Source organism: Stegostoma tigrinum, chromosome 14 (genome assembly GCF_030684315.1).
Source record: "Stegostoma tigrinum isolate sSteTig4 chromosome 14, sSteTig4.hap1, whole genome shotgun sequence".
Lineage (NCBI taxonomy): Eukaryota > Metazoa > Chordata > Chondrichthyes > Orectolobiformes > Stegostomatidae > Stegostoma > Stegostoma tigrinum.
Window position 1 is genome coordinate 13,148,001 of NC_081367.1, and position 72,089 is coordinate 13,220,089.

General features: G+C 41.7%; 1 protein-coding gene across 2 annotated transcripts; it reads left to right on the forward strand.

Moving 5' to 3' along the window:
* Positions 1-4,655: 4,655 nt before the first annotated feature.
* plekhb2 (pleckstrin homology domain containing, family B (evectins) member 2) lies at positions 4,656-42,501 on the forward strand. Of its 2 annotated transcripts, none has more exons than XM_048542095.2 (8): positions 4,656-4,860; positions 13,986-14,042; positions 14,893-15,045; positions 15,672-15,774; positions 16,165-16,204; positions 18,933-19,019; positions 31,655-31,772; positions 37,774-42,501. In XM_048542095.2, the coding sequence occupies exons 2-8, from the start codon at positions 14,006-14,008 to the stop codon at positions 37,902-37,904; spliced, it is 669 nt and encodes a 222-aa protein (XP_048398052.1). In that variant the 5' UTR covers positions 4,656-4,860; positions 13,986-14,005; the 3' UTR covers positions 37,905-42,501. The 2 variants fall into 2 exon arrangements, with proteins under 2 accessions (XP_048398052.1, XP_048398051.1); XM_048542094.2 differs by having other exon boundaries at positions 4,661-4,885.
* Positions 42,502-72,089: the final 29,588 nt, after the last annotated feature.

The window sequence follows — 72,089 nt, forward strand, 5'->3', positions numbered from 1 at the left end:
TGGAAATAGAGTAGATCAAGTGTAAGTTACCTACAGAAGGCATCACGGAAACACAAGATGCTGCATGGCAGGAGGAAGTACAATACAAACACAACAGCAGTCTCGAAAGATTGTGACTGACTTTATTAAAACAAGATATAACAGTATGGAATTACATAATAGGAGCATTTAAAATTATAAAAGGCCAGGACAGTAAAATCAGATTTATTGTCTCAGGTTTCTCCATTGCTGGAGAAGAACCACGCCTGATCTGCCATTTCCTGGTGTCCGGATAACACGCTTCCAGCAGGGGTCGCTCAATTAAGGTTACAAGTGAAAGGGGTGCTGCTCAAGCAGGCAGTTTTATCCTGGATGGAGTCTTGAACCTGCACCCATCCTGTCAAGTGGAGATTATCCCATTTCATTCCTGATTGCTAACTTATTGATGGTGGACAAGTTAAATGGAATCAAGAAATGAGATAGTAGGAATTGCAGAGGTTGGAGAATGTGAGATAATAGGGTGTAGAGCTGGATGAACACAGCAGGCCAAGCAGCATTAGAGGAGCAGGAAGGCTAACGTTTTGGATCGAGACCCTTTAAGAAAACGTTAGCCTTCCTGCTCCTCTGATGCTGCTTGGCCTGGTGTGTTCATCCGGCTCTATACCTTGTTATATCAAGAAATGAGCTGTTTGCTTCTTAATTGCCAGCTTCTGACCTGCACTTGTAGCTACAATATTTACATGGCTGGTCCAGTTTAGTTTTTGGTCAATAATAATGCCTGGGGTGCTGATAGTGGGGTATTAAGCGATGGTATTACCATCGAATGTCAAACTGTTTCCCAACACAAAACAGATGGACAAGTATAAATCTCCCAATCGTTTCCACCAAAGCATGTTGACAGTTTTCTGTTGCCTACTATGTGTTTCCAGCCTGAAACAGAGTGCAGATTGCAACTGTAACTTGCACCACATCATTGTCACTTTGAGATCTGAACAAAGTTTCAAGTGAAAACACTACTTGCAGCAAAGTTCTGGCTTTCTTTTCACCAAGAGATATATACATGCATATCTGCAGTGTGGCCACTTCGCTAAAACTGAATGTGCACTTTGAACTCCTAACATTTCACCGTTGTTCTAAGCTAACAGGACAAGATCATTCATAACTGAAGGGAGTAAATCCTCACACAGGAAACACCAGAAATTTTCAGCTCTGGATTCTAGCCAAGATATCTAAGCAGTTCAATATATGGAAGGAGAAGGGCATTCGATTCCTGGGATGTTAGCGCAGGTTCTAGGGAAGGGAGAACCTGCACAGGCTGGATGAGTTGCAACTCAACAATGCTGGCACCAATGTCCTTATAAGCAGGTTTTCTATTTGTTTAGGTGGTTGCGAAGCAGGAAAAGCATGAACATAAAGGTCAGAAGAGACAGATGGCACCAGAATTAGGAACTGTAAGGTATTAGGTGATTTTAAAGTAAGAATGATGCAAAAAGTCTATTTTAGATTTGCAATGCATGTATGTTAGAACACACAGCATGATAAATAAGATTCATAAAATGCAATCACAGACAGCCAATTGGGATTATAATTCCATTGTGATAGTGCGGATTGAATTAAAAAGAAAAGGGGGCTGAATTGGGTGCTAAATATTTCTGAACACAATGTTTTCTGCAAACATATGGAAGGAAAACAAAAGGTCACTTGGCAAGTTTTGATTAGGAAGAATAATACAGTGCTGGATATTTCCTTGAGTTGTAAAGGACAAAATCTGAGGTTACAGCTAATCATTGCATATCATTGCATTACTGCTGTATTCTGTGGGCCATCAACTCTGAGAAAGGGAGGGACACATTTGTAAGGAAATCATAGATAGGTACAAAACAAGAGTTGTAATGGCAAGCTTCAATTATCAAAATAAATATGATGGAAATAAGGTAATGGGCAGAAAAGAAGAGGGGAGAAGAGTTTCTGAAGTGCATTCAGAATAAAAGTTGGAAAAGAACCAAATGAAATTTGTCACCTCGCAATCACATCTCTCTAATAGCTACCATATAGTCATTCATTTTGATTTATGCCATTAATTGATCTAGTTATGAACGTTGTGTGCATTCAAAGAACTTTAATTTTGTCTTAATATAAAAGGTAGGAGTATAAGTAGGCCACTCAGCCCTTTGAGCCTGCTCAGCTATTCAGTATGATCATGACTGATTATCCAGTTCAGTTCCCTGTTCCCCATACTCCTTTCATGCAAGGAACCACATCTAAGTTCTTCTTGAAAATATTCAATGTTTTGGTCTCTACTGCTTTCTGTGACAGACAATTCAACATGCTCACCACTCTCAGGATAAAGAGATTTCTTCAAATTTCAGTCCTGAATAGTCTCCCCTGTATCTTTAGACTCTGTCCCCAGTTCTGGACTTGGGTCCTTGGAAGTATCCTTCCTTCATTTAATGTCTTGTCCTGTTGGAATATTATATGTTTCTATGACATCCCTCCTCCATCTTCAAAACACCAGTGAATCTAGTCCTAACTGATTCAGCCTCTCATCTTAGATAACAAGGTGTAGAGCTGGATGAACACAGCAGGCCAAGCAGCATCAGAGGAGCTGGAAAGCTGACATTTTGGCTCTGGACCCTTCTGGATCCTATCTCTCAGCCTCTCTTCTTATCATTTTTCCTTACTCTGACATCATTTAGTGGTCCATTCTTATGTTTGCACACTCTCTTTCTGCCACATTCCAGTTAAAATTAACATCCGACCTGATTTAATCCATCTCAGTAAAATTCAGTTGAAGGTCACCATAACAGTACAGCTCTCTATTTTCCCAGTAATGTTACCAGTCCTCCATGAAACCCCTATCTCCCATCTAAACTTTAAGCCATGCATTTAACTCTGATCCCACATCAGGAGTGTGTTAGAATAATCTCCACTTGCCCGGATGAATGCAGCTTCAACAACACTCTAGAAGTTTGACACCATCTAGATCAAAGCAGCCCACTTGATTGGCCCCCCCTGTTCGCCCTTCAGCATTCACATCCTTCACTGCCGACACACAGTGGCAGCAGTCTGACCATACTACAAGAAGCACTGCAGTAATTCACTAATGCTCCTTTGACAACATCTTTTAAACCTGTGACCACTGCTACTTAGGATAGGGCTGTAGGTACAAGGGAGTAACACCTGCAGGCTCCCGTCCAGGTCACATACCATTCTGACTGGAACACTGACACCGGGTCAAAATAAAAACTGAAAGAATTGCGAATGTTGAAAATCAGGATCAAAAGCAGAAGTTCCTGGAAAAACTCAGCAGGTTTGACAGCATCTGTGAAGAAAAAAAATCAGAGTTAACATTTCGGGTCCGGTGACCCTTCTGACCTGCTGAGCTTTTCCAGCAACTTCTGTTTTTGTTCCTTCACAGATGCTGCCAGAACTGCTGAGCTTTTCTAGCAATTGGGTCAAAATATCCTGGAGCTTCTTTCCTAACTGTGTACCGACCAAAAGGATTGCAGTTAAGAAAGCAGCTGAGCCTCACCTTCCCCGGACAATGTGGGATACGCAATAAATAATTGCTTATTTGGTGATGCCCACATCCCGTGAATGAATGAAAACAAAACAAAAACCCATATGCCATTTCGCACTGATAGTTAATCGATTCTGGGCCTTTTTAAGTTTAGCTCATTGCTGATCATCTGGCATGGAAGCTGTCACCAGAGGTGTCTTGGGCTACAGATTGGAAGGTGTTGTCTTTTCTAGTCTACTGCAATTTTGAGAGGTTTCTCTCTGGGCTTCTGACTGGGGCTTTTTGCCAGGTTTCCACTATTTGTTGTGAATTTTAAAAACTTAAAATATTCACAAACTTAGTTCATTTTAGTGATAACCATCAGTAGGTCCAGCAGGATGTTTGCTGTTAGTTCATGGAGTTGGAAGGGCACTTGTCAATTGGGCATAGGACTGAATGTCGGTGGTATGGAGGATTTCCCGTATTCATAGTGATGCTTTACTTGGAACCACAAAGATCTGTAGGCTGAATTGTATTGAATATGGGCTGCACAAAAAGGCATTCAGCTCGAGTGGTCTACCTAATGTTTATTTTTTTTTCTCGACCGAATCGACAATCGTGATCCCCTATACCCCCTCCTCCCAACACCCCCTGAAGTGCGAATGTTAGAAATCAGAACAAAAACAGAAATTGCTAGAGAAACTCAGCAGGTGTGGCAGCATCTGCGGAGAGAACGCAATGACCCTTGTATAGAACACAGCCTAACTCTGTTTTCTCTCCACAGATGCTGCCACACCTGCTGAGTTTCGCCAGAAACTTACGTTATTGTTTCTGATTTCCAACAGCCTCAGTTCTTTGGGCCCCTGCTACCCATTCCGCCACCCTCAAACTCGTAGCTGGCTAACTTTATAAACAGAGTAAATAGAGAAGGGCCAACTTCAGCTGATTTGATGAAGATCTCAGGGAGGTTTCCCTTCGGGAGAAACGTCAAATAAGATGTAAACACCTGCTGGAGGACACATCCAAAGAAGACAGCCCTTTATCATTCGTGCCAATAGCGCTGGAACGCGTTGGGGCTGGGTGGATTCACAAGGAAGTCAAAGCAGGAAGAAGTGACCCCACCCAAAACGTCAACTTCCCGGCTCCTATGATGCTGCGTTATCTCTGACTCTAACCTCTGCAATTCTTCCTATTTCAAAGCCGGGAGTCTTTCCTTCGGCAGTCTGCGATGCTGGATGGGAAATGTAGTCTCCGTCCTCGGCAGAAAACGGGGAACGGGTTTGAATGGACTATAACTCCCAGAGGCGACCGTGGCAAGGAGGGCGGAGAATAGGTGGATCGCCTGAGGACGCACTTGTCTTGTGACAAATTGAGGTGACGGGGTGAGTGGAGCTGCTAGGGCTGAGGGTGAGTAGCGGTTGCAGGTGGTAATGGGGTTCTACGAGAGTCTTTGTTCCAGTTTGGAACGTTGAACTGTTGCACGGTAGTCTTTGGATTCTAATTTGGAACGTTAAACTCTTACATGGCGTTCCAAGGAGTGTCTCTGGATTTCTGTTTCAGATGGTCGCGGCTGTCGAGGGCCGGGTTCATAGCGTGGTCACTTGGCAAAGGATTTGACTGTTTCTGTCTGCTGGGTGCGATGTTTCCAGTGTATTTCTTAAACCTAACCCCAGCCCAATAAATACACTAATGTTGCGCATCAGCAGCAGTAGGAAGCAGAAAGAGGGAGACAGGATTTGGGTTCATGTATATCTTCGTCCAGCCCACACGTAAACCAGGAGAACTGTTTATTTTTGCTGCTTAAACTACTGACTGATCCCTTTCGGATTTATCCTACTTTCTGACTGACCCTTCTTTCCCACCCCTCCCCTTTTGAAATATAAAACTGTCATGGACTTAACAGGTCTTTTATTATGATATGAGAAGGAGTAGGCGTCTGTTTGTTTTAGTGTGTGATCGTCGTCATCTGTGACAGTATCATATGACTACTTAATCATTCCTCCACCCTCTCTAGTAAACAAAAGCACATCATGTAACTTGTGGAATTAATAGTATGTTTGAAATTGACACACATTGTGAACCAATAATCGTTCATGATAGAGTGCTACTTAAACCATTTCACAGTTTCCCCAGAACAAAATTGTGAATTTATTATTTATTAGTGTTTTACAATGTTTATGCTATGTGTTATTGTTTATCATTGAAATAACTTGCACCTTTGCAGAGTGCTTAATTGAATTAAGTCCGTGGAGGATGAAATGCTTTAAGTCTGGGCCACGTGGTACCACTGAGTCACTTTCCAATCCACTGTAGTTCAGACAGTCAAAGCTCGTCATCTGTCCTTTTAGGCTTAATGTCACTGAATCAGTTGTTATTTTGTTCGTTCATCCAGCTGCTAGTGCTTAGCTCCTCAGCTAATTCAGAATTCCCATAAAAAGTTTGAGATTTCTTGACATGATTTATTTAAGGGTGTTGCGCATCAGCATTAAATTGGGGCAGGTTTACTTGAACAAAATCTAGAAGTTGCTGGAAAAGCTCAGCCAAGTCTGGTAGCATCTATGAAGAAAAATCAGTTAATGTTTTGGGTCCGGTGACCCTTCTGATTTTATTACTGACTTACAGCATCTGCTCCTCTTTTGGTTTAGATTTACTTGCTGTTGGGTTAACGTTAATTCCAAATGCTTTGTGGTGAAGATGTATATTTTAAAACCTAAATATGTCTCAAGGCTAGAAATTAGTGCTTGCAAATTGAATATGAAGTCTTGGGTTTGTACTAGATTTGGGTATACACTACCAAAGTCCAAACTGGAGAGATTTTGAGAACACGGTGCTTGTGTGATATTGAGGAAGTCCTGCACTATAACCCTGCTTGCTTATACAAACTTTAAAGTAACAGCCAACTCGGTTGAATGTAAATCATTCCTGTGCAATTTTCAAAGAAAAGCAAGGGCTAATACTTTTTTTGGACCTACCCAAAAAGTGCTTCAAATCGTGTCAGTGATTTTGGGCAACAGTAGGGAATATTCAAAATGCTGGTAACAGCTCACTTTCCCAATTGATGAATAATGGGATGTGTGCAGTGTTGAAGAAATGGCCAGGGTCCCCATTTGACTGGTATAATGGTGAATAGGCAACTCCAACCCCCGAGTTTTGGATGATGCAGCTATTTGATCCATTTCTAGAATGTGGGAGGATAACCAAAATGCATTTGTGGCCATAACCTTCAAATTGTGGAAATTATCATAGCAGCCTGCCCTCTAAGAATTACATTGAGAGGCATTTCTATTCATTACTATTTCATTGGTAGGCCATTGAATGAATGTCCAAATCGGAGATCGTGTTAAAATTTCTCCCTGTCAGCACAAAGTGGTAGCATCACTTGGCCAAATATGCTATAGCGTGCTCTGTGCTGATTTAATGTATTTGTGGAGCCTGGTGTACAATTTGGCTGATAATTTTCATCAGTTACAGCAATGATCATGTAACTGACTCTAAAGTACATTTGGTTATCCTGAAGCTGTACGAGTTACTTTCTTCTAAGAAAAATCTATGGATTTGAGGAGAAGCTGAAGGTCCTGAAGCCCTGCAGTAGAACAGATTTTGGTAAGGGGAATCTTATCAGATTTTAAAACTTGAAGTATTTTCATAGGGTAAAGTTTTGTTGGAAAAGCAAGCACTTATTGACCATCCCAATTGCCCTTGTAGTGGTGACCGGCCTTGAACTGCTGTAGTCCTTCAATTGTACTGTTAGGAAGGCAGTTCCAGGATTTGATGGGATAGTATATGACATGGTAGGAAACATTGGAGATGCTGTTCCCATCTGCTGCCCTCGTCCTTCGAGGAGATCTGTGTGTATGGTTTGGAAGGTGCTGTTGATGGAGGCTTTAACTTGTGGATGGTACACGTTGCCACAGCTGTGGTGCAGTGGTAGAGGGTGTTGACATTTTATGTGCATTTGGCTTGAATGGTGCTGAGCTTCTTGAGTGTTGTTAGCACTTTGCATGTCTGGGGAGATGGAAAATATTACAATCACACTCCAGACCTGTGGTTTCTGAATGGTGGGCAGGATTTGGGGAGGTGCTAGGTCTCTGCAGAATTCCAGTTGTCGGTGAAATCCACGTCTTTGACTTGTGTAGCTACAGCACTTATGTAGCTGCTGGAGATCAATAATTGTTTAATTTTTAGCAAATCAGTTGCATAGCACTGTAAGAAGCCACAGTAAATCCAGCTTTAGAGTGCGGGGGGGAAATACAAAATAATACATTCATAAGGATTGAAAAACTAGCTGGAAATCAAACGGACTTTAAAACTTCTAAAAGGTTTTGAGTCCAACTTGCCACAGTGAAAAGAGAACTTTGGCATAGTATATGTAGATGTGACTAAAATAAATAATGCTGTACCTTTTGGAAGTGTTCAGAGGCAGAAACTCTTGTACTTTTTGAGCATAAATATTTAAAGCAGCAGATGATTCAAAACTCTGGAGATACAATCCAATGGGCATAGTTGAGACATGTGTTGGCAAATAACCTGCACAAACAACATCCTTTTGAGCTGTGAAGTTTTATGGAGTACACTTATTTGGTAGCAGATGCTTGGCCAATTTGTACACTTACCTCTGGATAAGTTAAACGTTTGAAGTTGAATTTTCATTATTTTTGTTCATAGACTCATGCTTCTGGCATTTAACTGGTCTCATGTCTCCACTTTTTTGTAGGTACTGAAATAATTGGTCCAAATTGTCTTGTTTATAACATGTGACACCCATGTCCTTACAGTTCTGAGCCTGTTATGTTCTTCTGCTCTCCATTTTCTCACTAACGAGGAGCAGCAATTTAGATCATTTGTAATTGCTTGTCATTATACCCTTTTTGTAGTCAGACCTGTTGCATCATCCTTTATACCCCCCCCCCATTGACTTGTTTGCAGATATTTTTTGCATTCTCCTTTTTTAATGCTGTTGTTCACTACTCCAGTTCATGTTTTTATTTTGTGTTGTAGATATTTCACTCTTTTGGAGATATAATCAACTTATGTACAATATTGATTAGATTTGGAACACCTTCCACCAAGCTGCTATTTAATTGTTAAGAAACTTGCCTAGTTCTGCTGTGGATCATGTACTTTGGGATCCAACTCAGTTTTCCTTGAATCTTAATGGCTGTTTCACATTTCCTCCCTTTTGAAGGAAAATGTTTAACTTGAAAAATTCTTTAAAATAACTGTGGATGGTTATAGAAAAGTTCACCCTTGTTAGCTGGATCCTTGAGGTTTACTATTTCCATGTGTTTCTACTACTTTTGCTGTTTTGAGAATGATAGTGCTATATTGTGACCGCTTTTACTATCAAGTTGTGTCAGATACAAAAGAAATGTTTTCCAGTTTCATTCAGTTGTTGGTCCTGGAGAAGGATCAAGGTTACTGATGAAATTGGTATCTGAGATCCAAGTTTGGATCTGGGCTGTTTGAACGAAGAACTGTGGATGTTTTGATATCTGAAATTACTAAGAATTGTAAGCTTTGATCATTTGTGGCTTTCTGGTGATTCATCCTATGGATACACTTATCTTTGTCAGATTGTTTTTCAGGATGGTCAGAGACCACTCAAGCTCATTGTGCTTGACAGTATGTATCCAGTATGTGGGTATTATAGCACTACACTTGTCTCATATTTCACAAATTGAGATCAAGCCTGACTGCAATAGAGGAACAATTGACATCACTAAAATCTCTTATTGTGGGGCAGCAGCTGACAGAAATTGCATGTGAACAATCACCTGGTTGATTGATGTTTATCTATCAGATAAACGAGAAAGCCATTTAGATCCTTGACCCAGCATTGCCGTTCATTCAGACCCAATTCTAAGCACCATACATCTGTCAAAACTCCCTTATCCTCTGACTATCATTGAGAAAATGTTTGCAAAAATCGATCTCCCATTTTAAATTTTACAGTTGACCTTGCTGCATTTATCACTCGGGTGTTGCACACTTGTTGATGCTTCGTAGAACCTCTACAGTGTGGAAGCAGGCCATTTGGCCCATCGAGTCCATACTAACCCTCAAAAAAGCATCCCACCCAGACCCACCCCATCTCTATAACCCTTCATTTACCTTGGCTAACCCACCTAGCCTGCACGTCCCTGGATGGTGCAGGGCAATTTAGCGTGGCCAATCCACCTAACTTGCATATCTTTAGATTGTGGGAGGAGACCCACGCAGACATGGGGAGAATGTGCAGACTCAATACAGATTCAAACCCGGCCTCCTGGCACTGAGGCAGCGGTGCTAACCACTCTGCAACCTTGCTTATTTTGCATATGTTAACTTTGAGTCATGGCCCTGAATCAACATCAGTCTCCTTGCTAACCTCTTCGTCTTCCAATACTGATGCAGCACATTTATTCAGTGTGCCTCCCATTTCATTATGTGAGTGAATGATTTCGACACCGTCAGTTTCTAGGAGTCTCTGATGCTCCTGACCACCTTAGTTTGTCAAATGTAAAACATTTTGATTTTAATATTCCATGCAAGTTGGTTGTCATACCCCTTGTTATTGTAGCTAACCTGTCACGTCACCCTTTATACCTTCCCCATCCACCTATTTATTTGGCAGATTTTGTTTGCATTCTCCTTTTTTTTATGTTGATGCTCACCAGTTCATTTGTTTTTTTGTTGTAGATCCTTTGTACTTTTTTTAGAGATATGATCAACTTCTGTATCATATTGATTTAATTTTTGAGCAGCTCCCACCGATTTGTATTAAGAGCTTGCCAAGTTTTGTTGTGGATCACGTATTTTGTTGATTCAACTCGGCTTTCCTTGAATCTTAATGGCTGTTTCAGAAAAAGTCATATGTATTTTGACTGTTGGTATTTACAGTTCAGTCTACTAGACATTCTCCTGTTGACACTTGGGCATTGAGTTGCAGAAATCTGTTCTGAACGCATTTAGACAATTCACTTGCTGCGATAGCTTGAAGTTTGTTCCAAGCAATATGAAAATGGAAATTACCCATGAAACCCACTTTGCATTAGATACTTGATGTCTAATTACCATATTAATACAACTTAACAAACAGGTTTAGGATGCAAGTAGACAACTTCCAGTGAAATGTTGGGTCGTTTTGAACCCAGAAACTTTCACTATCTTTTTGCACATATTGTCGTTTATCAAAATGATTTCATCCTTAATTATGAAGGTGCTATCTCCTCCTTTCCCATTTATTTCTGTTCGCCTTACCTAGCATGTCTTGTTCTCAGTTCTGACCATCTTGCAGTTAAGTCTCAGCACGGCTACCTTTGTCATATCCTTCAGCATGAATTTGTACTTGTGATCCATCCGGTTTGTTCCATATACACTTTGTGCTTGTGTGAAGGATCTTTAGCTCTTAATTTTTTTAACTTATGTTTCTAATTCCTCTCTCGTTTTAGCACTTTCACTTTCAATTTTGCTTGCACTGCCGCAAGCACGATGAAGCTGTCACTTTTTACTCCTTTCCCTTTTCATGTGTTTCTGATCCATCATTAAACTGCTTTTTCCATCTGATCATTAACCTGCCCTGATAGTGGTGCGCCATAAAATAGAACATGCCTTAGGAACTTGAAGCCTAACGTTTCAGATTATTTCCTCCGGAACTTCCAATTCCCCAGTCCCCAACACCTCATCTTTACTACGGATGTCCAGTGCTGTACACCTGTAATCCCCATACAGATGGCCTAAAGGCCTTCTGCTTCCTCCTGCCCCGCAGGCCTGACTAGTCCCCCTCCACTTATCTGTTTAGCTGAACTCGTCCTCACCCTCAAGAACTTCACCTTTAATTCCTCCCACTTCCGACAGACAAAGGGGGTGGCCATGGGTACCCGCACGGGCCCAAGCTATGCCTGCCTCTTTCTAGGTTATGTGGAACAATCCCTCTTCCAAAGCCACACTGGCCCTATCCACCATCTCTTCCTCCATTACATTGACTGTTTCGGCACCACCTTGTGTTCCCACGAGGAGCTCAAACAGTTTACCCGCTTCACCAATACCTTCCACCCCAGCCTCAAGTTCACTTGGACCATCTCCATCACATCCCTCACCTTCCTGGACCCCTCGGTCTCCATCTCAGGTAACCACCTAGAAACCGATATCCATTTCAAGCCTACCGATTCCCACCGCTACCTAGAATATTCCTACTCTCGCTCCTTTTTCCTGTAAAAAGGCCATCCCATATTTCCAATTCCTTTGCCTCCACTGCACCTGCTCCCAAAATGAGGCATTCCACATGTCCCCTTTTTTTGTTCAAGAACCGCAACTTCCCCTCCACAGTGATCAAAAATGCCCTCAACTGTGTCTCCTGCACTTCCCGCAACTCATCCCTCACACCCCGTATCCACAATAATAACCAAAACAGAATCCCCATCTTCTTCATGTACCACCCCACCAACCTCCAAATCCAACGCATCATCCTCCGACATTTCTGCGGTCTGCAATCTGACCCTCCCCACCACCAACGACATCTTTCCCTCACCACCCTTTGTGCTTTCCGGAGGGACCACTCTCTCCAGGACTCCCTTGTCCGCTCCGCTCCACTCCACACTCCCCTCCAGCAACCCCCCCCCCCCCCCGCCCCCCACCGGCACTTTCCCCTGCAACCGCAGGAAGTGCTACACTTCCCCATACCACCTCCCTCACCCTCAACCCAGGTCCTAGAAAGACTTTGCATACCAAACACATGTTCATCTGCACATCTGTTAATGTGGTATACTGTATCAGCTGTTCCCGTTGTGGCCTCCTCTACATCAGGGAAACCAAGCAGAGGCTTGGGGCCTGCTTTGTGGAACACACGCGCTTGGTTCGCAACAAACAACTACACCTCTCAGTCGCAAACCATTTCAATCACCCCGGCCCAGATTCCTCTGACGATATGTCCATCTTGGCCTTCCTGCGTTGCCACGATGACGCCACCGGAAAGATGCAGGAGCAACATCGCATATTTTGCTTGATAACCTTGGGCTGCAGGGTTCCCAATGTGGACTTCAAGCTTCAAAATCTCCCCTCCCTTGACCACATGCCAAAACCAGCCTGTCTACTCCCCACCTCCTTAACCATTCCTCCCACCTCAATCCCCACCCCCATCTCCTACCCACTAACCTCATCCTGCCTCCTTGACCTGTCTGTCCTCCCTGGACCTAGCTATCCCTCCCTAGCTCCCCACCTACATTCACCTTCACTGGCTCTAACCCTGCCTCTTTGACCTGTCTATCTCCTCTCAGCCTGTCTTCTCCTTTTATCCATCTTCTATCCGCCTCCCTATTTATTTCAGAATCCACTTCCCCTCCCCCACTTCTGAAGAATGGCTTCGGCCTGACACACCAAACTTCCCTGCTCCTCTGCTGCTTGTCCTGCTGTGTTCGTCCAGCTTCACACCGTGTTATCCCTGATGTGCAAGCTGTTGTGTGGTGGGATAGAAGATTTGTTGCTGAGAACAAAACACGTTGGGCCAACTTTGCATCTTGCACTTACCAGGGCAGCTTTGAGTCTGCTGATTGGAAAGTGGACTTGTGCTAACTAATCTTCTCGTACAGTATAAAATGTTTCCCTTTATTTTGGTATTCTGTGGATTGTCCTGTTGGAATGCAAAATGAAATGCTTCAACAAAATATATTTTCTTAGCAATACTCGGGCTCTGTTTCTTGACCAGGTGCTTGGTTAAGCCACTTCTGAAATGCAAAGTTCATTTCTGGTCCTCATGCTGTAGGAAAGGTGTTGTGAAACTTGAAAGGGTTCAGAAAAGACTTAGAAGGATGTAGGCAGAGTTGATGGGTTTGAGCTATAGAAAGAGGCTGAACCAGCTGGGGCTATTTTCCCTGGAGCCTGAGGGGTGACCTTATGGAGGTTGGTAAAATCACGAGGGTTATGGGTAGGGTAAATAGGCCAAGTCTTTCCCCAGCGTAGTGAAGTGCAAACCTAGAGGGCATAGGTTTAAGGTAGAGGGGAAAGATTTAAAAGGGACCTGAAGAGTACCTTTCCCATGCAGAGAGTGGTGTGTGTCTGCCAGAGGAAGTGGTGGGGGCAGGCTTAGTTACAACATTTAAAAGGCACCTGGATGTGTATATGAATAAGAAGGGTTTACAGGGATATGGGCCAAATGCTGGCAAGTGAAATAGATTAACTGAGGCTAAACGAGGCTAAAAGCAACAAGCATGGAGGAGACTTGCTTGTGATTAGAGGACCATCTTGTCACCATTTCCTTCCATTCTATTTGCAGGAGAGTGGGGAGTAGTTTTTCTCTTGTTACTCCTGTGTGTGGAGTTCAAGTGATTTTTTTTTTATCAGGGGGACAGATTCGTCCCATGTTCCATCTATGTTTGAGTGTTGCAGTTTGTTTGATTTTGAAGTTGCTAGTTTTTAGATGGAAAAAAGCATGCTTCCCTCAGTCTCTCATTTATGTGCATATGAAATGTTATTCTGTAGCAGTGTGGAACTTTGTTGTCTCAACTTGAATCTTTATTGTTTCTTTCCACAGACCCTCTTTCTGTTGCAGATATGGCCTATATTAAAAGTGGATGGCTACTTCGGCAAAGTGAGTTACACTTTCTGATCTCCTATGATGTAAAGTGACAGTGATGTTTAACTAAAGATTATGAACTGTGGTAGGAATGATCAGAAAGAGAACGTACAGTTGGTGAAGAGAAATTTACACCAAATTTGAGTGACGCTGACAAATTGAAATTAGGTAATCTTCAAAATGTTGATTTGGACTTGTTTCAACACCTAACCATCTCGACTAGAAATCTCCCTGGGTTTCTTTCACTCTCACTTCCTCCCCGTTAAACATGTACGCTGGTACTGATGGACAACCTCTGATGTCGAAGCCACCTCATACCTGGTCTGATGACCTCCCTTGTAGTATAATTAAATGATCGTTGGAAGATGACTTTGCTTTTGCACCATTTGCAACTGCACCTCTGGAAAGACGTTATTTGAGCGTGTGGGGTGGTAGCTCACCAGGGGTAGCTTTGTCATTTTTTTCTCTCTGCAGGCACAGTTATTAAAAAGAACATTGTTATTTGTCACCGTGAACTGACTGTATGTCCCCATATGAAAATGAATGCAATGACATTAACCAGTTTGGACTGATAGTTGTCCTTTTAGATTTCCATTCTTCCTAAATAACTATAGGAATGGCTGTATTATCTGTTTGTAGCACGGCAGCACTCTCCCAAAGCCTGGGAATATGGTTGGCAGAGATGTCCATGAAAATTCAGCTTCTGACTCTGTGTTTTTCTTGCTCCGAGGGTGGGTCCATCATTGTAACGTTAGGTTCATTCGTGGTTTCTTTGGCCAGAGCTTCCATAGCTGGTTGGTCTGTTGTGAGTCTTGCACTGAAATGAGTTGTTGAAGCTTTTCTCTTGAATTTTAACTTATTTCAGGTACTATTTTAAAGCGATGGAAGAACAACTGGTTCGACCTGTGGTCCAATGGTCAGCTCGTCTATTATGACAATCAGATGCGAGAAGACATGGAAGATAAGATTGCCTTAAAAATGGATTGTATTAACATCCGATCTGGATCTGAGTGTAGAGGTACTGTGCTTTGTACTGAGAGTTATCTACTTTGTTACAAAAATGTTTTGTAGTCAAGCTGGTAATAAAGCTGCATTTTTAATTAATATTCCGTTTCCATTTAGTTTATTATGTTGCTGCCCATCTGCTTTATACTATGTATTTTTATGGATAGCTTAGTCATGATATCACCCATTTCAAATGCAATCTATGCAATGAGTTTGACAACACTTGCTGTTTTGGCTGATTAGTGGGTTAGTTGCTGCAATATCAATGCTGCTGCACTCAAAACCAATCTCTGACATCCAGTCACTTTGGGACTAATCCGGTCCAGCTCTGAGCAATTTAGCTTGGCATGTTAATGCAACAGACTTTAACAAATTTCGTGTTCAGCCTGAATGTCAAGATAACACGTCACTGCTTGAAAGCCATTTGGGACTGTAGTTCTCCAGACAAATAGCCACGCCTTTTATTCAGGTTTGCAATGTAAACCAAATTTTGAGTTGTCATCTGAACAGTTAAAGATAGGTAGATAACAGGCAGGCTAAGTCTTGAACTGCTTGTAGCTTTAAGTGAAGTAGTTTGTGCCATTTTAATTCGGCTTGGGTTTATGTGCTGGTTTCACTTATTGTTTATTCCCAAATTAGACTTCCATCCTCCGGATGGAAAGCCTCGAGATTGTTTACTGCAGATTCAGTGCAGGGATGAGAGGACGATCAATCTCTGTGCAGAAAGTGCTGATGACTGCCTGTAAGTTTGAGTTTTAATTTTCTCTCCTTTTTTGAAAATGTTTGTGAATACCTTGATTTTGATCCGGGTGTTGGAATCTCAAACACAAATTTTTATTTTTCTCAGTCTTGTCATGTGCTGTCTTTTCCTTGTCCCTCTCTGAAAAGAAATAGTCGATCAGGGAACTGCTTTGCTCCATCTACTTTGTCCAGCCCGCTCATGATGTTAAATCTCACCAAAGAAGATATGCATGTTGACGTGTAACTTTTTAAAAAAAAAAATTCAGCATGTTACACAAATAGGGCCTTATTGGATCCTGGGATGTTTCTAGTTATTTGAATGGAGTAGCATCTGAATGATTGGGTTTTGAACATCCTTGAACTGCATTAATGTTTGTTATGATTTGTGCAGGGCATGGAAACTCGCACTTCGAGAGGCATGGACAAACTCGGTAAGTCAAGTCTCTTGTGGCATTCTACTTTGCAGAATGGAAACAAACTGAGTCACAAGGATGTGCGTACTAATAGAGCTAAACAACTGGTGTCAGACAGCTTTTGTTATTACCATGGCTATTTAACATGAGGCTGTGCTCTTCTGATTACCCAGGCTTTCTGTCTGGACTGTTCCCTTCTGAAAAGTCAGTAATAACCTCAGCTGAGATGGAGCAAAGTTGCATGATACATAATTGGAGTAGCGAGTTTTGAGAAGATTTGTAGCTCAGGTTGAGGTTCTGGATGTGAGTTTGCTCGCTGAACTGGAAGGTTCGTTTTCAGACGTTCGTCACCATTCTAGGTAACATCATCAGTGAGCCTCCGACGAAGCGCTGGTGTTATGTCCCGCTTTCTATTTATCTGGTTAGGTTTCCTTGGGTTAATTGGAACAATGTAGTGTGCACGAGTGAACTCTAGGCTATTGTTTGTTCATGTAAGATCTGTTGGCTGTAGATCATATGAACAATTGTATAAGGAGTTTGTATACATAATATTGTAGCCTCTCCACCATTTTGTGTTCTTCCAGAAAAATTTGATCTTGCACTTTTTTATTTGCAACATATCTGTACAGATTTCATACTTGAAGTTGACATTACAGTAAGTGATATGAATTGAATGGTTTTGAATGTGGACTGTGACATCTGGGGGAGGACCTGGTTTTTAAGAGAATTCAAAACAGGGTATCAAAGTTGGTGATATGCTGGGCTAGGCAGAGTAATGTAGCGATATGGGTGCCAAGGGGCATGCACGATTATACTAACTCAGTTTAAAAATCCCTTTTGAGTAGATCCTACATCTCTTGATTCTTAGTCTGTCTGATATTGATTCCTGATTATCATACATAAAGATGACAAGTTGCTAGGACTGAATGAGGTGTGTTCAAGAATATTGGGGGAAGAAACTGTGAAAACCACAGAGATGCTGGTCATAATCTTTCTGCCTTCCCAAGACATTGGGTGTGGGGTGCTGGACGATTGGAGAATTGCAAACGTTACATCTTTGTTCAAAAAAGTATTTTTTGTAAAAATGAGCCCAGTGATTACAGACCAGTCATTTGGTGGGTAAACATCTAGCGTCAAGTACTGGAGATAAAATTAATAGTGGTATGGAAAAATGAAGGCTAATTTGGAAGAGTTTGCAGGATTTGTTAAAGGAAAGTTGTGTCCAACTAACTGGAGTGTTTTTGAAGCACTGTGTGTGTTAGTGAAGTCAAGGCTGATGTGGAGTGTATGGACTTCAAAAAACATCTTGGTGCAGCACCACACAACAGATCGGTGAGGCAGGTTTGTAGACCATGAAATACCAAGGACAGTTGCGATGTGGATAAGCTATCAGCTGAGTGATAGGAAACTGAGTATATTGCCAGACAAGTATCTTTTGGGCTGCTTAGGGAAGTTTGTAGTGGAATTCCTAAGGGTCGGTATTAATGCACTTGGTTTTCCTAATGCATGTAAATGATATGGTTCTTGGTAGGCGGGGGACAATGGCAAACTTTGCAAGTGCTGGAAAGCTTGAAAGTAAACCTGAAGAAGACAGTGTAGAACTTTAAAAAGACATTGACAAATCAGGGGTGTGTAACTTGAATTTATTTTGCCACCAATGTGAAGTATGAAGTGCAAAGAACATGCTGAGACAGTATAACATATGTCTCAAGGATGTGCTGGAGCATAAACACCTGGGAATATCTGTCCATGAAAGATGTCAGGATCTTGCTTTAAAAGAGGGTGTTCTTGGCTTTATTAGGGCAAATTGCAAGGGAATTTACGCTGACTTTGTGTTGGACAGTGGTTAGATCTCAGTTTCTTTGTTTCTTCATTCACTAACTGGATGTGAGGATCGCCATGAATCCATTGTCGATTGTTGGAAAAACCCACCTGGTTCACTAAAGTCCTTTAGGGATGGAAACTGCCATCCTCACCTGGTCTGGCTTACAAGTGACTCCAGACTCTCGGCAATGTTTATCTCAACTTTTATCTGCCCTCTGGACAATTTAGGGATGGACAATACATGCTGCCTAGCCAGCATTAGACTCTTAATTCCAGGTATTTTGTTGAATTCACATTCCACCATCTGCTATGAAACTGGGTCTCCAGAACGTTATCTGGGTCTCTGAATTAAGTCCAGTGATAATACACTCGGCCATTGCCTCCCCTGTGGGGTATTGTGTATGGTGCTGCATACAACACTTGAAGGGTGTGAACGTATTGCACAGTGTGAAGAAGAGGTTTCCAGGAATGATTCCAGGGTAAAGGCCTTCATTTATGAGGATCGATTGGAAAAGTTGGCACTCTCTTCTTTGGAGGGATGAGGGCTGAGGATGGATTTGATACTTTCAAAATCATGGGGAGCCTGTCCAGAGTGGATAAGAGAAACCGTTCCTGTAAAAGAATCAAGAAGACGACTGCACCAGTTTGAAGTACTTTGCCAAAAAAGCAAATGCGAGATGAAGGGAAAAAAGAACTTAATTAGATGCAAGTGGTTTGGATTTGGAAGACACTGCCTGGAAGTGCATTGGTGTGGTGTGTTCATTTACATGTTACGTAATGAATGAATATAAAATGACCAAAATTAAATTACATTTTTGAATTGAATTATAATTGTGTTTTTACGTGAGTCTGTAGCTTAAGTTGCAGTTTGTCTCTTGGAGACCCTGAAGAATAAACTTTATTCTAATATAATTCGTTACAGAGCCTTGCTCCTGAAGTTGTCTTGGATGATGGCAATTATGCCTCTACTCCCCCACCTTACACGAGTTACCCTACAGCACCAGCACAGGTAAATCTCGTCATCGGACCACTGGAGAGTCCCTTTTCCCTTGTTTGCTAGTCTCGCTCTTTCACTTTTTTGCTCTATACAGGCTGAACTTGTTTGCAGAAGTAACAATCACAGCGTTGCAGATTTGGTCTTGAATCACTACGCAGTATTCGGAGTTACAGAATAGGGAGCGGTATGATTGTATCCAGGCAGAGAGAAGTAGAGCAGGAGTTAATGTGGGAAGGAGGAAGGTCAAGTGGATAAAGCAGAAGGGGAAGTGAACAAGAGGCATGAAATCTTTTCTAAGTGTGCCTTTTTTTTTCCAATTGATGTGAAGTGGAGGGGTGATGGGGAGCGACAACTGTTTACTGCTGCATATCTGTTGTGTTTATTGGTGGCTGGAGCTGCTCCTTGGGGACATGAGTAGACAGTTAGACTCTTGCACTTAGAAACAGTAGGTGCATAGAAAATAGGTGCAGGAGTTGACTACACGACCTTTCAAGCCTGCACCACCACTCAGTATGATCATGCAATATTAGTATCCCATTCCCACTTTGTCTCCATACCCCTTGATCCCTTAAGCCTCAAGGGCCATGTCTAGCTCCCTGTTGAATATATTTAATGAACTGGCCCCAACAGCTTCCTGCAGGAGAGAATTCCACAGGTTCAGCACTCCTAGTGAAGATGTTCTGCCTCATCTCAGTCCTGAATAGCTTACCTCTTACTCTTAGACTTGTTCTGCCATCAAAAACATCACTGATAATCTGTGGCCTGTCTCTTCATATCTGCTTTGCTCCATGTCCCTTAAGCTTGAGAAAAATCTATTGATCTCGCATTTAAAATTCTCGCTTAATTCAGCATAAATTTTTTTTTTAAAAGGTTGAGTATTCCAGACTTCTTCCATACTTTGTGTAGAAGCATTCCATAATTTTGCTTCCTCCAAGGATCTGCATCTTAAATTTTGGTTTATGATGGTAGTTCTGGATTTCCCAGTAGGTGGGAGCATTTTCTTTCTTTTCTCAATATCTGTGTCCCTTTGATAGTTTAAACATTAGTCAAATCACTTCTGAATCATTTTAAAATTCTGGGGAATCCATCCCAGTTGATACTCCTCATTGAATCTTCATCTATCAGTGGTGAATGTCCGTAACGTTTCCTTCAAGTCCAATATATTCTTACTAAGGTGGGATGCCGAGAACCAGAACTCTCCAGTGGGCCTTTAGGGTAATTGAATTGCAGAACTGTTACAGAGTGGAAGGGGGTCATTCAGTCTACAGACTTAGGCTCTCTGATCAAGCAGTTCACCTTGAGCTATTGCCCTGCTTCCTCACTGTAACCTAACACGTCATTGTTTTTTCACGTAACAATCTAGCTCCCTGATGAATGCCTCCAGCATGCTGTCAAACAATGCATCTCAGGCCATAATCTCTCACGACTTGAAAAATATCTTTTTCTCATTTTGCTGTTTGTTCTTTTGCCAATTACATTTAATTTTAAACATCAAAAGAACTACGGATGCTGTAAATCAAACAAAAACAGAAATTGCTGGAAAAGCTCAGCTGGTCTGGCAGCATCTCTGAAGGGAAATCAGTTCATGTTTCGGGTCCGGTGACCCTTCCTCCGAACGTTTAATTTAGCTGCTCCCTCCTCCTCCTTTCGCTTGAAAGGGGGAAGTTTCTCCTTATCTTCCCTGAGATTTTGAATACTTCAGCTGACATAATGCATGCCATTCTGGGCTCCATACATAAAGATGTGGAGCTGTTGGAAAGAACACTGAAAAGATTCATGAGAACAGTTCCAGAGATGAGGAACTTTAGTTACAAAAGCAGATTATAAAACACTGGAACTTGTGCTGAAGAGAAAGCTGTCTCTACATGCAATCCTCCAGCTGAGGCTGAACCAGTGCTTTATATAAGTTTGTATAAGGGAAATCGAGGGTTGCGGGGAAAGGACCGGAATGTTGGAGCAGCCATGATTCTTTAGAATGGTAGAGTCGGCTTGAAGGGCTGAGCAGCCTATTCGTGTTATTTCTTATGGTCTTGTTAACATTACTTCACTTTTTTTTTTATTCCTGTCCTTTATTTGGAACCTAGACTTTATGAACAAAAATTCACCGTGGGTATTTCTATATCCAAGGACTGCAGAGGCTCAAGGCAGCTCACCACTACCTTCACCAGGGCAATTAGGGATGGACAAGAAATGCTGGCCAGCCAGGGACTTATCCCTTGACTGAATTAAAAGTCGTATTTTGTTCCAACATATGACTGCCCAGGAATCCCTTCTGATGTTACTGCCTGTCATTGTCGCATGTCGGAAGAATTTACAAGTTGATGCTTGATTTGTGTGGCCACGTTATGAATGTACCTCTCTTTTTTTGATAAGTCCTGGATTGGAACCTAGAGCTCCTGACAGTGACACCACAAGCCCTTCGCATCTAGTATTCATGAACTGTAAAGGTTCAGTTCTGTCTGTGTTAAGTGAATGCATGTGCTTTTGAACACAGAGCTGAGTAGGCATCAAACGAGTGAAACTGGTTTTTGTTTCAAATTAACCCATCAATGATTTCTGATCCTTTCTTGATCCCCAATGAATGTTGTTGAACATTCTGCTTCTCGCCGTTAGATGGCAACCATCAGCTAATGGGCATATGAAAGGAGATTAGCTTGTTTTAAAGGGAGGAGTAGATGGGTTGAACTTTCCTGACCTTCATTTGCCAAGGTTGTCTCCTGATATTCCTCTTTTCTGTCTTTCTAGGTAAGCAAGTTAATTTTGAAAGCAGTACTCAAAACAGTTCATTATCATCCTCTGACTTAATACTTCATTGTATTAGTCAGTTTTATTCTTCTTTCCTCGAGTTTTGATTTTGATTTCAGTGCAATTCTTCAAGCGTCAAGTTGCATTGAGCAGCATGACATCTTGTGCAAGACAAGATGGTGAATGTCAGTGAACTATTTGATCACGTGGGGATTCGAGTTGAGGTTAGAGGGTGCAGTTGTATAGTGATTATACCACTTGGCTAGTCATCAGATCTCTGGATACATAATCCAGATACTGGAGTTCCAAACCAGTCACTGGCAGTTCCTGAATTTGAAAATTAATTCATTTAAATTAGAAGTAGGGAGTTAGTTTTGCAAATAACAGATTTGAAGCTGTGGGATTGTTTTTAAAAACCCAGCTGTTTCACTGATGTCTCAGGATACGGAACACTATCTTGCATTGCCTCCATGATTTAAGATCCACGGCAATTTCTTTAACTCTTTTTGGAGTACTGTCCAGTTCTGGTCACTCTACAGTAGAAAAGGTATTGTTAAAGTAGGAAGAGTGCATGAAAGATTTATTAGGATACTACTGGGACTGGAAGGTTTGAGTTAAGGGGAGGCTGGATAGGCTGGGATCCTTGTTGCTCCTGGAGCACAGGAGACTGAGGAATGAGCTGATAGAGGTCTGTATAATCGCAAGAGGTATGTGTAAGGTAGATAGCCATCAGCTTTCCCCATTGGTCGGGGAGCCTAAACCTAGAGGCCAAAGGTTTAAGGTGAGAGGGGAGAGATACAAAAGGGTATGGGGTGGGGGTGGGCAGGCAATGTTTTCACAGACAAAGTGGTTAGTGTCTGGAATAGACCGCCAGAGGTAGAAGTGGAAGTGAATAAAATTGCATCATTTAAGAAACATTTAGACAGGTATGTGGATGGGATAGGTATTGGTGGGGGAGAGATAGAGACCAAACACAGGCAAATGGAGCTCGTTTAATTAGCCCTCTGAAATGGCCGAAATTGACAATAGATTGGTTATAATAAAATCTGTCCAGGCCACTCCATATCAAACCGGTCATGGATATGGACGCAACAGGGCACGGCTCTGTCGACCCTGCAAAGTCTTCCCTGGCAACATCTGGAGCCTATTTGCAAAAACAGAGTTCACTGGTTAAGCAGCAACTAACATAGCCATACTCTCGGAATCATACCTTCCAGTCAATCTCTCAGACACTGGCATAATGAGTATGAACTGCTCCACCAGTAGAGGTGGCATACAATGTGTCTCGTTGGGACTTGACCTTGTGAAGTCTGATGCCATGAGGCCAGACATGGGGAATGAAAACTGTTCGTTACAATCTTAGGGGCCTTCCTCGGTTGATGTGTCAGTTCTTTTGCATGTTGAGCATCACTTGAAGGAGCTGTTAAGGGGACACAGTGTACTTTCGGTGGGGGACTTCAGTTTCTATCAGCAAGACTGACTTGGTAGAGCATCGCGGTTGGTCAAATCACAAGGGACAGATTCAAGGTGCTGAGCTCCCTCATTGAGAATGTAGACATTTGTGGAGTGTTCACCTTCTGTTGTTTGCCCACCAGCATTTATGACTGGATGTGGCATGACTGCAGAAGTTAGATTGAATCTTTGTCCTGTTAAATGCGTATTGTTTCTGCTGTTCAGCATGCTGTATCTTCACCAGCAGGGTCTTGTTCTTGTATTTTTTTGAAATATGCCTGGGTCAGTTCCTGTCATGACCTCCTGCACACCCTTTTGAACCAGGAGTTGATCTTTTGGCTTGATGTTGATGGCAGTGGGGAAATAGGCCAAGTCAGGAGATTACACATTGTAGTTGAGTACAATTCTGCTGCTTTATTGGCCCTCAAAGCCTCATAGTATAGGAGATCCCCCTCTGTTGTGTGGGGGGCTAGGGGTTTGGAGGGAAGGGACTCCTTTCGACTAGGACTATATGGCGACCAATCCTACCAATTACTGTTGTTGAAGAACTCATCCAGGGCATACACATTGGTGAGAATGAGTTTAAATATATCATGTTGGTTCCTTCACTACTTTGCCAGCCGGACTGTGAAAGGCCTGTCCTTTAGACTGTCTTGGCCAGTGGTGGTGGTGCTGACCCACTCTTGGTGGTCAACATTGAAGTCCTCCTGCATCCACAGTACGCTCTGCACCCTTGGCGTCCTCACTGCTTCCTCCGAGAGGTACTTATTGTGCTGATGGAGAGGAGGCACCAATTGGAAGGAAGTATCCTTGCCCTTGTTTGACCTGATGTCATGAAACATTGCGGGATCTGAAGTCACTGAGGACTCGCATACCAGTTTCATCCCTACACTGTGCCACTGAACTGCTGACTCTGAGCTTGTTGATGGAACGAGATGTACCTGGGAAAAGTGAGTGTGTTGTTTTCTGGAAGGTTTGATTCCATGAGTATGACTTTGTCTAGTAGTGGTTTGACTAGGCCGGATGACAGTTTTTCCAATTTTGACAGAAGCTGTCAAGCAGCCTATCTCGTTTCTCACCTTTGTTCAGGTCTCCTAGCAGTTGGATGCAAACTAAGTGGTTTGCTAGGCCAGTTCAAGGGTCATTAATAGACAAGCATTGCTATGGATTTGGACTCACCTGGGCAAGATCAGGTGTTGATGGCAGGTTTCTGTCCGAAAAGACGTTGATGAACTAGGTTTGTTTACACAGCAATTGATGGTAGTCACTCGGTCACCGTTTAGATTGTTTTTAATTCCAGATTACATTGGAACATAATTTTACTATTTGCCACATGAAACTGTAACAGTAGCTTGGGTAGTGGATTGCTAGCCCGATGGTATCACATGAGGTCATTACCTCTTAACCTGACTCTAAGTTGCTTAATTTTGACTAATGTTCTCTTCTCTTGCTTTGAAATGGTCAAGTGGCCATTCTATTGAGATGTTTAACATGAACAAAAGGATTTGATAAAGTTGATACAAAAAGAAACACTCTGCAGATGAAGAATCAGAACAACTAAGTACAGTCTTGATTTTAGAGCTGAGCCTTTTAAGAATAAAAATTTAAAAAGCATCTTTCACGCAAGACCTGGAGAATATCCAGGCTAGGGCTGACTTGTGGCAAGTAACGTGCACCCTCTACAAATGCCAGGCAATGACGATTTCCAATAAAAGTCAATATAACTACCACTCATGGACAGTGAATGGAGCTACCATTGCTGAATCCCTCACTGTCACCACCATGGTGGCTACCAATGGCCAGAAACTGCTGTAGTCCCTCTATTTATTTGGCGAGTCTAGTGGGTCAGAAGCTTGGAGTACTACAGCAAGTAACTCGGTTCCTGACTTAACAAAGCCTGTCCACCATCTACAAGGCACAACTCGGGAGTGTGATGAAATACCCTCCACCTGCCTGGATGAGTGTAGCTCCAACAATACTCTAGAAGCTTGATGCCAAGCAATCTACTTGATTGGCACCCCACCTTCGACACTCTAGAGGCTGTTACTATCAATAAGATGTTTTCCGGAAATACTTCAAAGATCTTGATACTGCACCTACCAAACCCACTAGCACTTCCATCCAGAAGGATGAGGGCAGCAGATACATGAGAACACCGCCACCTCAAGTTCCTCTCCAAGGTACCCCACCATCCTTTTTGGAAATAATTGACTGATCTTTCATTGTCACTGGGTCAAAATCTTAACATTCCCTCGTCAATGGGATTGTGGGTCTACCTGTAAAGCGTGAGCTGGAGAAGTTCAAGAAAGCAGTTCACCACCACCTCCGGGCAACTAGGGACAGGCAATAAATGCGATTTTTAAGAAAAAACAGAACCGAGGGCTGTGGCTGCTGACCCTTTGAATCTGTCGAAGTTATAAAATTGTTTGGCAAAGAAGGAAGACGTTTGGCTCAGTGTACTAATTTTGGAGCTTTGAAAGGGCCTTGCAATTTGGTTCCATTGCCTACTTGTTTCCTCCGTAAATCTCCACATTTGGTTCTCTCCAAATATGCGTCTACATTGCCTTTTTACAAGTTTCTGTTTGATTTCAGCATACTTTCAGGTTGTGTTTTAGATTGTGATAACCCTCTTTTGTGAAGTAATTTTTGTTTTCCTCCCTTGTTCTTCTGTCATTAGATTTTTTTTCAAGCGGTGATCTCTTTATATTATTGACTCACTTTGCAAATGAAACTGTCTGTCTCCCTTGCTGTAAGAAAAATCCAAGTAGGATTGAATATTTCTGTCATTCATAAACCTTCACTGCACCAAAAAGAGCAATATTTGCTGCTGCACTGAAGTCCCTCATCAATGGCACAATCTTGCTAAAACCCCTCTTTACCTCCTTCAATGCCTTGATGTCCTTAAGTGCGTGCCTTCAGCTGAGGCGTCTTCAGTAATTTGTAAAGGTTGAATGTGATTTCTTCCTTTTTTTTGTATTGTGTTCCAGTTTACAAATCCAGTTATCCATCTAGTTTTCCTATTACATTATCAACTTGCCCTGCCGCCTTCAAAGATTGTGAATTTGCAACTTTTTAAAAGAATAGTGCCAACTGGATTCTACTGTGTGTAGATTTTCCAGAGTGTATCTCTCCACCTACCCCCTATTAGCTTCTGTCTGCCTATTCTCGCTAGTCTGGTCCTACTGGTGTCTGTTGCAATCTTGTTCCATATTTACTATGCTGGCAAGTTTGCATAAAACTTGGAAATTGTAGTTCCTATAAACGAATCCTGGACCGTGTTTTTATTTTTGTGATATGACACAGGGCAGCCTGCTGCAGACTATACAGACAGAGAAAGTCACTCCTCTCCTATTCTATGTCTTAAATCTCAGTCCAGGGTACATGTTTAAAGACTGTTTATGGGCCTCTAATTTCTGACAAAGCCTGTTTAAAAATAATTAACTTTTTTGACAGTCCCTTGGAATACCTGCAGTTGCTGCTATTGTCATCATTGAGCTCTTCAAAGAAGTGAGAGAGATAGTCAATCAGTATGTGATCTGCCAGTAACACAATCCTGGCTGTCGTTAGCCCTTGTTTGTCCTGATTAAACATTTATATTGTTTTCTTCGGCAATGATTTCTATTGGTTTAGTTGGACTAATGTTTACAGGACAGTAGTTTCAGGGCCAGCTGAAATTCCTTATAGAGAGGTGCAATGGCAACATGGCACAAAGGTGAATAAATGCAGCTCGGTGGCTAGCACCACTGCCTTTATAGTGCCAGGGACCTGGGTTCAGTTCGACTCTCGGGCGACTGTGTGGGATTCCTCCGGGTGCTCCACTTTCCTCTGTCTAGAGTTGTGCAGCTTAGGTGGATTGGCTGTGCTAGATTGCCCATAGTGTTCAGGAACATACAGGTTGGGTGGATTAGTCATGGGAAATGCAGGATTACAGGGCTAGGGTGGAAGGAGGGATCCTCTTTGGACTGTCAGTATGGATTTGATGGACTGAATGGCACTAAGATCACGGTGACTTTCTCTCTTTTGAACTCCATATTCCCATCAACCTTATTCCCTTGTTTAGCAAGAACCTGCCCACTCAAATAAAAGCAAAGTTCTGTGGGTGCTGCAAGTGTGAAATAAAAGCACACAATAGAGAAAAAAAATCTCTGGTCTGGCAGCTTCTATCTCGGTGCTACAGCCTCTGCTTTGAAAATATTTTAATGACCTCGTTTCCAACACCACCTGATGCAGAGTATTCTATGGTTATGTTCTGAGATTGGTCTGGAGGGAGGAGGGTAACTTCTTTAGGTTAGGCATCCCTGGAAGAGGCTTCGCACACCCTCCTCCCTCCGGACCAATCTCAGGGAATCTCTCTCCCATTGCAACTCTCTTGTAATCTCTTCAGCCTTGAAACTGCTTGACCATGTCCTGAAGCAAACCAGGTACCACAGCCACATCATCGTCCTACCTGTTCGTCTTCCCTGGACTGACCTATCCCCTCCCTACCTCCCCACCTATACTCTCCTCTCCACCTATCATCTTTTCTCCCCATCTTCAGTCCGCCTCCCCCTCTCTCCCTATTTATTCCAGAACCCTCACCCCATCCCCCTCTCTGATGAAGGGTCTAGGCCCGAAACGTCAGCTTTTGTGCTCCTGAGATGCTGCTGGGCCCGTTGTGTTTATCCAGCCTCACATTTCATTATCTTGGATTCTTCAGCGTCTGCAGTTCCCATTATCACTAAGACAGTTCTTTGCTTTGTCCTGAGAGGGTTTTAAACCAGTGCCTGTGCTTCTGGACTGATCCAGAGAAGGAAACATCCACTTTCAAGACTGTTCAGAATCCTATGCATTTCAATCAAGTCAGCCCTCGTCCTTCTAAACTCTCTTGGAATCAAACCCAGCATGTCTAATCTTGCATCAGTCTTGTTCCAGTCATAAACCTAATAAATCTGCCTTGAACAGCTTCCAATGGGTTTGCAGCTTTGGCTAAATGAAGGAACCAAACTACGTAATATTCGACATGTGGTCTCACTCATCTCCTGTATAGGAGAAAGTGGGCAACCCTACTCTTCTGTTCAGTTCCTACGGTGGTATCAGAGAGCCTATTAGCCGCCTTGACTGTATGCTGTGTCTGTGTGATAGCTTCTTTTCACTTGTACAAGAGCACTTAAATCTCTCTCTGCACTTCGCAATTCAGCAATCAATTTCTTATACTCTGTTTTTCATTCTTCCAGCCAAAACGGACAACTGCACATTTTTCCATATTGTACTCCATCTGCCAGATTTTTGCTCCCTCTAGCAATCTGTTTGCAACCTCCTTGTGTAGTCTTCTTCGGAACACATTCTTCCATCTACCTTCGTATTTGTTGTCTGAGAACTCGGCTTCCTTTGCCTTTACTACTCTTACCTAAGCCATTGATGTCACTTGTAAAATGTTAATGTTTAGCACAGACTGCTTTGGGACTGTACTGTTCACATCCTGCCACTCAGACAAAGGCCCATTAACGTCCTCTCTGATGAAGGGTCTAGGCCCGAAACGTCAGTTTTTGTGCTCCTGAGATGCTGCTTGGCCTGCTGTGTTCATCCAGCCTCACATTTTATTATCTTGGAATCTCCAGCATCTGCAGTTCCCATTATCTCTCATTAACGTACACTGTTCTTTTTGTTTTGGTGTCAGCTAGTCAATCTGCTTGTCATGTTAGGAGGTTGCCCCATACTAAAACTTTTCTTTTCCACAATAACTTTCATTCAGTAGCTGATCAGTTGCTTAGGAGAGCTTGCAATGAGTCACCATGCTCTGTCATGGTGCAGTAAGTCTGCGTGCCAAAGAAGTTAATCTGAGTGTTCCCCAACCAGACACCGTGGATGAACCAGAACATCCACTCCTACTGAAGTCCACGTCTGAGGTGTTCAAGTCAGGTGACCCTTGCCAATACAGGAAATCTAGGGATGACCTTTGTGAAGCCGCTAGGGAAGCCAGGAGACAATACCAGACTAAACTGGAGTCCCAGACTAACTGCATGAAAGCATTTCGACTGTGGCAAGGCTTACATGATGTAACGAGCTACAAGGCAAAGTCGAGTAGAATCACTGCCGACAGTGCACCCCTCCCTGATGAGCTCAATGCATTTGTACTTGTTTTGAATAGAAGGTCACTGAAATGATAGCCTGTGGTACACCTATACCATAGTGACTACCGCAGATGTCAGATCGGCCTTACTGAGGGTTAACCCACAGAAAGCCATTGCCCTGGGCCGTGCGCACAGATTCTGCATGGACGAGCTGGTGGGACTATTTGCAGACATCTTTAGCCCCTCCTGACTACGATCTGAAGTTCCCACCTGTTTCAAGACGACCACCGTCATCCCAGTGCCAAAGAAAACGTACTGCCTGGTGGCTCTGACATCCATTGTTGTGAAGTACTTCAAGGGTTAGTAATGGCACAAAGCATTTTCAGCCTCCCAGATTACTTTGATCTGCTACAATTTTCCTACTGTCACAATGAGTCTACAGCATCTCCCTGGCGCTACCCTCCGCCTTGGAACATCTGGATAACCAGGACATCTATGTCAGACTCCTGTTTGTTGACTTTAGCTCCACCTTCAACACCATTATTCCAAACAAACTCATAATCTAACCCTGAGACCCAGGCACAATAGATTCTTGACCTGCTGACCCACACATCGCATTCGGTCGAGGTAAATGACAACGTCTCCATGATGATCCTCAACACTGGTGCCCTGCAAGGCTGTGTACTTAGCCCCTTACTATACTCCATTGTATAGTCATCACTATGTGGCCCCATTCAGCTCTAACTCAATTTAAAAATTTGCTGGTGACACCATTATAATAAATCAGATCTCAATGAGACTAGAGTACAAGAACTAGACAGCTTAGTGGCATGGCGTACAACAGTTTCTCCTTCCAATTTCAACAAAAGGAAGGAGCTGGTCACTGACTTCAGGAAGTGGAGTGGAGGACAATCCCCTGTCATATCAACGGTGCTGAGATGGAGATGCTCGAGAGCTTCAAATTCCTTGTAGTAAATATCACCAACGTTCTGTCCTGGTCCGCTCACATTGATGCTACAGTCAAGAAAGCACGTCAATGCCTCTACTTCCTCCGATGGCTAAGGAGATTTGGCATGTCCACAATGACACTTAGCGATTTTTATAGATGCACTATAGAAAGCATCTTATCTGGATACATCACAGCTTGTTACGACAACTACTCTGCCCAAGACCACGTGAAATTGCAGTGACTTGTGAACACAGCCCGGTCCATCACAAAAGCTAGACTTTGGCTGCTTTCCCAAGGCAGCAGGAAGTGTAGACAGTCTTCACTCATTTCCATTGGGCAGAAGATAGAAAAGTTTGAACATAGGTGTCAACAGATTCAAGGACAGCTTCTTCCTGCTGTTATCAGACTTATAAACAAACCCTTCATATAATAGAGTTGATTTTTCTCTGCACCCTCTCTGTAACTGTAATATGGTATTCTGCATTCTGTTCTATTACCCTGATGTCCTTATGTAAGATATGATTTGTCTGGTTAGCATGCAAAACAATATTTTTCACTGTCTTGGTTCATGTGACAATAGATCGAAACAATTCAAAGGTGCCTTCTGGAAGTACAAATACGAGGTCCCCTTTTTAGCACTGGTGTACGTTAATCCTTCAGAAGACTCCAATAAATTGATTTAAATATGATTTCCCTTTGATAAAACCATGCTGGCTCTTCCTGATTGCCCTGAAGTTTTCTAAGTACACAAGATTTGTTCTCTCCCTTCCACTGCCTTGTTTACCACTAATATTGGAATTTTTTTTGCATCTTCTGCAGTGCATATAGATGGAAAATATTTGTTTTTCATGTGTGGTTTACTTCTGATCTAATATTAACTTTCCTTTCTCAGTCTCAGGAGGACCAATATATGCTGTAGTTTATTTCTTTCTAATTGCCTGCAGAGAAACTTGGTATCTGTTTTTACAGTTGTAACTAGGTTCCTGTTCTAGTGTAAATTTCTTCCTCTGAATCTTTTCAATCACTCTTTCTTTCATAAAGATGTAAGCCAAGGCGATTATCTGATTTGCCACTTGTCTTTGCTCTGTTATGTACTTCTTTCCTTAAGTTGGATGCATTCCTGTTATGTGGTCTACGCTGTACATTGCATCCCTGATGTTGACTGCTGAGGGATGAGTAGCTGAGAAGCAATTACAGTTGTCAGTCCATGGTGTGTTTTTTTTCTCCTCTCTTATTTGGGGTCTATTCATTTGGGAGCAATCGGTTTGGATTGAAAAAAGAGGGATGGGCATTGGACACAACTATAATATCATTTAGGAAAGCTGAAATTCGTTTGTCTTCTGGTCGTGTGAGTTTTATGAACAGAGATTGCTTTTGTGATATGGACCATATGTGATGGTCTTCGATGCCTAATATTGGACATGCTGAACAATGGACATAATATTTTTCAGGTTTACAGTTACGATTCATATAGTGGCACTTATGCTGCTCAGCCGCCTCCCACTTCACAAGTTGTCTACACATCCAATGGACAGCCTTATGCAGTGGCCTATCAGTATCCCTACAATGGTGAGTCTATATTTGTAACAGTGACTTCCATCTCTGTTTTTCAGAAGCCATGACTTGACAGACCGTGCAAAATATTTCTAATGGGAAAGCAAGCTGTTTGATTTGAAAATGAGGTTGTAAGCACAGCTTCCAGATTCTAATATAATATTTTGTGACTTCCAACATGTCTGAGCAAATGTTTTGGTAAGCAGCCCGTGATGAGAATTGAACTGTGTACATGCAGAAAGCTTGTGCATTTTCCCTCGTGTGATGCTTTCTATGAGGTCAGTCAGATCAACTCATGAAGCCTGAAGCTACAAACAATAATACAACCCCACAGAAGCTGAATACCTGAAGACACAAACGGAATGTGGAGGAAGAAACACTAACATTTCAGATCATGATATCACTTCATCAGAACCTCTGTGTGGGTCACTTTGGGAGTGAGATTGTGGAGATGTTTCAATCCAGTTCCTAAAAGCAGTGGTGATGGTGGGCAATGGCATGAGCTAGGGGTACATGTTGTAACCTTCGATAGAGTTGTAATTTGTGGACGACAAGTGAGGGAAGGTGATGTGAAGAAGTGGTGCAAGGGATGACTGGCAAGAGGTCTTCAGTAGCTGAAGCTGACGTTTACAGTGTTTTTGAGGTGGTGGTGCTGGTAGCAGCCAGCACAGGATTTGAAGTGGAGTGAGATTCTGAACTAGGGGTTCATCTGTCAGTCATGGTTCAAGCTAAATTTCAGCTGCATCAGCCAGGGCAGTTGATAGAATTCAGTCCAGAAACACGAGAGTGTAAGTGACACCCAGGCAGCTTGGCTTCAGTTGTCTCAATTAATTTTGAAGGGAAACCTCATAATATGGTCCAAATGTTAATGAATGTGGTGTGGAATTGGCAGAGCATGCCACATTAAATACAGAATGACCCTTAGACCTCAAACATTTTCAGTCATGGCATTAGTGTTGAAGATGTTAAGATTTGATGACACTGCTGGTACATTGGTACACTCTTTGAGCTGGAGTGAAATACATAAGCAATGGGAGACATTGTCTTTAACTTCCCAGTCTTCGAATAACAGGTTCACATGTTCTGACTGTTTTAAGCAATATGCTCAAGGTGAAGATTCATTTAGACCAGATTGTAAGATCTCTGTAGAGGCGATGCAGGAGAAGAGTTGACAGTGCCAAGACCAACTAGATGGTTGTCCGTACCCGTATGAATCCAGAGTAGGCCATTCAGGGCCTGCCCTGCTGTTTAATAAAATCATAGTCGATCTGATTGTGGTCTGTCCTCCACATTCCTGCCTAGTAACCTTTTGACTCTGTTAGTGAAGAAAGTCTAATGTGCTGCTGCTACTCTGATTAGATGCAAATGTGTATGTTATTTTAAAAATCCTGTAATAGAAGGGACACTTTTTGGGTTTACAAACAAAAACAGAAAATGCTACAAAATCTCCAGCATGTCTGTTGTATCTATGGAAAGAACTAAAGTTAACACTTTGGGTCCAGGGTCCTAACAATCCCATTGTTCTTGTCATGATTTCTGCGAGCATTTCTTTATCTCGTATTAGAACATAGAACATAGAACAGTACAGCACAGAATTGTGTAACTGTAACTTAGTGTTGACGTTCCCAGTTCAATTTTGCTGTTCTGAAGAAACCTCCTTGATCTGAAACATTATCTCCTTTCTTTTTCCACATAAGCTGCCAGATTTGAGTGTCCCCAGCATTTTTACTTTACTTCCAATTTCCAGCATTGGCAGCGTCAGGCTTTTCTGCTTGGGTTTTTGCTGTCAAGTATTATGTAGTTTCAGGTTCTGGGCATGCGGTGGCGCTGTTGGACCAATCTCCAAAGGCCCTTAAGAAATGTACAGAAATTACAAAGATACAGTGTCAGAGCTGACTTGAATTGAAATTTTGTAATGAGGACTGTACAATTCACAACACATTCATCAGCTGCCAAAAATCCTATTTCCTACCTTCCAACATTTTGTGTATTAAAAAGAAGTCAACATGGTTTCTGGGATCAGTTCTTAACTAGAAAACGAGCAATGCTGTTGTATTCTAGTCTAATTCCTTGTCGAGGCTGAATAATAAGATCATAGATCAGCTGGGAAACCCTCAATTCCATTGATGTCTCTGTAGATCCCACTTTTTTTTAAATCTTCAAGCACACTGGTAAAAACCTATTCTGATCTGCTATTTGCAGAATTTTTAGGCTGTCCTGTCTTTGGGTTTGTTCTTAATAATTAAGTCATCAAGTAAATCCATTTTGTGTTGAGTTCACAAAGCGTTCTTAATTTTGTGAATATAGGCATGTGGGCCATGTACTTGCCTGGGCCTTTCCCTCTTGGACTAGATTTTTGCATTGACAAATGAACTGTGTAAACTGCCAATATGGAATGGCTGTGGAGAATATCTATTATGAGGAGCATGGTATCTGTTCCTCAGTCTTACACTGCTGCAATCCGTTCCTACAGTAACCTCCCATGTTTATCTCATTTATGCCTCCTCCTTGGTTAACACAAGTAATCCCATGTCTTTAGTCCCAGTCAGAATGGCTTTGTGCCATGCCTGTTAGTGCTCCTGTGAAAAAGGTGTTTCTCATTACCTGTTTGAGTCACAGAACTTTGCAGTGCAGAAAGAGGCTTTTTAGCTCATTTGACCCTGCACTGACTCGTTGAAAGAGAAACCCAATTTGCACCAGTCCTCTGCTCTTTCCCCAATCCCTTGCAAATCCCCCTCCCCGCCCAAAGTATTGATCCAATTCCCTTTCAAATGTTACTACTGATAACTGGCTATGTAAAGTCGTTGTCTTCTGATTTTCTACCTAGTTCTTTTGCTAATGATCTCAAATCCACTGACAGGCAACTGTCTGTGTGGAGTTTGCACACTCTCCCCGTGGCTGAGTGGGTTTCTTCTGGGTGCTCCGGTTTCCTCCCACAGTCCAAAGATGTGCAGGCTAGATGGATTGGCCATGCTATGTTGCCCGTAGTGTTCGAGGTTGTGTAGATTTGGGGGATGGGTCTGGGTGGGATGCTAGAAGGGTCGATGTGGGCTGAAGGGCCTGTTTCCACACCGTAAGGATTCTGTGATTCTAATTGAGTGAATGTTTGTTCCTGCTACTGAATCTTCCCATCATTAGTATCAAGTATTCTGGCAAGTGAATGTTGTGTGCAGAGGTGGTATTTGATATTGAGTGACCATCTATAAACTGTACACAGGCAAATCCTAAGTTGTCCTGTCTCACTCTTACATGCACGTGCCTTCTAGAATGATTGTCTGTGTGCCTTTGACATGGTGTATAACACAGCAGCTCCTGCTATGGTACAGGGTTGAAATGAGGCACGACATTGATTCGCAACTGGATTCACCAACATTGCGTCCATGAATTGTAGTGATAAAATAAATCATTTGTGAACTTGCAACAGGAAAGTGAAGACCACGGAGAAGTTGGGACTTGGCAGGGGAGTTGAATGTTTTTGCTGGACAGTTTTTTTTTGGTTGTTGACTAATAGCTAGTTGAACATTTACATAGGCAACCTTTGTGTCAATAATCCATATATAGAATGGTCATAGTTTATTTATCTCCTTTTCGGCCATCTTTTAACTGTCCGATAGAATTATAGTGGTAACACTGAACCTTATCTCATGTTGGTTACCACATTTTTGGATGATGTTGCAACATATTTCATGACTGTGATATTACTGTGGCTTTAAGTATATTTTCTCTTTTTTTTTTGAAGTAGTTTTAAGGCAGAGTGCAATGCAGTCTACAGATCCACTAAACAGCTTATGAGGCCTTAGATTTTTCTTAAGTTGGAACAGTAGAAGCAGCCTGAATGGGCGTGGCTGTGCTCCCACAGAACCATGATTTTGCAGCTTTAACTTTTAGCAGTTGTTGGCATCTTCAAGCAGTCCCTCTTGGTTGCAGCCAAAAGCTGGGGGTTCTCTTCCTGCTACTAGAGTTCCATGTGAGATGATCTGTTTTCTGAATTTGCCTTTTGCTAAAGGTGTTTTAATGGAATTTTACTATATTGTAACTATATTTTACTATACTGTATCTATTATTTTAAATTTTCCAATTGAGTCAAGTTTGCCTCCATCCCTCCTTGTAGTGTGACTGTGTGGTTGAATGTGGTTTGACCAAGCAAATTGCGTCTGGAATGCAACACCTAACATGTATCTTTTAAAATAAGAAAATGTTAGCCTAGACCCTGTCTTCTGAATGTTTTGTGGGGATTTGGTCTCCTCTATAACAGTGATGTCAGTTCCATTTCCTTGGATACTTTTTGTTTGAAGGTGAATGGGAGTAATAGCAGGTCTTGGAGCGAAGTTAATATGTAGTCTGTCTTTAAAAAAGTTTTCAGGAGCCCTAAGCAGACAACAGTGGTATTTATGACCGAACCTGCAGCAACTTTTCTGGAATAAAAATTGGTCTCTGATATCTGCAGCACCATGGATTGAATGCTGTATGTCGGCACACCAATATGCATACTAAATCATTGCTATTTATTTACACCGCCGGTGGGATGAACCCTTCATTGTTCTGATCGAGACAAATAGTACCAACGTATTCAGCTGTTGATTTGTCAGCCAATAAAACTGATGTCACCACAATAGCATCTGCAACATAATTCTGACAAGAAGTGGGCAATTGATGGTATTTGTATTTTAACAAGTGTGTGGAGCATTGTCATAGCAATTACAGTTCAATATAGAATCAAATCTAACTTGAACTCGCATGTTTTTCTGGTATTTATCATTGAAGTGTTAGCCTGGTGGCTCTGTCTCTTTTTGTCCACTTTACTTCTCCTGTTTTGTCGTCCTCCTTCCTCTTTGCCCATCCTGTTCATCCCTCTTTGATTTTCAACTTTAATTTGCTGAAACACCATAGGTGCAAATTTTTTTTTTGAAGAAAATTTTATTTAAAATTGGAAAGTGAGTTGGTAAGCAGTGTAATGTTGACACTGTAATCGAGCCAACTATAAAACTTGTATTCAAACTGGAATTCTCTCCCTGAACCCCTTCCAGACTCCTCCCCCACTTTGGCTCTGGCCCTCTTGCTCTCTTTCCCTCTCTGCGCCCCTGACCTCACCTCCACTCCTGTCTCTCTCTATCATGTGTTTAAGAGTCAACTACATTATCTAACCTTGTGGCCACTTGCCCTAATGCCTTCTGAAACAAAAGCAGGAAAACTTAGAGCTACTCAATAAGTTCAAGTCGCATCTTAATGAGAAAGTGGGTTAATGTTTCAGATCAATGATCTGTTCTAAATATTGAACTTTTTATTTTTCTGTATATTTCGATAGTGGACTGAAATGAGAAAAGGGCAATTTTAAAAACCCAAGGATGATGGAAAGGATTACGGCACTTTTTTTTAATAAAAGCAGGTTTCGTTGTTGTTTACACTGCATCTGCTCACGCAGCAAGAGGGGATACGACAGACAAGGTGGAGCTGTTGTGTGTACAAAGATTTGGCACCAAGTAGCTGATTGATCTGACCCATTGTCAATGACAGCGGCTTTCTGCCTGCCAACAACTGGCTCCCTGACGAGCAAAAAGGTTCACCTTAGTGAGCCCTATTGTCCAGACCGCTACACTGTTGTCCCAGTCTTTCTGCTGCTGACACCCATGGTTTTTTGTCTATAGTCGGGGTTTTAATGAGTGGAATGATGTTGACGGTTCATAATTTTTGCCTTCGCTTGAATCTATGTATTTGTAATAAATAAAAATCCTCGCGAATTCTGGAAAACTAGTTTGTGCTTTCTGTCGACCTGGGTCTAAAGGCAAGGTAAAGGGGGAAGTTTTGCTTACCTTGGTAAAATCTTTGCCTTTTTGTAATGACGCCGGGAATAGCAGAGCTTGTAACTCTTATGAGGCATAACACTCATCAGAATATCTGTGCGGTTCAGTGTCAGATGTTTTTGTGATCCCATTCTGATGTGGCACCATGGGGCACTTTATTGTGTTACGTGTGCTTTAATTGATTTTAATTAGTTTCATGTTCCTTTCCATCTCAGGTCCTTACCCACCACCGACCAATCATGTGATTATTGAAGACCGGCGGCACGATGATGGTGACCTTGCACTGGGCATGGTGGCAGGTGCTGCCACTGGCATGGCATTGGGCTCACTATTCTGGGCCTTCTAGAACTCTGGGGAGCTGAGAGCTCATTTGCTGTTCACATTGCCTTCACTTTCCTGGTAGAGTCTCTCCATGCAGTTTCCACCTTACACCTCAAGTCCGTAACATCTACTGTACTCATATAATTGATCTGTTACTCCATAACACTTTAATCTTATTAAAGCAAATTCTGAAATCTTGAGTGACCTATCTGAGCAAAATCAAGTACTCTACTTATATCTATATAGAGCAAGATTAAAATTAACTTATTTCAAGAAAGCCATGACTAAAAGTATCATGTGTTTCTTAAATTCTAGTTTTATAACTTCAAAAATTGTTCTGAACGTGAATGTGAGATGAGGGAGTTGGAGTGGATTTTGCACACTGTTGTGGGTTGGAACTCCCTTTTGAGGCTGATTTTTGTGTTCAGTCCAGGATATTAAGATGAGAGTTGTTTTTGGATATCATCTCCTGCCCTTTTGACGTGGGATGTATTGTAGCACAAATTGAGCTGAATCTGGGTCTTTCGTATCAAGTGAATGAGTTAGCCTATTGCCTATGTCACGCCCAGGTGTGACATGCAAAACATTTGATGCTTGGTGGGAGAATGTATTTTCAAGATATATTATCCATCTGTTTCGCAACCAGTTAACAAGGGTACTTTGCTATTGAATTGAGAAGTTATGGTCACGGTTGCAACTTGGATTTCCAATGTCATTTGGCTTTTTGTCTCAAAATCACTTTTGGGTTAAGGTTGATCCCTATGTTGGAAAAATTACTCTGGTCACCAAATTTAGATGATTTTCATTAGTTGCTAACAATGGGGTAGAGACCAGTAAATTGCACTCCAACTGTACATACATTTGATCAGCCAAAGTACAGGAATGTGAGAGGTAAAATATGCAAGGTGTCCACATGCTTATTAAATGCTGCTTCCTATCCTGAAGTAATTTGTTGTTTTACCCGAGGAAAGCCAAGAGTGAGGCATGAGCAGCCAGTCTGATGAAAGCCATCTCTACTATTCCCGAACACTCTTCCTTTTGTACCTGATTGAATGTTTGTGTCCGTTGAAGCCAAGCATTTCTCAATGAATGAAGATGATGTCATCTGCTTACACTTTTTTTTTCTTTTCGCAAATAGAGCTTAATGACTTGTACTCTTACCCACCACAGTTGAGGATGCAAAAACAGAAACGAGAGTGTTCTCTGCACAAATATCCGATTTGCTCCTGACCTGTTGACTAGTCTTTTCTGTTCAAGGATCCTGTGTCTGACCACTTTAGTCCTATCTTGTGTCCTCTGGCTTCATTTTCCTGGCTTAGTTCAAAATGTTGTGCTTATGCAACCTGTCCTGTTACAAGTTTGAGAATTGAGATGAACCAGCTGGCAAAGTATGGAGTTCATACTTTCTAAATCTTTCCTCAGAATTTTATACACTGGATCATTCTTGCTGATTCTTCTTATATTCTTTTTGTTTTCCAGTGCATGTTGGTTTGCTCTTGTGCCATTATCACCAAATCAGAGGCCAATGCCTGACAAGAGCAGCATCAGGCCTCTGTATCACTTGTGTCTTGTTTACATTCTCCATCCCAGTGTTTAATTGGCTTTACGTTTTTAGTTCAGTCCATTGCCTCAACTGAGAAAGTGACTTCAAAAAAACTTGCCCCGGCATCTGTCGGTTTTCATCCATTTCTGGATGCTTAAAATGCACATCATTTGAAATTAATATAATTTGTATCCACTCAAACTAAATTTCAGCTACCATTTGCCAGTTTAACTGCATGATGCTTCACTTGTTTGAATAGAGCGATTTCACAAATGAACTCCCAATTAATCTCTCTCCTTTCCAGTTCTGCAGTTTCCGTCTCTGTCAAACTGAAACTTTGTAGTTGTCTATTTACCTATCGCTTTAATTGCTTCAGACTACAAAGGTGGTACAGCCTTTTTGAAGTCTGAAATTATATTTGTCTTATTTTTCAACTTCCTATTTTGTACTCTCTATGCTTAATTTGATTCTTTAAAAGCCATGCTATATGAATTCTTCGTGTGTGTGTATAAATTATAGTTACAAAATGATGTCTCTGTTCTTGTCTATCCAGTCCTCTTCCAATATTCTGGCCAAACCACTGTCATCAAACATGCATACTTTGTGTTTTTGACTTGAACCTGACTTGATGATTTGTATTTAACTTGGCCTTGAAGGTAATGAGACAGTAAATTCAGAAGCAACATAGTGGAAATCAATGGTATTGAAAGATGCGAGATCTAGACACAACCAAACTGTGAATTTAGTGAAGATTGACTGAGAATGGGCACGCATTCATTTCGTAATTATGGCAGGGTACAAGATTCTGAAAGGAACTGTTGAATTGCTTTACCTGTTTCAACTATTGGATATACGTGCTCAGAACAGTGTTGTTGATGGAGAAGCTTGCACTTTATTACTTGTGATGGAGCATGTAACTTTCAGTTTCTAAGCCTTGATCTTCAATCCCATGTAGTTTGAGATGGCTTTTAAAGAATCCAACATAATAGTCTTCACACGAGCTCTGCAAAGCTAGTATTCCCCTTCTCACCCCTGTCCCAGTGAATAATTTAGTAACCTGTATCCCGCTGTGCACCGTGCTACCTCTTTGGGGTAATCAGATGCTTGAGCAGAAGTTAGCAGAGTGTTGTTAAAAATTGACTGTGGGCAAAGCACTTCAGCAAAATACTAAACGAAAAAATTGCTTGGATTTCAACTCGTGTTCCAGGTTTTGACTGAACTTTAAACTGCTTCTGGCTAATCTGGTGTGCCTTTTTTTTAAAAAAAGCTCTGAAATCAGTTTTTTTAAGTGCAAGCTGTTACAATGAATCATTTATCCGTACTAGCCTGAAAATGCCAACTAGTTAGTAGACCAACGGAAGTTTTGAATTTTACCTTTCAAACACAGTGCTTTTGTAGCTCATCTACCTGAGAGAACATCCCAGTGCCCCCCCCGCCCCAGGTTGTTTGTCTGCCATCGGAAGCTGTGGAGTGATAGCTAAGTGTATTGATCCAATCTTTTTCCCCTTCACGCAGGAAGCAGGGAGAAATTGGTACCAGTCACTCAAGGAGTTTTGAATTGGGCTACCCATAGTTTTGGTTAGTCTGGTGCGTTTGGGGAAGATCTAGGGAGGTTCCTTTACAGGCTGAAACACCCTCCAGCTTAAATGTACTTTTCCCTTGATACAGAATAATGTTGAATGACTCCCATTTGTTTTCTTAACACTGATTTTTTTTTTTATCACTGAAGCGAAACAATTCCTTGGCTTATCCCAAAATTAATTTCGAGGCAAATATGTAACACTCCCAAGTGCCTCATGCCATTAGGCTATTGAATGGTAGAGAATTCCCTGATTGGTGTGAACGAGTTGTGATCCTGAAGGGAATCCATGGTGTTGCACCCTTCAGCCTGTATAGGGCTATGAAGGATATCTCTGCTTATCGGGTTTATCACCTGCTGGATCTTGAGCTTACCTTGTGCTGTAAGCTGACGCCTTCAATGAGGAATAGACAATGTCCATCTCCCTTGTGTTGTCTTTTTTTTAACACTAAATTCTGCTTGCCTGTCTTCCTTGGGCCTTATTTTGTATCTGATCCTCTCAAACAGGAAAGCTTTTTCGGATGCATAATAACTGGGGAGAATGGAAGGTGGATTAATGGGGGTTTTTTTTTTTGCCCACAAGAACCGAGCAGTTGAGTAGAAGCAGTGTTTTTTTTGGGGTGAGAGGGTGTGCAAAGTGTCCATATATTGCTCACGGTCTGATGTTCTTCTTCCAGTCAGCTTTTTTGTCAATTAGAGGCTGCTTAGGGTTTTGTTGTGTGTTTTTTTTTTAGTGATTTCCTGATTAATCATAAATTCTGTTTATATGTCACCCTAAATTTTAACTAATAGAGTAACTGAATTATCTAGCGTGCTTTTGTAGTCTTCAGTAAGCTAATGACACTGACCAATCAGAGCAGCTTTTTACCCAGTTAAAAATAAAATCTCAGCACTGAAAGGACAGACCTTGAGGGTGAAAGAAAAATGGCTGAAGCATTGAGTTGTAAGCACTAAATTGTTGACTTGAGCAAGTAGGGTAGACCAGAGAATGTAAGCAGAAGAGAATGCAGTGGGAAGGTGAGGCAAGCACTGAAAGTTGATGTAGATTCTTGTTTTGAAAGTGATATAATGAAGTAACACTGAGTACGATTCAGTGGTTGAAAAGAAGTGTGTGGATTTGGCAGGCATGAATATTTTGTGTCCCTCTTGAATGCTCGCTGCAGTCTTCTACACTTTTATTTTCTCTCATGCCTCCTCGCTCTGGATCCGAGTCTCTCATGTTTTTGCACTAATTGTTGGAGATGCATCCTTTGCTGTGATATTTGTGCAATGTGTGTGTGTGTGTGTGTGTGTGTGTGTGTGTGTGTGTGCAGATGTTGCCTTTTAATACTTTTTGATTATTATGATTAATGATCAGCGCCAAAATGCTTCTAGAAATATTCTGTCAGTAGCAGTTGGGGGTAGGTTGTATTTCTGTGATCAGTGTTGCTGATTATCACCTAAAATTTTTTTGTTTCTGTGGAATGAAATTGTGTATTTAAATAAACTGATTTAATTGTACAGCTGTCCTGTCTCTCATTTTAAAAACCAGGGCGTCCAGTTTCCCCAGATGGTCAGAATTAGAGGTTGGGTCTCACTTCTGTGGTGAAGTGTTGGACAAGCGTCCATAAATGTATGTGAAGATGAGCACTACAACCCTCTTACCCAGCTGAGGCTTTTCTGTTGTTTGTTGTTTTTTGGTTCCTCATTCCCTCTCCCAAAAGTATTAAAATGTTGCTGAATGCACTGTAGAACCCAGCACTTTGTTCGTGATCGTAGAATCCCTATAGTGTGGAAGCAGGCCATTTGGCCCAATGAGTCTACATTGATATCTGAAAAGCAGCCCACTGAGACCACCCCCCCCCCCCCCCCCATCCCTGTAACCCTGCATTTTCCATGGCTTGCCCTCCTGACTGCATATTCCTTGGCACTTTGGGCTATTTAGCATGGCCAATGCACCTAACCTGCACATCTTTGGGAGGAAACCTATGCAGGTGCTAGGAGAATATGCAAACTTCACACAGATGGTCACCCAAAGGTGGAATCGAACCTGGTTAACTAGGGCTGTGAGGCAGCAGTAATAACCAGTAAGCCTCACTTACTTATCACCTGAGCCTTGCTGCAAGTTGGCAGAGCTGGATTATTTGGGAGCCAATTGCTGGACGATGACCCATGAGGCATATGTAATGCAAAGTCACTAACTGTTCCCAGAAGCCTCTTGCAGAATCCTTGCTTTTGTTTATCTTAACCTAGGTAAGTGACTGCACAATCAAAGGTGGGGAGTAGAGATCCCTTGCTATAATACTTGGATTTACCAGAATGTTCATCAGATTATCTTGTGTTTTCCTTATTTCCAGCAAGTGAATCGAAAATACTTTGTCAGACCAAGGATTAGGCAGCGAATCAAGATAACCGAACAGAGTACAAATGAACTAATTCCAGCACAAAGGCGGAAGCAATATAAATACATGAACTGCAAATGTTGGAAATTTGAAATCAAGCAGAAAATGCTGGAAATTGTCATGACAGACAAAATCTGTTAAAACCTATGGGTGACTACCCTTGACAACAAGATTGCATTTGACTGTGTGGCAAGAAGGAGGCCCAGCAAAACTAGTTGGCAGCATGGCGAGGAGGGAAGTAGGCTTAATCTGCTTGGAGTCCTTCCTAGTACTTCGGAAGATGGTTGTGGCTGTTGCAGATTAGTCAACTCATCTCCAGGACATTTGTGCAGCTGCTTGTCAGGGAAGTACTCTAAGCCCCACCATTTTCAGCTGTTTCATCTGTGACTTTCTCTCCGTTATAACGTCAGAAGTGAGGATATGTGCAATTATTGGCAAAATGTTAATAGCCATGAGTGACTCCTCAGGTACTGAAGCAGACCATGTTCAAATGCATCCAGATCTCTGCCATATGGCAACCAGACAGTGACCATCTCCAACAAAAGAGAATGTAACCATTTATACCCCCCAATTCGTCGTCTCCCCCTTGTCATTTAATAATATTATTATTGCTAAATTGCCCCACTGTGAGCATTCTGGGGCTTACTATTGACTAGACTTGCTAAATAAATACTCTGGCATGGTAAGTTGACACACAAGAATTGCAGCAGTTCTAGATGGCACCTACTAAGACTTTCATGTGGCTAAATTCCGGTAGGCAATAAATGCTGGACCTGCCCAGAAATGTCCACGTTCCATGTGTGTAATTAAAAAAAAATTCTGTTCTGTTAAGCAGGCCACTCATTGTCAGCCCTACATTGGTTTGAATGGGACAAGCCTTTGCAGTGACAAAAGTTGACCCTAGCATCTGAGTTTTTACTTAATAATTCCCTCACATTTAAGGCAGGGGCAGTGACCCTCTCCACTTTTCCCCAGGTGGAGCACAAATTGGAGAACTGCAATAAGATTTCTTGCATTGCTCAGCTGTCTCCCTTATTAAACAGCTGAGTCTTTGAGATCTTGCCCAATTTCTTGTGGGTAGCTTACAAGATAAATCTGAGCACTTCAATACTTCTGGGGAAGGAGTGGCAATATTTGAAATGACCTGGAAGGTCTTGAGATCAAATTATTAATTGCTGTCTCTGATGCCCCTTACATCTTCAGATCTTGTTGTTCTGGGTTGGATCCATGTTTTGTTGGTGTGCAGTAACCAATGGTTATTATGTGACGTTTCACTGATAACACAGGGTTTGGCCTAATGAAGGAATGGCAGATTCAGCTCAAAATATTTTCCCTTGGTGTGATTTTGTTGAACAGCAATGCAGAAAAAGGGAGAGATGAGCTAAATGAGTTGTGGCTGTTTAAACAATCTCAGCCATGAGGATGCAAATCTGAGCCAATTAAGTCCAAGCGTGAATCAAACGTTTCTTGTATCGTAGAAAATAGATGAGTACTGTTTCCTTTCTCCTATGCTGTTACTGTAGTCGTATGATCATTTTAATGATTGGAGCTGTGGTGGACTATGTGAAACTCCCCCACCAGAACAACATGGAACTGTTAAATTTTCTAAAAGGAGTTTTGGTGTGTAACCTGATGAATTTTAATATCCAGGCATTTCTTTAGGGGAGAAAATTGCGCGAAGCATAAAATACTTTGAATTTTTTGTCCTCAAAATTTATTTAATTGAAATTTAATTCTAACAATCTTTTGAGAACATTGGTTGTCTTTCCAGAACAGAATAACTAACCTGTGATTTAAATGTTTCCGTTTTGGTTGGACATTGCTGTAGAGTTAGGAATGATTGATTGTTCCTTACATTTCTTCAATGCTCTATGTTCATATCAAGCTGTCAGTAAGTGTTGCTTTTAACAGCTTGCTCATAGCCTTCCTAACCTGATTGAAGATACATTTAGGGACAAGGTTAGGCTTCACTGCACTGTCCAGGACTAAACTGACAACAATGTGATTCTCCTAACAAAATGGCACTTTTCTTCACTTTGCTTCATTTCCTGATGCAGTTGACAAAGTTGTTTTTAATTTGAGCAAGTATGACTGAGTGGCAATATCGCAGCTAAACTGAATCAGACAGTTGAGAGCCTGCAAGGGCTGATCACGTTTGGACTGTCCGTTAACTTCTGCGTCTTTCCATAAATTAATGTCTAACTTTTGAAACATAGGGGTAACTTTTTATCTTTTAAAAAATCACATTTTGAAATGGAAATTTAAATTGTTCAAACTTTGTGGTTTTCATTCATATCAAACACTCATGAGTTGTCTTTTCTATGCTGACCAATTTAGTTCTGTTTTGAATCTATAACCTCGATCAATTTGGACATGTAATCACACTTCTTTGTTTAAATTAAATTGCTTGACTTTTAAACTCTGAAATTTTGAAGTTATTTATTTTGGTTGTATCTTCAGCTTTTCTTTTAGGCTTGAATTGTCATTCCAACTTGATGATTACAAAGCATGTTGGAGAATTTTCCTCTTCAAGAAACTCAAGAAATTCTTTGAAATAATAAATATTTTTCTTAATTTCAAATTGTAATTGGTTGTTTTGTACAGTTATAAGGCCTCTTTCTTTGAAGTATTTTCTGCTTTCAACTGTAAACACTTTTCTTTAAATTTCTTGGAGATATTTGTTCAATACGCTTTGAAATTTATTTAAAGTATTTCAGGTGTAAATCTTGAATCTTTTGGTTAATAAACTTTAACTTTTCATTTAAAAATTTGAGCTGATGGCTTTGCACTTTGCCTTTTTTCTTCAAGTTTTGCATCTTACTCAGCAAGATGAAGAATTTATGGCATTTCTCTTGCTTTCCCCAAATGCCTTTTTGCTCCTCTAAGCAGCATTTTGTGCTTTTTATGCTGTTTCAAATAATTTCTGCTATACCATCATTGTTTTTATTTGCATCAGTCATAAATTTGCATAAATTTAATCTTCTATTTTCAATTTATAGATCTTAATCTCAGTATCAAAATTTCTCCAAACCGGCAATGCTAAACTTTGCAGAGACATGTTTGGTGCATAATGAAAATGAGTACAACAAAATTGATGAGGCTTTGTAATAAGTTCTTTTGAATTAGACCTTTTTCTTGAATCTCTATGCAGTAACACCATACAAGTCAATTTTTTTTATCCTTACAAATGCCACCTGCTTCGTTGGTTCATGAGGTACATCTACTCCTAACTGCTTTATTGAGATTCCCCTTAGTCTTCAAACACTCCTGTGCACCCCACTCCCCAAACCCCAGTTCTGGCTGATGTTGAACTTGAGCTTTTCCAGTCTGAACTGACTGGTTGCTGTCTCTGTCTCTGTGGCCAGCTGATTTGCTCCTCCTCTTTCAGATGGCTGTATTTTTAAAGATGTAACTCACTTTCTGTGCGGAGTTTAAATGTTTTTTTTTCAGATTGCCATGAATTCTTTGCATTGTTGACATTTTCCTCATTTTGGGATGCAGTGCACACTGCTGGCATAATTGTGTAAGAAATGCTGGTACCCAGTTATAACAAGACAATCTGTGGGTAGATATACTGCCACCAATCCTTCTAAGAGATAATTGGAACTGCAGCTACTGGAGAATCCAAGACAACAAAGTGTGGAGCTGGATGAATGCAGCAGGTCAAGCAGCATCTTAGGAGCACAAAAGCTGACGCTTTGGGCCTAGACACTTTATTTTGTGCTCCTAAGATGCTGCTTGACCTGCTGTGTTCATCCAGCTTCACACTTTATCACCAACCCTTCTAATGGTCTATGGGGCTTCTTTGGACTAAACAATGAAAAAGTAACCATTGATAAGTCTTCAAAAAAAGGACATATTTCTGAGTAGCAAGTAGTGTTAGTTGAATAATAAGTCAATTCCATAAGCTCATGCAACTTGAGATGTTCCTATCAAGACTAGTTAACTACATTAATAATAGATGAGTGATATTGTTACCCCCAAAGAAATGGTAACTAGGTCTGTGCTACATGATTGTAGACTGTAAAACTGAATAACTGCAACAAATTGACTAACACATCCCAAGGAGTCACTTATATCCCTTGACAGAGCCAATCCTAAAGCTTCCAAGTTAATCCTTTCGGGCCAATTTTTTTACGCAATGAATACATCTGGTGTTGTAGTATTCCTTCAATATTGAACTGAAATGTCAGCCTTGATAACTCCAGAGCAAGGCTGCAACCCACAAACTTCAGAATCGAGAGCCTTTTAACATTGAGTCCTTTTTTTTTTGTTTAGTCGAATTGTATAGAATTTTTATCCACTTGTTGGGCATGGCTGTGACTGTCTGGGTCAGCATTTCATTGTCCATCCTTAGTTGCCCTTGAGAAGGTGGTGCGGATCTGCCATCTTGAACTGCTGCAGTCTACCTACAACGATATTAGGAAGGGGGTTCCAGGAATTTAAACCAACAACACTGAAGGAAAGACGATATAATTCCAAATCCAGGATGATGAGTGGTTTGGAAGGGAAATTACAGGTGGAGGTGTTCCATGTATCCACTGTCCTTGTTTTCGGCAATAGTGCTCATGGGTTTGGAAAACTGTTTTGAGGATCTGTGGTCAATTATTGCCTCTAATAACATTTACATTTTAGATGCCACCTTTGTCGTTTCCTTATAATAAAGAATTAGGAATAGCTTGCTGAATTAGAAAAGTCAAACATTTTATGAAGTAATGCCTAAAACAAAGATTGATTCCATCAGTGTGTATTTGAATTCTCACCTGTAAGCAGTGTATTTGGAACATCTACAGCCAATGTCTATACTGTGCACGTTACAAAATTAAGCAACATTGAGGAAATTGTTTGGTGCTGAAGTTGCAATATTGCCTCAAGTGTTAGGTACCAAAATGCTCTAGTTTGTGCTGTGAAAGTTCTCTGTCTTTTGTTCAGTTATTAATCACTGAAAATTAACACCAGTTCAGATCAAGTAGTAGACAAAATGAAATCTTTTGTCTAATTCTAACTGATCACTTTTGGCATAAGTGATTCTGGCTGGTTAGGTTATCTCACTTGCCAACTGGAGCAACATTCAAGCAGAACAATATTGTCTGAAAATTGATGGGACAAGTCAGCTGTCTTTACAGTGAATGAGTTATGATGCTGTTGGGCCATTCAAGAACTGCAGCATCACATGCATCTGAAAGCTGTGACAAAATGATGGAGTGCGCTCTTAGCTGTTTGTTTGATTTTAAAAAGTCTTCTGCAGAAGAATTGACAATTTAGGGAAAAATGGAAAAGAATTGTTACTTCAAAAAAAGTAACAGAAAGCAGCAAATGATAGTAATAAAGGGCACATTGTATTATAAAATCTATTGATGTGAAGAAGACAAATGGTTTACAGCAAGCAAGCCTGCTTATTCATCATTAAGTCTGATATGTAATTAAATACTCCCAATGCTCAGAAACATGCAAGCTAGTTTGTTTTTGCATGCAAATAGTTTTTAATGTAAATAACCTTGGGCTCCAAATATTGTTCGTGGAACAGTTCAACATGCACTTCCCTTTCAAAACAGTTGGATAACATTTGAAAAGTTTATATAAAATATTTTGGATGCTATCAGTGACATTCCAAATTCAACTCTCTTTAAATGTCATCAAGCTTCTGAGCAGGTCATAGGAAATGATACACACGTCAAAGAATTTCTCATTGAAATCAGTGGGAGGCTGAGAGTTCCATCCATGGTTTTTTGTTTTCCTTATTTCCAAAAGATATTCAGTAACGCAGTACACACAGGTTAATATTATTGGAATTCCCTTCCCAAGGGCATTGGTGGGTCAACCCACAGCAGGTGGACTGCAGCAGTTTGAGAACCAAGAAGGTTCGAGGGTAGTTAGGGATGGGCAATAAATGCTGGCCAGTCAGCGACGCCCTCATTCCACAACTGAATAAAAAAAGTCTAGACAAGTTAAGGGTTCATGATGTTGGGGTTAGCATGGTCAGAGCATTGGTGAACAAACAGGAAACAGATTTGGGATTAATGGGTCATTTTGAAATTGACAAACAGTAACTGGTAGAAGTACTGAGATAACAAGGTGTAGAGCTGGGTGAACACAGCAGGCCAAGCAGCATCAGAGGAGCAGGGAAGCTGATGTTTCGGGCCTAGACCCTTCAGAAATGAAGGTTTTGAAAAAGTTTCTAGGCCCGCAATGTCAGCCTTCCTGCCCCTCCGATGCTGCTTGGCCTGCTGTGTTCATCCAGCTCTACACCTTGTTATCTCAGATTCGCCAGCATCTGCAGTTCCGGCTATCTCTGGCAGAAGTATGACTGGGATGAGGGCTGGGGATTAAAATAGACCTTAAATATTTACTTAAATGAACGGACTTAACTTCATAATTACAGATGATACAGAGATCGGTAAGAAAGGAGGTTGTGAAGGAAGTTTTCAAAGGGATTTAGATCAATTAAATGAGCCAAAAAATCAAATTGACAAGTGGTGTACGATATAGAAAAATGTCAAGCTATCAACTTTGGCATGAAAAATATCCAAGAAGAATACTATTTGACTGAAAACCAATCGCAGAGTGCTCCACTACAGAGGGCATCTTTGTACACAAATCTTAAAAAGTTAGCATGCAAGTACAGGAAGTAAAGGCATTAGGAATTTTGTCTTTACTGATGGAATGGAATATGTAAATAGAGAAAACATATTACAGCTCTGAGGGCACTTACGAGACCACACCTGGGAATACAGTGTATGGTTCTGCTTTCCAAAGAGCGTCATAGCTGCTTTGGGAGCAATTCTGAAAAAAACTCATGCGGTTGATTTCTGGGATGCAGGGTCTTGTCTTATTAGGAAAGGTTGAGAAAGTTGAGTTTATATTTGTTAGAGTTTAGAAGAGTGCGAGATGATCGTATGGAAACATAAAATATTCTGTGAGGCCTTTACAAGATAGGTGCTGAGAGTATGCTTTCCTTCACTGGGACAATCTAGAACTAGGAGACAGGTTTTAAAACCTGAGATGAGGAGGATATTCTTCAAAGGTTTTTACTGTTTGGATTTATTTTATCCAAATGTGCAATGGAGGTTGGGTCATAGAATTTGTTCAAAGCTGAGTTAAACAATTTCTTTGATCTATAAGCCAGACAGGAAAGTGGAGTTAAGGATATAAACAGATCAGCCATTATCTTATTGAATGGCACAGCAGGTTCAATGGGACAAATAGCCTATTATTACTTACACTAATAATTATAATAACAATAATTACTTATTATTTATAATCTCAGTGTTCTTATCAGTTTGTTGGGAGTAGTCTGTGTGTTTTGTTCAAAAATAACACTTGCCTAGGCTGTGATGCAAATTTTGCTCTTACTGAAGCATGTGAAGGATGTGAATGTACAATGAAAACAGGGAAAAATTGCCCATGCTGCCAGTCAATCCCAGTCACAATAACATGATGCTTCTTTTGTGCTTTGCTGGGAACTGTCGTCACAAAAGACGAACAGAAATTGCTGGAAAAGCGCAACAGCTCGGCAACATCTGTGGAGAGAAATCAGAGTCAAAATTTCAGGTGTAGTGACCCTTCCCCAGAATTCTGAGCAGGCCCCATCAAGTTCAGTGACCCTGCAAGCAGTTTGACCATCATTGCTCTTTTGTACATACTTCTAGATCATATTTCACAGGATATTTCATGTATGTATTGCTGTATTATAAAAGCTATTCACTGACTAGCATCTTTGACAAAATATACTCATTGATACACACCCTGTTACAATAATCCCTCTGACAAAACTATTGCTTCCATGGCTTGGGACATCGTCCTGTTGTTCTTGTTCTCCTGTGTGTTTTTACAGTTTGAGTAGCCTGTGCAATCCTCATACACATTTGTATATAATTTGATATTTGAGCTTTTGGTGATCTGCTGTTGAGTTGCTTTTCAACAGAAAATGTAACAAATAATATTAGGGTGGCACAGTGAGCTAGAACTGCTGCCTCACAGCACCATGGACCTGGGTTTGATTCCACCTTCAGGCAACTGTCTTGGTGGAATTTACACAATCTCTCCATGTCTTTGAGTTTCCTGTGGGTGCTCTGATTTCCTCCTACAGTCCAAAAGATGGGAAGGTTAGGTGGATGGACCATTGGAATTATAGTGTGGCGGTGGGTCTGCGTGGAATGCATTTCAGAGAGTTGGTATGGACTGGATGGGCTGAATGTCCTGCTTGCACGTTGTAGGGATTTCGTGATTCTATGAAAATCTTAGATGATGTATCTGGAGATATTTTGAGGGAAATTGTGTTGGATGAGATCAGCACAGCAAAATGATTAAAACTCCCAAGGAGAGGAATGTCAAGAACTACCATTGACTTAACCCAACCCCGTGCGCGCTTGTGTGTGCGCGTGCGCACCTGTGCCTCTTATAAAGAGTCTGTCTGTGTGTGTGTGTCGTGGTGGTGTTGCTGGTTGTCGTGGTAGCAGGCAGCCATTGGAATCGTAACAACTAGTCATCTTCCAAGACTTGTTAGTGCTACTTGCCCATCATAGTCTGAAGCCTTAACGATTGTAATTGCTTGGCCTTTTCATCTCCTGGTTTGGATGGAATACGAGTGGGACGTGGATTGCTACTCTCTGAAAAATCAGAGGGCAAAGTGCTCCATTATAGCCTACAGTAGTTCCTGTGTGAATGGTGGGCAGGTACTGGACTTAATGAGGAATTAGTTTCATATCTGCATGTGGTAAAAACTTATGCGGAAATCTGTGCTGTTATCTCTACCAACCATATGTTTGGATGATACAATGGTTTGTGTGGGTTTGAGGATCATTGATGAGAGAGCTTGGTTCTAAATCAATGGGAGGTAGTTGAAAATTGAGCCCATGCCCTAGGTACCATTTAGTGGTAAAAATAATTCACTTGTATTTATATAGCATCCTTCACAACTTCACTATGCTCCAAGAGGCTTTACAGCTAATGGAGTATTTTGAAGTGCTATCATTGTGGTCATACAGACTGGGTAATAGTGTTTGCTCATGGTTAATGTTAACACTCAGCATCTGTACACCATGCAAGATTGAGTCATTTTAACATTGCTGAGGAGTGCTCGTTTGGTTTCATTGAAATCATGAGTCTCTGAAGAGCTGCAACTCGGTTATAGCAAAAGAATATACGGCGATAGAATGTGATGTCAAGCTGATTGAATTAAAATCTGGAAATACTACATTGTACATGAGTAGTACCTTGGTTAGGCTTCAACTCGACTTTTGTGTCCAGTTTTAGTTCTCCATATGAAGGGTGGTAATGACACCCTGAAAGAATTCTGAGGAAGGCCATGTGGTTGATACCTATTTTAAATGGTTTCATTTGCATCTTAGAGCTGGGTTTCTTTTTCTCTCTGTTTTTTTTTTAAAATGTAGAGTTTGAAGAAATATGCTTAGGGTCTTCAGACGGAAGAAAGGATTAGATTTAATCCATTTAAGTTGCTTAGGTCAATGAGGACCAGGGAACGTGCTCAAAGTTATAGAAGTGTAGATTCAGTTAGATGCCAGGAGGATTTTCTTTTTAGAGTTGTTAACATTTGGGAGAACTTGAAGGCTCAAAAATGTTTGCTGTAAACGTTGAAAGAAAAAATCTAAATGTTCCCTACTTCCCTGCTTCTCATTGCAATGCATAAAATGTGGAAAATTGCCCAAGTATGTCCTGTACACTAAAAAACAAGCAGGACAAATACAACTCGGCCAACTACTACCCCATTTGTCTCCTCTCGACCATCAGTAAAGTGATGGAAGATGTCTTCAACAGTGCTATCAAGCAGCACCTGCTCAGTGACGCCCAGTTTGGGTTCTGCCAGCGCTACTCAGCTCCTGACCTCATTACAGCCCTGGGTCAAACATGGACAAAGAGCTGAATTCCAGAGGTGAGGTGAGAGTGATAGCCCTTGATATCAAGGATGCATTTCACCGAATGTGGCATCAAGGAGCCCTAGCAAAACTGGAATCAATGGGTATCGGGGGCAAATGCTGTGGTGGTTACAGTCATACCTGGTACATACAAAGATAGTCATGATTGTAGGAGGTCAATCATCTCAGCACCAGGAAATCCCTGCAGAGTTCTTTGGGGTAGTGTCCCAGGCCCAACCATCTTCAGCTGCTTCATCAATGACCTTCCCTCCATCATAAGATCAGAAGTGGGGATACTTGCTGATGATGATTACACAATGTTCAGCTTCATTCATGACTCCTCAGGTACTGAAGCAGTCCATGTTCACATGCAACAAGATCTGGACAATATCCAGGCTTGTGCTGACAAGTGGCAAGTAACATTTGTGCCACACAAATTCCAGGCTATGACTATCACCAATAAGACACAATCTAATCACCTTCCCTTGATATTCAATGGTGCTACCATCACTGAAACCCTCACTAGCAACATCCTGGGAGTTACCATGGACCAGAAACTCAACTGGACGCACCACATTAATAGACCAGCTATAAGAGCAGGCCAGAAGCTGGGAATACTGTGGTGAGTAACCCACTTCCTGACTCCTCAAAGCCGGTCCACCATCTACATGGCACAAGTGAGGAGTGTGATGGAATACTCCCTACTTGCCTTAATGAGTGCAGCCTCAACAACACTCGAAGCTTGACACCACCCAGGACAAAGCAGCCCACATGGTTGGCACTACATCCACAGGCGTTCACTCCCTCCACCACTGATGCTCAGTCCTCAGGCAGCACCTTCAAACCCATAACCACTTCCGTCTAGAAGGACAAGGGCATCAGACATATGGGAACACCACCACCTTTAAGTTCCCCTCCAAGTCACTCATTATCCTGACTTGGAAATGCATTGCTGTTCCCTCACTGTAGCTGTGTCTAAATCCTGACATTCCGTCCCTAATAGCATTGCGGGTCAACCCACAGCAGGAGGACTGCAGCGGTTCAGGAAGGCAGCTCACCACCACCTTCTCATGGGTAACTAGGGATGGGTAAGAATTGCTGGCCAGCCAGCAACACCCACAATCCCACAAATAAATAGAAAACAAAAGGGTAATTTTGATATGAGGGAACTTATCAACCGGGTTTACTGGCACTTGGTTAATCAATTTCAAGTCAGCTGTAGCTGTATTGATAACACTCGCCATCTGAATCAGTATGTTGCAGGGTGAACATCCACTCCAGAGATTTGAGTTCAAAAATCTAGGCTAACAGTCCAGTGTTGTGCTGAGTTAGTGCATGATAGGTAGGAATGAATATACTGATGGGCTTCTGTGCTCCACAGTGTTGTTGCTGTGACCTCAAAGGCGATGTATTGGCATTCTCCCAAGACAGGGGACCCTGTGCAACTCAGAGCTTGCTGCTCTGTGTCCTTACAGTGCAAAATAAACCTACTTAGACATCTGGTCAACTCTCAGGAAAACTCTGTCAAATAATTAACACTGATCTGTCAGAGATGGCATCTTTCAGAACGCATGTTAAATTGAGGTTCTGTCAGCCTACTCAGATGATTGTAGAAGGTCTCACGGCAGTAGTTTGAAGAAGAGCATTGGACTTTTCCCTAGTGTCCAGGCAATGTTTATCTGTCAAAATCACAGCAACAGATTGTCTGGTCATTTCCATATCGCTGTTTGTTAGAGCCAGCCATGCACAAATGGATTGCCCTGTCTTCTGATATTATAATCCTGACCTTACTTCAAAAGTAATTCATTGGCTTTAAAATTCTTTGCAACAACTTGGATCATGAATGGCACTAAACAAATGAGAGATTTTCCTTCAGTGTTTGGACGGTGGTTTGGGGTGTTGTAATGGTCAGAGAGGAGTTTTAAAATGTCGAGTCCTCCATAAATTGGCTTGGTGCTCTGTCTTCTCTTTTTAGTTCATCTCTTCGACAGGATGATTGGCTGCCGAGGATGCATATGGATCATCTGCACATGAGAAGATACCGACAGCACACCTTTTCTTGCCTATAATAAAATTAAAAAAACTGTGGAGCTCTGAAACAAACAACAAAACAGTAAAAGCTGGAGCAACTCAACCAGCCTGGCAGCAGAGATAGTAGGAAGTGCAGATGCTGGAGAATCTGAGAAAACAAGGTGTAGAGCTGGATGAACACAGCAGGTCGAGCAGGAAAGCTGACGTTTTGGGCTTAGACCGTTCTTCAGCATCTGTGGAGAGTAGACAGTTAAGAATTCAAGTTCTGTGATTGTTCATTGGAGCTGAACTTGAAACGTTAAGTCTGGTTTTCGCTTTACAGATATTGCCAGATCTGCTAGGTTTGTCTTTCTGTTACTGTTTTTGTTTTAAATTTTCTTGTCTGCTATGGTGTGTTCATCAGCATTGACTCTCTGGGAATCAATAGCGCAATAACTTTGTCCTGATAGCTAATAACATGAAGTTACCAGTTTGCTGGTTTTGATCTGTTCTGAAGTGATCTGTACAGAATTTATCTGAGAGGTTGATGAGTACATAAATTTTGAAGCCTTGCCATTTTTTCTTAGTTATTAGATAAACTCAGTAGTCAGCAATACAGTCTACTAGGATGTCAAAATCTGCTGCCTGTCTGCTTCAATGTCCTACTGAATACACCAGACACATTTAAAAATCAGAGTGGCCTCACAATGACTTCCTGAAAATCACTGTCTTATCTTAGAGATGCTGATTGAAGGCCAGCTACTTGCCCCACAGGGTGGGACATCGGACAGCCTTACAGCAGCACGGAGAAAGTCTGCTTGCTGTTTTCAAACGAGGCATGACAGATGCTTGTCTAAGAGCAAGGAAAGGGAAAAACATAGAATACAACAGAGAAGACAAAAAAAGCACAGAAGAGGTAACTATTGCTCTTATGTAAAAGCACTTTTCTGTATAAAACTAACAGTTCAGCCAAAAAGGTAATCTGTATTCAAAATGTTTAACTACTTTTCCCTTCAATACTGCACTTTATGTTTAGGTTGTGCATATGGTATTGGAAATACACGTTACTCAACATTAGGACCGCTACAGGAAATGGAATACTAATACAGCCAGTGAAGAAGGTACAAAGGTCTTGAGCCTTTCGAAGAGGTTTGAAGCAAATTGGAAGATCAGAATCGAGGGATAATGGGAACTGCAGATGCTGGAGAATTCCAAGATAATAAAATGTGAGGCTGGATGAACACAGCAGGCCAAGCAGCATCTCAGGAGCACAAAAGCTGACGTTTCGGGCCTAGACCCTTCATCAGAGAGGGGGATGGGGAGAGGGAACTGGAATAAATAGGGAGAGAGGGGGAGGCGGACCGAAGATGGAGAGAAAAGAAGATAGGTGGAGAAAGTATAGGTGGGGAGGTAGGGAGGGGATAGGTCAGTCCAGGGAAGACTGACAGGTCAAGGAGGTGGGATGAGGTTAGTAGGTAGATGGGGGTGCGGCTTGGGGTGGGAGGAAGGGAGGGGTTAGGGAGGCAGAGACAGGTTGGACTGGTTTTGGGATGCAGTGGGTGGGGGGGGAAGAGCTGGGCTGGTTGTGTGGTGCAGTGGGGGGAGGGAACCAGTTCCAGAGGGTTGGTGGGGGGGAGGGAGGGGTGGAAGTGGATTTCACACTGGTGGGATGGAGAGGCCAAATGTTTTTCAAAATTTTAGTTATTGAGAAGTGGTGGGTGTAAATTAATTAAAGGCCGAAGAAAGTGGAAAAGATTGCATGGATGACTTGCATAATGAGGGAGGTAGAATGGGCTTTAAGTTAAATAGTGGATGCAAGCATTCAAATTTAGGAAGATGAGGTGAATTAGAAAGTATAAACAAGGCAAGAGAGAAAGGTGTTAATGTGGAAACATTTGGATTGTGGCAGGAAGAAATGGAAATATAAATCTAAGAATAAATCAACAGATGATGCTAAAACTTACAAAACAAAAAGGCTTTGTATCCAAACACGTAGTATTTGGAAGGGAATAGATGAACTGACAGCACAAACAGAAAATACATAAGATCATCTGATAGCCATTACAGTGACGTGGTTGCAGGATAACACAATTTGGGATCTGAATGTTGAAAGATAAGACATTTAAAAAGTGCAGTAAACTCAGAAGGTTGGAGAGGTTGCTCTGTTAATTAATCATGGTATTAGCACAATCGAGGGGGTTAATCTATGTTCACTAAACAAGGATGTAGAAGTGTTTGGACAGAAATTATGAATGATATAGGCAAGAATGTACTTATGGAATTGGTGTATAGGTCCTCTAAAAGTAAGCACACAATGTAATGGATTATAAAGGAAGAAATAAAGGCAAATTGTCAGAAAGCTACAATGTAATTATGGGGGATTTTAATGAGAAATGAAATAGGCCAAGGTAGACTCGGCAACATGTTCACATAATTATTTTTAGAATAGCACATTCTAGCGTTGATCAGAAAACAGGCTATTCTATACCTGGTAGGATGCAACAGGATAGGATTAATTAATGATCTCAAGGTGAATGTGCTCCTAGGTAATCAGAGCAAGAGGAGTAGGTTCAAGACTAGTATTTTAAACTGGAAATTTAAATATGGACAGTTGCAAGAATGTGAAAACAGAACTAGCTAAAGTGAATTGGCAAGTTAAGTTAAGGATAGAGCAGTAGAGGTACAGTGCCAAACACTTGAAGACATTTCAGAATTACATTGAATAGTCACATTCCAACGAAAGAGAAAAATTCCAACCAGAGGTCCCAATATTTGTGGCTAATTAAAAAAGTTTGAGACAGACCAAATGTAAAGAAGAAACAGATAATTGCAAAATATGTGCGGCAGGTCAGAAAATTGGACAAATTATTTAAAAAATACAAAAATATTAATAAGTGAAAATTTAGAGTATGAGAATAAGATAGCAAGAAATACAAAACTACAACTAGAAAGTAAAAGTTTCTCAATATACTTTAAAAGGGAAATAGTTAATAAAGTGAATGTTTTCCTGTGGAAGATTAAACTGCTGAATTAATGAGAGGGTGGGTGGATAAATATTTACATCAGTCCCTATTGCGGAAGATGCAGGGAATATCCCGAAATCAGCTGTTTATCAGGAAATGGGGGAGAAGAACTCAAGAAAATTACAATCACCAGAGAAATGGATTCCTATGATGCTGCTTGGCCTGCTATGTTCATCCAGCTCTACGACTTCTTGTTATCTTAGATTCTCCAGCATCTGTAGTTCCTATTATCGCTAATGAAAATTATTAGTGCTGTGGTATGACAAATTTTTGAGTCCTGATGGACGTCATTCTAAGATCTTAAAAGAAGTAGCTAGTTAGATAGTTGATACACTCGTGTGAATTTTTCCAAAATTTGTAGATTTGGGGAAGGTTCAATTTAGAATGGAAAAATAATAACTAGCAGTTTCTTTATTCAAAGCCCAAAGGGAGACACAAATCAAAGTGCCAAATAGCATAGAAGCAGCATCATTGGCTACAGTTTGATCCTCATGTCAGCTTACAGATTTGTCTTGAGATTCTTTTCACATACTATGTACTTATGATATGTTGTTTAGAGATTAACCTATTACCAATGCATGTCATAGTTTTAAGTACACTGAAACCCATTTATTTGAAATCATGACCTCATTAGGAATGTTGCAGGCCATATATTTGACAGAACTCAAAAGTAATGATTCAGAAATAAACAAGTGTGACAAAGTAATGAGACTGCATTGACAATATTGGACTTGTTCCCATTGGATTCAAAGATTGTGAAGAGAACAAGACCCAGGTCTTTGAAATCCAGAAGTTGCTGAATTATAGTGGCCAGACTGTCAAACTGGAGCAATCATCACCAAAATCAAAGAATGGGATGAGCATTAACTGAGAATAGAAATGTTTGACTTTTCCTGCAGAGTAACAGCAGATTCAGAATGGCAGTAATTAAGACATTTTGTGGAACATATTCAAAATAGTTAGAAGCTACAATGTGTGTACTATTAAAGCAAAGTGAATTTCATTGCATTCCATTTGTTCTTTTGAATTTCTTGAATGCAGAATAGATATGTCAAGCGTGGTTATTGTCATATTCATTACACAAACTCTAAGTTTAAAGAATGCCCAGAAATTAATAGGATTGCTGATTTATCAGCACACATTAATTATGAATGATCATTGATTTAATAATTGCTATGTAATCAGACCTATGTAACTTAAATTTTCCCTTGTGTGCCTGCTTTGACACTCAAAACCCTGAGTCTATTGCTTTTATTTCCACTTCTTTATCTGTTTATATTTCATCCCCTTTTTTATTGTTCCTAGATATATATATCTCCCGCTCCCTCCCCCACCTCTCCCTCCCCCCCCCTTCGTCTCTCTCACCCCCCCTCCCCCTCTCTCCCTCCCTTCCCCTCTCTCTCTCTCCCCCTCCCTTCCTCTCTCTCTCTCTCTCCCTCCCTCTCTCGCGCTCTCTCTCCCTTCCCCTCTCTCTCTCACTTCCTCCCCCTCTCGCTTCCTCCCCCTCTCGCTCGCTCGCTCCCTCCCTCTCTCGCGCGCTCGCTCCCTCTCTCTCGCTCCCTCCCCCTCTCGCGCGCTCTCTCTCTCTCCCTATTTTTAAAACAATCCTCATCCATACCTTCAATCCTCCTCAACTTTCCTACGCCCCTGTCATCATCTGAGCTTTGATTCCTTCATGGATAAACCTCTATGTTCCACAATTTTCCAATATCTGCCTGGAATAGAGGTGTAACATCTGGTATCTTGTTCTACTGCAGGTCTCTCCCCGTGTCCTCAATGCTCATGCCCAGCAAGTGCAAGGAACAGTCTGTCATTGTCCTTTTGGGGCGGGGGGGGGGGGGGGGGGGGCGGTGGTGGTGTGATGTAGAGGTGCGGATGTGTTGGGAAGCAATACCAAGCCAAAACATAGAAGCACAGTAGCCTTGAGACAAAAATAGAGGTTGATGTATAAGCTCAGCAGGTCTGGCAGCATCTATGGAGAGAAACCAGAGCTAACATTTCGGGTGGAGTGACCCTTCTTCAGAACTCTGGAAGGGTCACTCAACCCCGAAACATAACTCTGATTTCTGTCCACAAATGCTGCCAAACCTGCTGAGCTTTTCCAGCAATTTCTATTTTTGTTTCTGATTTACAGCATCCTCAGTTCTTTCAGTTTTTATTCAGTATAATAAGCTTTACAGCTTCGTTATAAAAGTTCACCCTAACAAGCATTTTTTTTTAATTACAATTGTTTTGTGTAAGCATTACCTTACTCCCTGGGCCCTCTACGACACATGGAAACTGTTCAAATCAGTGTGCTCAGTCCTCTTCTGCTTCCCTCCTCTCCTTTCCCAGTGAACTTTGAGCCAAAATACAAATGGATATGCTCACAACAGATGGTCAGTTTGCCAGTGAGAAACTTATTTAGTCTTCTCCCCAAAACAAACTGAAGATTGGACATGAGATAATGGGGACTGCAGATGCTGGAGAATCCAAGATAACAAAGTGTGAAGCTGTATGAACACAGCAGACCAAGCAGCATCTCAGGAGCACAAAAGCTGATGTTTCGGGCCTAGACCCTTCTTCAGAGGGGGGGGGGGGCAGCTTTTGTGCTCCCGAAATGCTGCTTGGCCTGCTGTGTTCATCCAGCTTCACACTTTGTTATCTGAAGATTGGACATGTTCTGTGTCTGAGAAAGTTGAGCGAAGGAAATGTGGCAAACTGTAGGCAAGTTAGCCCAACATTCCAGTTGAAAAATTACTGATGTCTGTAATTAAGGGTAGACTGGGCCTCCATCAATCAATCAAGGACCCAGCAAAAATCTGCCAAAAAATTTTTCTGAAAAAATATATGCTAAATAGGACTCCAGACCCGAAATGTCAGCTTTCCTGCTCCTCTGGTGCTGCTTGGCCTGCTGTGTTCATCCAGCTCTACACCTTGTTATCTCTGACTCCAGTCGTGGCAGTTCCTGCTATCTCTGAATCTGTCAAAGTGGGGTCATACCTGATAAGCCGGGAATGAGATTTTGAAGGAATGGCCGGAGGAGTGAACAAGGAATGTCTAAGAATACTGTCTTTACAGGACTTCTAGAGAGCGATTAACAATATATTTACTAAATCTTTTGGGCTAAATCTGAAGCTCATATAATTGAAGACATTATTTGAAATGGTTTGAAAATGGACTGACTGGCAGGAAACAGAATGTATGAATGATGTGAAGGTGTTTACATTGACATGGTGTGGCTAATAGTGTCCCAACAGGATCTCTGGGCCCTCAGTGATTGCTAATGATGAAGCTGATGGAGGAGAAAACCATGCTATCTACTTTTGCTGATGAGCCTTAACTGGGTGGTGTTTTGTTCAATTCAGATGAAAACATAAAATGACAAATTTTCATGATTCAGTGTTTTTTAAAATTTGTCTGTGGGATACGTGCATTACTGGCTAGACCCAGCATTTGTTGTCCATCCCTAATTGTGAGAGCAGTTAAGAGTCAGCCGTGGTAGTTCGGGAGTCACATAGGTAAGGATGGCAGATTTCCATTCATGAAAGGACTTTAGTGAACTAGATCATGTTACTGTTTTTTTTTGTTTCATTCTAAATTTTTTTGATCAATTTAAAATTTGCCATCTACCATGGTGGGATTTGAACTCCGGTTCCCCTGAACAGCAGCCTGGGATTACTGGATTAATAGTTGTCATTTTTACCACTCTACTACCACCACCTTCCCCGAGGTAAAGTGGCGAATGAATTTCAGTGCCAGTAATTGTCAAGCCATCCACCTTAGGGTTTATCAAAAGGAAAGAACAGGGTACTTTCTAAATGCTGGAAATGATGTAAAGCTGGAAATAATAGTGGTCCAAAGAGACTTGGGGTTCAGGTCCAGCAGTCATTGAAATACTGAGCACAAATACGGAAAATAATGGGAAAGACTTATCCAATGCTGGCTTTTATACCCAAAGATTTAGAATACAAGGGGATGGAAGTCATGCATCAGCTTTACACAACTCAAGTTAGATCATTGGAGGAGAACGATGAATGGTTCTGGACACCCCATTTAAAGGACATTTCAGATTCATAAAGAAAACCTTGTGGATTCACCAGTATGATCTGCAGATTCGAAGGGTTATGTTATAAGGAAAGATTTCATAAACAAGTGTTGTATTCCCTGGAATTTAGAACATTCAGGGGTCATTTGTTTAAGTTCTCATGCTATTAAAGGGAACAGATGAGATAGAAACCAGGGTAGACAGAAACTGATTCCATTAACTGGTGCAATTAGGAAACACATATATACACAAGTTTGAAACTCTTTTTTTTGTGAACCACAATTAATGTTAGATCAACAATTTATTCCAAATTTGGCATGGACAGATTTTTGCTAGCCGAAGCTACTGAAGGACATAGTGCAAAGGCAAATAGCTCTATATAGAACATAGAACATCACAGTACAGGCCCTTCAGCCCTTGATGTTGTGCCGACCTGTCGTACCGATCTGAAGCCCATCTAACCTACACTATTCCATGTACGTCCATATGCTTATCCAATGACGACTGAAGTGTACCTAAAGTTGGCGAATCTACTACCGTTGCAGGCAAAGCGTTCCATTCCCTTACTACTCTCTGAGTAAAGAAACCACCTCTGACATCTGTCCTATATCTTTCACCCCTCAATTTAAAGCTGTCCCCTTGTGCTCGCCGTCATCATCCTAGGATAAAGGCTCTCCCTACCCACCCTATATTGAGTTAAGTTGAAGATTAACCATTGTCTCATTGAATTCCAGACAGGTTGTAGGAGCTAAAAAGTATACTGTGCTTTTTATGCTTGCAATGACAAACTAGACTTCAGCCTAAATTTCTGCTGCAGCACTCAAACGTTGCACAGTTTCTGCTTGTGCTGTAATGGAAGCTGAGATTTTCACCAGCAGATGCTGAAATATGGTCAGGCCTTCACGCTATCTCATTGAGTGCACCATCATTGTCATATTGGAAAGGACAAGACAGAGCCCTGCGCTGAGTGCTGTCCAATGCCTCCATGTTTCTTGATCAGAACATACGTTTCTGACAGACCTGCGTCTTCTATGTAATCTGCAGCAGAACCTGTGTGTGCACTTGCTGTGTGATCTGCATCATGACCCTCGAGATGCGACTCTCCAGTGGCAGAGAGTATCAGTGTCAGTGTCGGACTTTGTGTCTACAATTAAGACTGAATGAGGTTTTTTTCTCCCCCCCACATCAGCCTTGTCATCTTGGAATTCAATTTACTGCACCAGTTTTTTGACCACTTGGCAGTTCTTGCGTCCCTGAAAGTATAAAGATACAAGAAGAAATTGCTGGAAAACCTCAGCAGGTCTGTGAAGAGAAAACAGTGTTAACATTTCAAGTCCAGTGACCCTTCATCAGAACTCGAACATTAATACTGTTTTCTCTTCACACAGATGCTGCCAGAAATATTGAGTTTCTCCAACAATTTCCATTTCTCTTTGTTTCGGATCTCCAGTACCCATAGTTCTCTGTTCAATGAAAAGATACAAGGCTAGGCTAAGGCACAGGGAGGGTGTTTGTGGGAAAGCAAGGAGTGCTTGCTTATACCACCTACAGCTAGTAACTCAGAAGAATATGAGGCATACGTGGAACACACTGGCATCTTCAATATCTCCAGCCCCATCACTGGGCTGGCCATGACCACTCCAATGTGAGTGAATGCAATCTGCTCTTTCTGGATGAGGACATGCAGAAATGTCTCTCCTCCTCCCTCCATCACTAGGGTGGTAATGTTTCTAGTTAGACAAGAGAAAAGAATGTGTGCCACTGTGTGAGTATGTTGAGCAATGTGTTTGATTAACTATTTCAACTCCCCCTCCCATTCCTTAGACGACATGTCCATCCTGGGCCTCCTGCACTGCTTCAACGATGCCACCCAAAAGTTGCAGGAACAGCCACTCATATTCCACTTGGGAACCCTGCAGCCTAATGGTATCAATGTGGACTTCACAAGCTTCAAAATCTCCCCTCCCCCTGCAGCATCCCAACACCAGCCCACCTTGTCCCTGCCTCCCCAATCTGTTCTTCCTCTCACCTATCCCTTCCTCCCACTTTGAGCCACACCTCCATTTCCTACCTACTAACCTCATCCCGCCCCCTTGACCTGCCCGTCCTCCCGGACTGGCCTAATCCCTCGCTACCTCCCCACCTACACTCACCTCTACAGTCTCCATCCCCGCCCCTTTAACTTGTCTGACTCCTCTTCACCTATCTTCTCCTCCATCCATCTTCAATCCACCTCCCCCTCTCTCCCTATTTATTTCAGAACCCTCTCCCCCTCCCCCTTTTCTGATGAAGGGTCTAAGCCCGAAACGTCAGCTTTTATGCTCCTAAGATGCTACTTGGCCTGCTGTGCTCATCCAGCTCCACACTTGGTTATCTCAGATTCTCCAGTATCTGCAGTTCCCGTTATCTCTGTTTGATTGATTGAGTCTGTTGTGGTTGAATAGGTGGTAGTGTGCGTAAAGCTGTGAAATGGAAGTATGGAGTCTTGCAGCAGGTATAAGTGCAGGAGGTAAAGCAGTAAATGTTAGGTCTGTGATAACAAAGTGCGGAGCTCTGATGAAGGGTCTAGGCCCAAAACGTCAGCTTTTGTGCTCCTGAGATGCTGCTTGGCCTGCTGTGTTCATCCAGCCCCACATTTTATTATCTTGGATTCTCCAGCATCTGCAGTTCCCATTATCACTGATACAAAATGTTAGGTCTGTGTTGTGTTTGAGAGATTACTAGGCAGTGAGTGAAGAGGTATGATAAATGGAGCACAATGGGAAAGCAGTTGTTCATTTGTAAGCTTCATAGCTTTTGAAAATGCTCTCATTGACCTTGAGCACTCATATGAAATCATCCCGTTTTTTCAGCCATTATATTCCAAGTCCACCAGGCCAGACTGCTGGCATTGACGGTCACAGCTATCTTGCTTGACTGACATTGTACCATGTCTGTCTGGAGGAACTCTGGCCCCTGAAGGAAGAGCCCCCCTTGTCCTCCTGTATATTTTCTGCACCAAGACCTCTTGCACTGCTTTGTGGAGAAGGTAGGACTTGATGAGCCAGTCCCACTCCTTTTCCTCCTCGAAGATTCTTCTGCAACCAGTTCCAACCCCTGCTTCAGCCAGACTGGGCCTGCCCTGTAAGAGACCCAAGTTGGCTTTTAAGTGGTTTTAGCTGAAGGTAACCATACATGATTTTGAGTCCCTGATGAGGCACACACTGCAGCAGCATGTATGGTACTGAATTACATACAATCTCATTTCAATGAACATGCTGAGAAAACGTGCATACTGTCTCCCTCACAGTGGACAGGCATGGGTTAAACATGCGTTGCAATTCCACCATCTAACTTTGAGATAGAAATAATATAAAAGTACGGGAAAAATACAGAAAACTGGCACAAAGTAATGATTCTTGTTTCAAGATCTGGTGCAGGCACGATGTGTCAAAAGGCCTCCTTCTGCACCATAACAATTTTGTGATTCTGTAATCCAATTTATTCCTGCACATTTATCAAATATGTTCAGTTTAACATTGCCTACAAATCTTTCTTTGTAAGCTCTCTTTGCTTTCAATATTGACTTTTTAAATTCCCTCTGTATTATCCGTAATCTTCTTGATTATTAACTGCATTTTGCTCAAGATATTTGTTATAAGCCGTCTTTTTCTATTAAGCATTGCTTTCCTTTTCAAGCAGGGCACATTAGTTTCGAATGCAGTTTTTTTTCCTTCAATGGAATATTTTTTGGTTTGGACCTGAACTATTTCCTTCTCTTTATAGCCTCCATTGTGGTAGGTACTTTTAATCAACCTGTTCTGAGACTGTATGACACATCTCTGGAGCAGGTAGGACTTGAACCCAAACCTTCTGACTCGGAAGTAGGACACCGCTACAAAGCAACACCATTACGTTTTTGCTACAGGACTTTACAACAGCCTTATCATTCAATAGAACAGCTTATTATTGATGCCACTTGTAGTTTATACACAGTTGCTTATTACAATGAAATTAATTATCCAATGAAAGAAGATGTATCGCTGTAAGCCGTGCCGCCATGAGCTGTGCAGCACAGTTTCACAGCCATGATATGTGAGCTGCATTACTGAATGATTTTGATAATCATTTATTGCTTACAGAGACAAAAAAAACTTATATTTATATAACTTGTTCCTCATCCTCCAGAGTTTTCACTGCAAAATTGTAATGTCTGGATCAAGCTTCAAAGTGATCAGGTTCCCTCAGTGAATTGAGGCCTCAAAGGAAAGGCATTTCGGCCTATACTAGGCAGCATCTACCTGATATTTTTCTTCCTGCTCCCACCTCTTCCCATGTCTCAATACTGTAAAACAAAAGCAAAATGCTGTGGATGCTGAAGATCTGAAATAAAATCAAAATGTGGAGACTCCTCTGCTGAAGGGTCTAGGCCCGAAACGTCAGCTTTTGTGCTCCTGAGATGCTGCTTGGCCTGCTGTGTTCATCCAGCCTCACATTTTATTATGTGGAGAAACTCAATGTCTTTGGTGTATCTAAGGAGAGAGAAAAACAGGGTTCATGCTTCAAGAAATGACTATTTTTCAGAACACATTTAGCACACAGTCTCAGATAGCAGCTGCAGCGGAATGGAGGATCTTTGTGATAAGTAGTTGAATTGACTTTGCACAAAACTAGGTTTTCAATATGATGTGTTCAGTGTTCTTTGTTCACCTTTGGTTGAAACTGTTGACAGCAACATTTATTAGTCACAGAGGGTGGCAGCTGCTGTGCTCCAAACACTATTAATGCTATACTTTCTACATGCTATTATGTGTGATTTGATATAACTGATTTGGCTTACAATTCCACACCAGAGTCAAATAGCTTGAAGGGACAAATCGGTCAGACTGCGTGAGGATGAAAGATTTCCTTCCTGAAACAACATCAATGAGAAAATCTGACTTTATGGCATTATTACGTTCTCATGATTACGAATACAGCCACCTAACTATGATCATGCATTTAGAAATAAAGTTGTTTCTCAACTGCATTGCAGGTAATTTAGCCTGGTAGACCCCCTCAGTTAATCACCCATTAATGACTCACTCTCACGACAATAGCTTTTAAAATGAGCTATTTATACTCCCCAGGAAGCTGGCAATGAGTCATCTTTAGTACAAGATGCTTGGCTGCTTTCAAATAAAAGTCGTCTCCAATTTTTCAGACACGCCATGCTCTGTGCAACTTATTTTACTTAAAGGGGCACTGGCTTCATGAAAGCTTGATGGTTAATTAAGGTCATTTTGTTTTAAAACAGACAAGGTGAGAATGCAAATCGCTTTGATTTCCAACTGGCACACTCTGAAATAATCATTTGAGCTCTCAAATAAAGATTCAGAGCTCCATTGAAATAATGCTACGACCACTGCTGCTGAAGCCGAGAGTGCAATTTTGAGCGGCCATTCTGCGACATTTTCCCCTTTTTCAAAGTAGACTGCGAGTTCTGGTGATCTATAGTTACGGTCTGCATCTAGCACCAAGACCAGGTGGTCATTTTCAGACACCTGTCTGGACAGTGAGGGAACCATTTGACAATAAGGTGAATTGCAGCTAGTTTTAATCCCTTCTAGGGGCTCAGTTAGCTCAGTTGTCTGGAAGGCTGGTTAACAATGCAGAGTGATACCAACAATGTGGATTCAATACCTGCACCAAGTATGGTTATCATTCAGGAGCCTGCTTCTCAACCTCCAAAGCAACCCCCCTCCTTACCTCAAGGCATGGTGACCCTCAGCTTAAATTATTACCGGTTGTCTTGTTCTAATGAGAGAATAGCCCTATGGCCTAGTAAGTCTATGGATACTTTATCTTTTTAATCAATTCCACAGCTCTCCAGCAGTAGTAGAGGAATGAAGAACAGAAACAACACAAGTGTGTGTTTCTTATCCAGGTTGCTGAAGTCAATGAACATCACACCCTCCCATTCTGAGCTGTCCCCTTTCCTACTCAAATTGAAGGCTGCAAAACTGGGAACAATGCAGAAAATCAAACTTGGGTCATCCTGTACTTTTCAGCATGATTAACAAATTGTAGTGATTCGAGCCAGGTGGATCTTGTTGGCTATGAGATACTGTGGGATTTGGGGTTTGGTTACTGTCTCCATTTCCCTGTAAATTGTTGAATGATTTGTTAACTAATTGCACAGTGGGATTTGGGGCTTGTTTTACTGTCTCTATTTCCCTGTAAACTGTTGTTTGCGTTGTTGATTATTACCTTGATTTGTTTTGCATTTTTGCACGGTTTAATAAGAAGAGTAGAAAGAGGGGATTGACTCCCAGCTGGCTGACCCGTGTACTGCGCACAAGTAATTAAAAGGTGACCTGGTGATGGGATACTGGCCTCTGCGCAGTTATTTCAAAAGGGATATGACAACATTGGTTGGAACTTCCCATGGAGGGGAATCACAACCCCAAATGAAGATACAAGCTGAAATTTTCAAGTCACGAGCTCTGGGGCAACTAATTTACTGCAGAGTTGTGCCTTTTCCCTGCTACATGCTCTCCTCAGGCTTTATATGCCACAACCATCCCCTGTTAATCCACTCCCTCAGTTGACTCCAAAGAGTCATGGCAAGCATTGAACTATTTTTCGTCCACTTCTGGGATGTAGGCCAGCCCCATTTGCCCAGCCTTGGTTGCCCTTGAGAAGGTGGTGGTGAGCTGTCTTCTTGAACCACTGCAGCCCATGTGCTATAGGTAGACCCAGAATGTCCCCTGGGAGGGAAGCCCATGATTTTGACAGTGAAGGAATGTTGGTATGTTTCCAAGGCTCCACTTGGGATCACAATGGAGGAAAAAAAAAGCCTGGTATGAAATTACATTGATCATAAAACTGATGATGCTCAGGATTGAGGAAGTTCTGTCATGTAGATTATTGGAGAAATTGGGGATGGTTTTCTGTAGAGTAAGCCAAGGTTGAAAGGAGACCTGATGGCGGTTTTCAAAACCGAGTAAACAGGGCAAAACTATTCCCAATGTTGGAAACATTCAGAAGAAGGCACAGATGTTAGATAATTAGCAAAAGCAGCAAAACAAATAGGGGGAGAAACATTTTCACGCATCCAGTGTTTGAGATGTGGAATGTGCTGACTGCAATTGTGTTGGATTGTATTGAGGCATTCAGTAAGAATTGGATTGTTGTCTAAACATGAAACGTTTTAAAGTGCTGTGGAAAAGGTAAGGGAATGGCTTTCATTGTATTTTCCATTTGAAGAGCAGGTACATGAAGGAATGAGGGGCCTCTATATCTTTGCTGTAATAATTCTGTGACTTTAAGTGGTTAAGGGATTTGGAAAGGGAGGGTCTCAACAAGTTTAAATTCAAAAAGTGGCTAATTGATACTTACTTCAATAACAAGAGCAGAATTGTGAAGGTTTGTATGGAGATCTGTGAGCTCAGATGGCTGATTTGCAATGCCAACAGTGTGGGTCCAGCTCCTGTACTGCCTGACATTACCATGAAGATCTTACCTGCTTGACCTTGCCCCTCACCCTCAGGTTAAAACATCCCCAGTTATCTCTCACTCTAATGAAACCATAGGTCTGTTCTAACTTTGCCTTTTCAAGTTGGTAACTGAAGAGAGACGTGCTGAAATTTAAGAAGCTAGTTGGTGAATAGGAATGTGAAAACAACCTGCTTCTTTCTTTGATATAACTTCTATGTAATTCTCACAATCAGGGTCTGGAAACTTCTAAAATGAAAGCGCGTGAGATGGGTAACATTTTCATCTCTTCATTCAAATCTGTTTTTCCATTAAAATAGCTGCAAACTGCTGTCTCATAGCACCTGGGACCGGGTACAATTCTACCCTCGGGTAATGGTCTGTGTGGAGTTTGCAGGTTCTCCCCATGTCTGTGTGGGTTTCCACTATGTGTTCCGGTTTCCTCCCACAGTCCAAAGATGTGCAAGTTTGGTAGATTGGCCATGCTAAATGACCCGTTGTGTTCAGGAATTTGTACATTAGGTAGATTAGTCATGGGAAATGCAGGGTTACTGGGACAAGGTAGGGGTGTTAGTCTGGGAGGAATGCTGTTCGGAGAGTCGGTGTGAACTTGTTGGGTCACATGGCCTGTTTCCACACTCTAGACTTTCTCTGATAAAATTAGTAGCGTGTGGGTGAGAAGTGCCAAGTGACTGTTGTTCTTCACTTAGTCTAATCATAGACTGGCTCAGCAAGCGAGACTGTGATTAAGAGATAGTAGGAACTGCCGATGATGGAGAATCTGAGATAACAAGGTGTAGAGCTCCCACCTCACTGATCGAACCCCACTCCCACCTCCTACCTATCAGCCTCATCCCTGCCTCCTTGACCTGTCCCTCGACTGACCAACCCCTCCCCTAACTCCCCATCTACACTCACCTTTACTGGCTCCATCCCCACCTCCTTGACCTGTCTGTCTCCTCTCCACCTATCCGCTCCTTTATCCACCTCCCATCTGCCTCCCCTCCCGTCTCCCTATTTATTTCGGAGTCCCCTTCCCCTCCCCCATTTTCCGAATAAGGGTCCGGACCCGAAATGTCAGCCTTCCTGCTTCTCGGATGCTGCCGAGACTGTGATTAATGTGTGCTTCATGACCTCAAAGAGTCAGCCAGATACCTACCTTACTTTTAGGCTTTTAGGTCACTGCTGTCATCATCCTTTATACCATAGGGTTCTTGCAGGGACTCACAGGGACCTCTTGAGAGCTGGCTGCTTTTCTTTTGTGCGCTCGTTCTATTTTAGGGAAGTGATCAGAAGCGTTTTTCACTACTCAACATTTCAGAAGCATCAGAAACATTGAGCTGAATCTAAATGCCTGACTTTCCTGAGGTTGAGTGGAGGGAGGGAGTGGCAAGGGTTGGGGGGGGGGGAGTAAAATGGATAAGAACCATTGTTCGTCCTGTGGCATAGATAAATAGGAAGGACTATTGCTATTTTGAGACAGACAAAGACTCAACTTCCTCATGAGAATTGTGTAACTCCTCAGAAAACATGAGGCTTTCTAAGGTTATCAAATGTGAGCCAAAGGTGAAGGGAAACAGCACCATGTGCATGTTCTTCAAAAGTATATCACACAGCTGCTGAGTCATAACAGAACAAGTGGTGTTCCAATATGGATTCAATCTTGCCTTGGTGTTGGAAAGTGTAAATCTGGCGACCGGATTGGGTTAGCATTCCATGAAACACTGGAGGCCCCTGACTTGAAACGGATGGGAACTTCAGCTCCTGTTCGATGGACTGAAGAAGATTATTTGATATTACTTTTTCAAAGGAAAACCAAGAAATCTTTGAGTGGCTTCCCAATATTTTTTCCCTGTCAAAAGAGCACAGCCCAAAGCAAAGAAGTTGCTTACTCTTTATTCATTCATAGGATAAGGGTGTCACTGGGTGTGCAACATTTATTGCCCATCCCTAATTGCCCAGTTAAGAGTCAACCACATTGCTGTGGGTCTGGAGTCACATGTAGGCCAGAGCAGGTAAGGATGGCAGTTCCCTTCCCTAATCAGTGAACCAGATGGGATTTTCCCCTGACAATTGATTCAGTCATCATTAGATTCTTAATTCCAGATATTTATTGAATTCTAATTCCACCAGCTGCTATGGTGGGATTTGAACCTGGGTCGCCACAGCACTATCCAGGTCTCTGAATTAATAGCCCAACAGTAATACCACAAGGCCATCGCCTCATACAGTAGCTGTTTGAGATCCTCAATGCCATGTTGCTTGCCTATGCAACAGTCCCCCGTTATGAATAATTTACTGAGAAACAGGATGCCCA

Coding starts and splice junctions, on each gene's coding strand:
- plekhb2 (XM_048542095.2), top strand. CDS start 14,006: ATGGCCTATATTAAAAGTGGATGGCTACTTCGGCAAA. Junction 15,046..15,671: donor ATCTGGATCTGAGTGTAGAG/GTACTGTGCTTT, acceptor TTCCCAAATTAG/ACTTCCATCCTCCGGATGGA. Junction 16,205..18,932: donor GAGAGGCATGGACAAACTCG/GTAAGTCAAGTC, acceptor AATTCGTTACAG/AGCCTTGCTCCTGAAGTTGT.